This window comes from Neoarius graeffei, chromosome 9 (genome assembly GCF_027579695.1).
Source record: "Neoarius graeffei isolate fNeoGra1 chromosome 9, fNeoGra1.pri, whole genome shotgun sequence".
NCBI lineage: Eukaryota > Metazoa > Chordata > Actinopteri > Siluriformes > Ariidae > Neoarius > Neoarius graeffei.
The window spans coordinates 39,592,569-39,664,657 of NC_083577.1; the positions used below are offsets into that span (position 1 = coordinate 39,592,569).

Here is a 72,089-nt window from a genome sequence, read left to right on the forward strand (position 1 = left end):
GACGAGCAGCAATGTTCTTTTTGGAGAGCAGTGGCTTTCTCCTTGCAACTCTGCCATGCACACCATTGTTGTTCAGTGTTCTCTTGATGGTGGACTCATGAATATTAACATTCGCCAATGTGAGAGAGGCCTTCAGTTGCTTAGAAGTTACCCTGGGGTCCTTTGTGACCTCGCCGACTATTACACGCCTTGCTCTTGGACTGATCTTTGTTGGCTGACCACTCCTGGGGAGGGTAACAATGGTCTTGAATTTCCTCCATTTGTACACAATCTGTCTGACTGTGGATTGGTGGAGTCCAAACTCTTTAGAGATGGTTTTGTAATCTTTTCCAGCCTGATGAGCATCAACAACACTTTTTCTGAGGTCCTCAGGAATCTCCTTTGTTTGTGCCATGATACACTTCCACAAATGTGTTGTGAAGATCAGACTTTGATAGATCCCTGTTCTTGAAATAAAACAGGGTGCCCACTCACATCTGATTGTCATCCCATTGATTGAAAACACCTGACTCTGATTTCACCTTCAAATTAACTGCTAATCCAAGAGGTTCACATACTTTTGCCACTCACAGATATGTAATATTGGATAATTTTCCTCAATAAATAAATGAGCAAGGATAATATTTTTGTCTCATTTGTTTAACTGACTTCTTTGAATCTACTTTTAGGACTTGTGTGAAAATCTGATGATGTTTTAGGTCATATTTATGCAGAAATATAGAAAACTCTAAAGGGTTCACAAACTTTCAAGCACCACTGTGTGTGTGTGTGTGTGTGTGTGTCTATATATAATCATTTTATTTCTTTAACTTTTTTAAATAAAATATAATGTCAGGCAAAAAAAATCAATTTCGGAAAAGTTTTTCTAAATTGACGAAATATGATCAAGTAGCATTTTTAAAACATACAGTTCTGTACAGGCACAGGAAAATAAATACTGTAAAGATGTCTTCAAAAATAATTAAATTAAATGCTTCTCCATAAAATATTAATATCATATATTATAAACAGTAGTATACAGTAATAAATAGGGATGAGCGAGTACAGCATTGTCTGTATCTGTACCCGTTAACCATGAATTATCTGTATCCGTATCCGTACTCGGAGTGGGCGGGGCCTAACCCGGAAGTGGGCGGGATTTAACCCGGAAGTGGGTCTGGTTGTCTTGAAACGGGCGGGGCTTTAACCAGTATGTTATTTTAAGCATGCAATTAATATGGGTTGATCAGAAATTGTTATAATTATTGCTGATTAGAAAACTATTTACAGGACAGCATCAGCATTGAACTTCAGATCAATGGTTTTGATAACGATAGCAAACGAACTATTTACAGAACAAGTTTTGCAACAATGAATACAACACATGCGGTTGCAATTATGAAATGAAATGTAATGAACAAGAGTTTTCATACTCAACATAACTTTCTTTTTTTAACTTTTTATGATCAGTGTGATTTTATTTTGGTTCTTTTTTATTTTTTTTATTTCCACACCAGGTGTGTGTGTGTGTGTGTGTGTGTGTGTGTGTGTGCAGCTTAATTTGTAATATTATTTATACCACTACTACCTAGAAAGTGTCAGACACTCAGTGCGTGAAGTAAAATAGATCTGGCCAGAGCCAACTGATGGTTTAAAAAAAAAAAAAAACTCCGACGACCGGCAGAGAGAGAGAGAGAGAGAGAGAGTGAGAGAGTGAGTGTAGCTTAATTTGTAATACTTATACCACTACTACCTTTATTTTTACATGAATTACAGCAAGAAAGTGTCAGACACTCAATGCGTGAAGTCAAAAAAACTGTTTTTAACCGACGGTTGAAAAAAGAAAAAAAAAATCTCCGACAGGCAGAGACGCAACGCGAGTCGCTTTCTACCAAGCACCACGTCTGAATGAACCCACGTTTACCAGAACTCTACTGGTTATAAGTAAGTACAAACTGAAATAAAAACAAACTTGAAGCTGAAGAAACCCGAAACGTTAACGGAAAGAGACAGAGCGCTGTTCTCTGTGTGAGTGAGCAGAGCGGTGTGTGTAGGGGAGGGGCGCTGTGACGCTGTGTGAGGATTTTCATTCAGTACGAGCACAGATATTGACTCGTATTACAACCCCGATTCCAAAAAAGTTGGGACAAAGTACAAATTGTAAATAAAAACGGAATGCAATGATGTGGAAGTTTCAAAATTCCATATTTTATTCAGAATAGAACATAGATGACATATCAAATGTTTAAACTGAGAAAATGTATCATTTAAAGAGAAAAATTAGGTGATTTTAAATTTCATGACAACACATCTCAAAAAAGTTGGGACAAGGCCATGTTTACCACTGTGAGACATCCCCTTTTCTCTTTACAACAGTCTGTAAACGTCTGGGGACTGAGGAGACAAGTTGCTCAAGTTTAGGGATAGGAATGTTAACCCATTCTTGTCTAATGTAGGATTCTAGTTGCTCAACTGTCTTAGGTCTTTTTTGTCGTATCTTCCGTTTTATGATGCACCAAATGTTTTCTATGGGTGAAAGATCTGGACTGCAGGCTGGCCAGTTCAGTACCCGGACCCTTCTTCTACGCAGCCATGATGCTGTAATTGATGCAGTATGTGGTTTGGCATTGTCATGTTGGAAAATGCAAGGTCTTCCCTGAAAGAGACGTCGTCTGGATGGGAGCATATGTTGCTCTAGAACCTGGATATACCTTTCAGCACTGATGGTGTCTTTCCAGATGTGTAAGCTGCCCATGCCACATGCACTAATGCAACCCCATACCATCAGAGATGCAGGCTTCTGAACTGAGCGCTGATAACAACTTGGGTCGTCCTTCTCCTCTTTAGTCTGAATGACACGGTGTCCCTGAGTTCCATAAAGAACTTCAAATTTTGATTCGTCTGACCACAGAACAGTTTTCCACTTTGCCACAGTCCATTTTAAATGAGCCTTGGCCCAGAGAAGACGTCTGCGCTTCTGGATCATGTTTAGATACGGCTTCTTCTTTGAACTATAGAGTTTTAGCTGGCGACGGCGGATGGCACGGTGAATTGTGTTCACAGATAATGTTCTCTGGAAATATTCCTGAGCCCATTTTGTGATTTCCAATACAGAAGCATGGCTGTATGTGATGCAGTGCCGTCTAAGGGCCCGAAGATCACGGGCACCCAGTATGGTTTTCCGGCCTTGAGCCTTATGCACAGAGATTCTTCCAGCTTCTCTGAATCTTTTGATGATATTAAGCACTGTAGATGATGATATGTTCAAACTCTTTGCAATTTTACACTGTCGAACTCCTTTCTGATATTGCTCCACTATTTGTCGGCGCAGATTTAGGGGGACTGGTGATCCTCTTCCCATCTTTACTTCTGAGAGTCGCTGCCACTCCAAGATGCCCTTTTTATACCCAGTCATGTTAATGACCTATTGCCAATTGACCTAATGAGTTGCAATTTGGTCCTCCAGCTGTTCCTTTTTTGTACCTTTAACTTTTCCAGCCTCTTATTGCCCCTGTCCCAACTTTTTTGAGATGTGTTGCTGTCATGAAATTTCAAATGAGCCAATATTTGGCATGAAATTTCAAAATGTCTCACTTTCGACATTTGATATGTTGTCTATGTTCTATTGTGAATACAATATCAGTTTTTGAGATTTGTAAATTACTGCATTCCGTTTTTATTTACAATTTGTATTTTGTCCCAACTTTTTTGGAATCGGGGTTGTACTTGTATAATACTCGTACTCGGCAAAAGTGCTTTATCCGTACCGGATACTCGTTTCAGCCGAGTATCCGGCTCAACTCTAGGAATAATTGAAACAAAGTAAATAATGGGTGTGAAAACCCTTTGCTTATATTTATTTTAAAAAAACCCCGTCTCAGGTATAATGTGTGCAGTTTGTTTTGAACTGTAGGTTTTACTGAGCATCTTTCAGAACCAGTCACAGTTCTTCTGGACACTTGGTCTGTCACACTTCTTTCTTATTTTTACAGAAAAACCCAACAGACTTAATTCTGGACTTTATTTTTCTTTTTCTGTCTGAAAAGTGGTATCTTACCTCATACGCTGCTTTCTTTACTGACATACAAACATTTTTTCTGTAAAATAGTATTTTTTTTTTTGTTGGATAATTAATATTTGGAACTCTAAAATGTTTTTGTACTGACTCGATAATGTCATAATCCATCTATCCATTATCTGTAGTCACTTATCTTGTTCGAAAGGGTCACAGGCAAGCTGGAGCCCATCCCAGCTGACGATGGGTGAAAGGCGGGGTACACCCTGGACAAGCCGCCAGGTCATCACAGGGCTGACACATAGAGACAAACAACCATTCACACTCACATTCACACCTACGGTCAATTTAAAGCCACCAGTTAACCTAACCTGCATGTCTTTGGACTGTGGGGGAAACTGGAGAACCCAGAGGAAACCCACACAGACACCAGGAGAACATGCAAACTCCACACAGAAAGGCCCTCGCCGGCTGCTGGGCTCGGAGCCGGACCTTCTTGCTGTGAGGCGACAGCGCTAACCACTACACCACTGTACCACCCATGTCATAATGGCCATCCATCCATCCATTATCTGTAGCCGCTTATCCTGTCCTCCAGGGTCGCAGGCAAGCTGGAGCCTATCCCAACTGACTATGGGTGAGAGGCGGGGTACACCCTGGACAAGTCGCCAGGTCATCACAGGGCTGACACATAGACACAGACAACCATTCACACTCACATTCACACCTACGGTCAATTTAGAGTCACCAGTTAACCTAACCTGCATGTCTTTGGACTGTGGGGGAAACCGGAGCACCCGGAGAAAACCAACGCAGACACGGGGAGAACATGCAAATGCCACACAGAAAGGCCCTCGCCGGCCACTGGTCTCGAACCCAGGACCTTCTTGCTGTGAGGCGACAGTGCTGACCCCTACACCACTGTACCACCCATGTCATAATGTCTCATCTCATCTTATTATCTCAAGCCGCTTTATCCTTCTACAGGGTCGCAGGCAAGCTGGAGCCTATCCCAGCTGACTACGGGCGAAAGGCGGGGTACACTCTGGACAAGTCTCCAGGTCATCACAGGGCTGACACAGACACCCATTCACACTCACATTCACACCTACGGTCAATTTAGAGTCACCAGTTAACCTAACCTGCATGTCTTTGGACTGTGGGGGAAACCGGAGCACCCGGAGGAAACCCACGCGGACACGGGGAGAACATGCAAACTCCACACAGAAAGGCCCTCGCCGGCCACGGGGCTCGAACCCAGGACCTTCTTGCTGTGAGGCGACAGCGCTAACCACTACACCACTGTACCACCCATGTCATAATGTCATAAAATAAAAATCAATAACAACGTTTGAACTAAAAAGGGTGCATAAGACGCTCGCACAGTGCTATATCTTATTAAATATGTCTTTAAAAAATTATGAATTATTTGATTTTGATTTATGTAGTACTCAATATGACCAATAGATGGCGATGAATCGCTCATCCTGCGTTGCTAAGATACGGAGACTCGCATGACAACAACAATCCTCCAGGCCTGATTAGAAAATGAGCGTGCACTTTCTGTAATAAAGCTGCTGTTTATTTTGGAGTAGAAACAGAAAATGCTACAACCTGATGTTTTGAGTGAAGGAAAAGATGAGACTGGACCGTCTGTTGAGGCCGAAAATCCAGAGGACAGAATCCAGGCTCGCCGAAACCGCACTGCTGCGCGAGTCCAGGCCAAGAAACGGTGAGTTCACATCTGCAGTGTGGGATTCAGTTCAGGGCTTTCGGCACTTTTGTAAACAGGAACCACATTAGCTTTAACCCTTTGATGCAAAACATATGCGCACCGGGACTCCCTAAAGTGAATGACGCATGAAATGGAATGACAAATGACAGGTAGTAAATTTGAACAATAAATGGTCCCTTGTCATTCAGATTCTTACAAATGGAATAACGATTGAAATCTTTAGTTTTAGACCTCCCTAGGATAAGATAAGTGGATGCTTGGTGGGATATCAGCTTTTACAAATGGAATGACAGGGTTTCTATATGTATTGACTTACTTTGAGCTAATGTTGTCAGTGATATCACCTTTTACAAATGGAATGATAAGGTTTCTAGGTGGAATGACATACTTTGAGGCAATGTTATCAGTGATATCAAATTAACAAATAGAATGACATTGTTTCTAGGTGGAATGACATACCTTTACCTTATATTATCAGTGATATCACCTTTTACAAACGGAATGACAGTGAATTTAGGTGGAATGACATACTTTTAGGTTATGTTATCAGTGATATCACCTTTTACAAATGGAATGACAGTGTTTCCAGGTGGAATGACATACTTTAAGGTAATGTTATCAGTGATAACACCTTTAACAAATAGAATGACAGTGTTTCTAGGTGGAATGACATACCTTTACCTTATATTATCAGTGATATCACCTTTTACAAACGGAATGACAGTGAATTTAGGTGGAATGACATACTTTTAGGTTATGTTATCAGTGATATCACCTTTTACAAATGGAATGACAGTGTTTCCAGGTGGAATGACATACTTTAAGGTAATGTTATCAGTGATAACACCTTTAACAAATAGAATGACAGTGTTTCTAGGTGGAATGACATACCTTTACCTTATATTATCAGTGATATCACCTTTTACAAACGGAATGACAGTGAATTTAGGTGGAATGACATACTTTTAGGTTATCAGTGATATCACCTTTTACAAATTGAATGACAGTGTTTTTAGGTGGAATGACATTTTGAAGCTAATGTTATCAGTGATATCACCTTTTACAAATTGAATGACAGTGTTTTTAGGTGGAATGACACACTTTGAGCATATGTTATCAGGGATATCTCCATTTACAAATGGAATGACAGTGAATTTAGGTGGAATGACATACTTTTAGGTTATGTTATCAGTGATATCACATTTTACAAATGGAATGACAGTGTTTCCAGGTGGAATGACATACTTTAAGGTAATGTTATCAGTGATAACACCTTTAACAAATAGAATGACAGTGTTTCTAGGTGGAATGACATACCTTTACCTTATATTATCAGTGATATCACCTTTTACAAACGGAATGACAGTGAATTTAGGTGGAATGACATACTTTTAGGTTATGTTATCAGTGATATCACCTTTTACAAATGGAATGACAGTGTTTCCAGGTGGAATGACATACTTTAAGGTAATGTTATCAGTGATAACACCTTTAACAAATAGAATGACAGTGTTTCTAGGTGGAATGACATACCTTTACCTTATATTATCAGTGATATCACCTTTTACAAACGGAATGACAGTGTTTCCAGGTGGAATGACATACTTTAAGGTAATGTTATCAGTGATAACACCTTTAACAAATAGAATGACAGTGTTTCTATGTGGAATGACATACCTTTACCTTATATTATCAGTGATATCACCTTTTACAAATGGAATGACAGTGTTTTCAGGTGGAATGACATACTTTTAGGTTATGTTATCAGTGATATCACCTTTTACAAATTGAATGACAGTGTTTTTAGGTGGAATGACATTTTGAAGCTAATGTTATCAGTGATATCACCTTTTACAAATTGAATGACAGTGTTTTTAGGTGGAATGACACACTTTGAGCATATGTTATCAGGGATATCTCCATTTACAAATGGAATGACAGTGAATTTAGGTGGAATAACATACTTTGAGCTAATGTTGTCAGTGATATCACCTTTAACAAACGGAATGACAGTGTTTTTAGGTGGAATGACATACTTTAAGCTGATGTTATCAGTGATATCACATTTAACAAATGGAATGGTAGTGTTTTAGGTGGAATGACATACTTTGAGCTAACGTTATCAGTGATATTGCCTTCAACAAATGGAATGACAGTGTTTCTAGGTGGAATAACACCTTTAGGTTATGTTATCGGTGACATCACTTTTAGAAATGGAATGACAGTGTGTTTAGGTGGAATGACAAACTTTAAGCTAATGTTATCAGTGATATCACCTTTAACAAATGGAATGACAGTGTTTCTAGATGGAATGACATACTTTGGCAATGTTATCAGTGATATCACCTTCTACAAATGGAATGACATTGTTTCTAGGTGGAATGACATACTTTTAGGTTATATTATCAGTGATATAACCTTTTACAAATGGAATGACAGTGTTTTTAGTAGAAATGACTGACTTTGAGGTTATGTTATCAGTGACATCACCTTTTACAAATGGAATGACAGGGTTTCTAGGTGGTATTGATTTAAAGTTACAGGTTTTAGAATTCAGTTAAAGGTATAGGCCCTTTGATGTGGCCAGTTGTTTGACGTCAGTCTGTCTATAAACTGTTTCAAATTATAATCTTCTAAAAGCATGCATTAGCTGGTAATTCATTGATTTTCTTTATTGCAGTCTTACATAATTTCCTAGAATTTCATTTTCAGAGCATATCTTGAACACTGTAAAGTCAAGGTCAACCAAACTTGTTACCATAATCAATCATTTCCTGCAAGGTTTTCCATTTTCTTGCATAGAAACCAGTCTGAATGGCAGTTCTTTTTCAAAGAATTTTGGTTTCAGAGCAGATCTTAAAAACTTAAAGGACTACCTCTACCAAAACTTGCCATAGTGATAAATCATTTTCTTATGGGATTAGGCATGTTTGGAACCCAGAGAGATAAAACTAAAATTTGACAAATTTAATTATGATTCAAATTGTAGTTAATTTCTCACTGTTCCTTTGCCACAATAATTTCTTTTCTGTTGTCTGCTTATTTCAAGTAGTTGTTGGTGCACAGGTTTTGGTTATTTCAATAAACTATCATTCAAACACAGACATCAATTGTCACTACTGAAAATGCATTTGTCAACAAAATGTATGAATTAAAACAGGATTACAACACTTTTCATTCAAAGACAACAAACACATCTGATCTTTCATTATATATTTGGTTTTACCAGTGTTAACTGATAAAAGTGGCATTACGATTGAGCGGCAGAGCTCGCATGACATATATTTGTTATGTATTCTTTTTAAACAAAGTGGAAAATAGAAAAAATTAATCTTATTTTTACACGTCAATTAATGAGATAACAAAACATTTGTACCTAGACGAAAAAATAGTCTGTGAAATTTGTTCCCTAACTAAAAGGCTGTTAAATATGATATACAGTAATGGAGCAGGACTAATTTTGACCATTCATATGTTCAAATCCTATTATGTGCTTGTTTTCTAGACATCACCTTTGTATGTAAAAACTATAACTTAGATTGGTCATCAAAAGATTTTACCATCCTTGACATAACATTTACCAATAATTTGGCAGAAATGGTTGAGAGAAACTGTAAGGATAAACTTAAATTAAAATGAACATGAATCAGTTGCTTGCAAGAGAAATTACCTCAATAGGTAGGGCAAATGTCATGAAAACGTCTTGTACCAAAGCTCAATTTTCTTTCTATTGTACTACCACTTCCTACTTATGCTACAACTAAAGAAATCGAAAAACTTTGATTACGTTCAATTTGGAATGGAAAACCAGACATAATGAAAAGAAAATTAATCACCAGAAATTACCCTGAGGATGGAATTAGTGTTGGATGAGTTTTCCACTCCCATGATAAATCAAACTTAAACTCCATGATAAATCAAACTCCACCTAAAAACACTGTCATTCCATTTGTAAAAGGTAAAATCACTGATAACATTAGCTCAAAGTATGTCATTCCGACTCGAAACTCTGTCATTCCATTTGTAAAAGGTGATATCACTGATAACATAAGCTAAAGTTATGTCATTCCACCTAAAAACACTGTCATTCCATTTGTTGAAGGCGATATCACTGACAACATTAGCTCAAAGTATGCCATTCCACCTAAATTCACTATCATTCCACTTGTAAAAGGTGATATCACTGATAACATAACCTAAAGGTTTGTCATTCCACCTAAAAACATTGTCATTCCATTTGTTAAAGGTGATATCGCTGATAACATTGCCTAAAGGTATGTCATTCCACTTAGAAACACTGTCATTCCATTGTAAAAGGTGATATCACTGATAACCTAAAAGTATGTCATTCCACCTATATTCCCTGTCATTCCATTTGTAAAAGGTGATATCACTGATAACACTGCCTCAAAGTAACAGTTTCATTCCACCTAGAAACACTGTCATTCCATTTGTTAAAGGTGATATCACTGATAACATTGCCTCAAAGTATGTCATTCCACCTAGAAACACTGTCATTCCATTTGTAAAATGTGATATCACTGAAAACATAACCTAAAAGTACGTCATTCCACCTAAAACTAAAAATACTGTCATTCCATTTGTAAAAGGTGATATCACTGATAACATAATTGAAAGGTTTGTCATTCCACCTAAAAACATTGTCATTCCATTTGTAATAGGAGATGTCACTGATAACATTGCCTCAAAGCATGTCATTCCACCTAAATTCACTATCATTCCATTTGTAAAAGGTGATATCACTGATAACATAATTGAAAGGTTTGTCATTCCACCTAAAAACATTGTCATTCCATTTGTAATAGGAGATGTCACTGATAACATTGCCTCAAAGTATGTCATTCCACCTAGAAACACTGTTATTCCATTTGTTTAAGGTGATATCACTGATAACATTGCCTCAAAGTATGTTATTCCACCTGAAAACACTGTCATTCCATTTGTAAAAGGTGATATCACTGATAATATAAGGTAAAGGTGTGTCATTCCACCTAGAAACACTGTCATTCTATTTGTTAAAGGTGTTATCACTGATAACATTACCTTAAAGTATGTCATTCCACCTGGAAACACTGTCATTCCATTTGTAAAAGGTGATATCACTGATAACATAACCTAAAAGTATGTCATTCCACCTAAATTCACTATCATTCCATTTGTATAAGGTGATATCACTGATAATATAACCTAAAAGTATGTCATTCCACCTAAAACACTGTCATTCCATTTGTAAAAGGTGATATCACTGATAACACTGCCTCAAAGTAACATTGTCATTCCACCTAGAAACACTGTCATTCCATTTGTAAAATGTGATATCACTGATAACATAACCTAAAAGTACGTCATTCAACCTAAAACTAAAAACACTGTCATTCCATTTGTTATAGGTGATATCACTGATAACATTGCCTCAAAGTATGTCATTCCACCTAGAAACACTGTCATTCCATTTGTAAAATGTGATATCACTGATAACGTAACCTAAAAGTACGTCATTCAACCTAAAACTAAAAACACTGTCATTCCATTTGTTATAGGTGATATCACTGATAACATTGCCTCAAAGTATGTCATTCCACCTAGAAACACTGTCATTCCATTTGTAAAATGTGATATCACTGATAACATAACCTAAAAGTACGTCATTCAACCTAAAACTAAAAACACTGTCATTCCATTTGTTATAGGTGATATCACTGATAACATTGCCTCAAAGTATGTCATTCCACCTAGAAACACTGTCATTCCATTTGTTAAAGGTGATATCACTGATAACATTGCCTCAAAGTATGTTATTCCACCTAAATTCACTATCATTCCATTTGTAAAAGGTGATATCACTGATAACATAACCTAAAGGTTTGTCATTCCACCTAAAAACATTGTCATTCCATTTGTAATAGGAGATGTCACTGATAACATTGCCTCAAAGTATGTCATTCCACCTAGAAACACTGTTATTCCATTTGTTTAAGGTGATATCACTGATAACATTGCCTCAAAGTATGTTATTTCACCTAAATTCACTGCCATTCCGTTTGTAAAAGGTGATATCACTGATAATATAAGGTAAAGGTATGTCATTCCACCTAGAAACACTGTCATTCTATTTGTTAAAGGTGTTATCACTGATAACATTAGCTTAAAGTATGTCATTCCACCTGGAAACACTGTCATTCCATTTGTAAAAGGTGATATCACTGATAACATAACCTAAAAGTAGGTCATTCCACCTAAATTCACTGCCATTCCATTTGTAAAAGGTGATATCACTGATAATATAAGGTAAAGGTATGTCATTCCACCTAGAAACACTGTCATTCTATTTGTTAAAGGTGTTATCACTGATAACATTAGCTTAAAGTATGTCATTCCACCTGGAAACACTGTCATTCCATTTGTAAAAGGTGATATCACTGATAACATAACCTAAAAGTAGGTCATTCCACCTAAATTCACTGCCATTCCATTTGTAAAAGGTGATATCACTGATAATATAAGGTAAAGGTATGTCATTCCACCTAGAAACACTGTCATTCTATTTGTTAAAGGTGTTATCACTGATAACATTAGCTTAAAGTATGTCATTCCACCTGGAAACACTGTCATTCCATTTGTAAAAGGTGATATCACTGATAACATAACCTAAAAGTATGTCATTCCACCTAAAAACACTGTCATTCCATTTGTATAAGGTGATATCACTGATAACATTGCCTCAAAGTATGTCATTCCACCTAAAAACACTGTCATTCCATTTGTAAAAGGGGATATCACTGATAACATTAGCTTAAAGTATGTCATTCCACCTGGAAACGCTGTCATTCCATTTGTAAAAGGTGATATCACTGATAACATAACCTAAAAGTATGTCATTCCACTTAGAAACAATGTCATTCCATTTCATGAGCTGAAAGCATGTCATTCCACCTACATTTCAATCGTTATTCCATTTATAAGAATCTGAATGACAAGGGACCATTTATTGTTCAAATCACTAGCTGTCATTCGTCATTCCATTTCATGCGTCATTCACTTTAGGGAGTCCCTGCGCACCCCTTCTCATGCACAACATGGGTCAACAATGACCCGCATTCATTTTCCAGGTTATTTCATGCTGACTGAGTTTTTCTTTGCTCTATCTTTTGAAATCAATTTATTTTATGATTGAATATTCCAAGTGTTCTTTAAATATCTTGTTTTTAATTACCACAAATCATTAATTTAATTTTTTCTTTCCTACTTTATGAACAAAAATACTTTTTATATTACTACACATGGGTCATCCAAGTGTGATTTAAAATTAAATGTCTTAATACTATAATAATAATTTGTTTCAAGTAATTACTTTAGCAGTGAATGGGGGCAGTTATTTATTTATTAACTATGTAGTTAGCTAAGCCAACTACAATAAAATTAGCTAACTAAAGTAGAATACACTACCGTTCAAAAGTTTGGGGTCACCCAGACAATTTTGTGTTTTCCATGAAAAGTCACACTTTTATTTACCACCATAAGTTGTAAAATGAATAGAAAATATAGTCAAGACATTTTTCTGGCCATTTTGAGCATTTAATCGACCCCACAAATGTGATGCTCCAGAAACTCAATCTGCTCAAAGGAAGGTCAGTTTTATAGCTTCTCTAAAGAGCTCAACTGTTTTCAGCTGTGCTAACATGATTGTACAAGGGTTTTCTAATCATCCATTAGCCTTCTGAGGCAATGAGCAAACACATTGTACCATTAGAACACTGGAGTGAGAGTTGCTGGAAATGGGCCTCTATACACCTATGGAGATATTGCACCAAAAACCAGACATTTGCAGCTAGAATAGTCATTTACCACATTAGCAATGTATAGAGTGGATTTCTGATTAGTTTAAAGTGATCTTCATTGAAAAGAACAGTGCTTTTCTTTCAAAAATAAGGACATTTCAAAGTGACCCCAAACTTTTGAACGGTAGTGTATGTCAACAGCTCGGTAGCTAATAGTAATTACTTGTAACTTTCTGACAAGTAATCGACTCACTCTCAAGGTAACCTAAACATAATCAATTTTTTTCTAAGGTAATGTTAGAACAATTGAAAAGCATTACTTCCATGTATTAGATGGGCAAAGGGCGCTGTGCTGAGCTGTGAAATGTCTGACACAAGCACAATTCACAGTTCCCACCAAACGCTGGAGTAAATGCATGCGGGTCGTTTCTGACCCATGTGTGTAAACTTGATGTAGAATTACAAAAGCTGTGCTTGTTCATAACTTAAGAAAGGAAAAATAAAAATGATGATTTGTGCTAAACAAAAACAAGATATAGATAGTTTTCACTGACGTCACGGCATTCCGGGGAATGCCCCCCAGCTGCCGTCTTGGAGGGCAAACAAAACGGACCATCGCCACTACCGGCTACGTTATCTCGGACGAATTTATGAAGTTATATAGTCAGTTTTCTAAAATAAAGATCAATGTCGGCAAAATCAAGCAAGCAGAAGTATATGGATACATTAGACGACATCTCACGACAACGGTATGCAGCCAAACTGGCCTTGATTGGGGGAATTGACCCCTACGAAGTGGACAAAGATGCATTTTCAAGTGACTATGCAGGGCTGCCAAAGCCTGAAACTGCCAAAGCCTGCTCCAAAGCCTGAAACTGACTTCATCAAACTTTAAAGGCTGTCTGATATATACAACTTTATATATTCACAGGAAGTATAAGGATGAGAAAAAAAACAGTTTAAATCGGAAAGCTGCACACATTTGCGCAGTCCTGCACACCGCTCGGGCTGCACAAATGTGCTCAGCTTCCCGATTTAAACTGTTTTTTTCTCATCCTTATACTTCCTGTTTCATGGACTGTAACGGATTTGCTTATTTAGTAATTTTAATACAGAATTTACTTTGAAATTATAATCAGACACTCCAACGCCCCCCCTAAAAAAAAAAAACCCGGATCTGCGCGATTCAGGCGGCATCCGCCAAAAGGCGTGCTGTTTGCATCCCAAACACAAATTAAATCATACAGAATAGACCTAAAATATTTTTCAAAAATGACCCTTGCGTGAGGGCGGCACGGTGGTGTAGTGGTTAGCGCTGTCGCCTCACAGCAAGAAGGTCCTGGGTTCGAGCCCCGGGGCCGGCGAGGGCCTTTCTGTGTGGAGTTTGCATGTTCTCCCCGTGTCCGCGTGGGTTTCCTCCGGGTGCTCCGGTTTCCCCCACAGTCCAAAGACATGCAGGTTAGGTTAACTGGTGACTCTAAATTGACCGTAGGTGTGAATGTGAGTGTGAATGGTTGTCTGTGTCTATGTGTCAGCCCTGTGATGACCTGGCGACTTGTCCAGGGTGTACCCCGCCTTTCGCCCGTAGTCAGCTGGGATAGGCTCCAGCTTGCCTGCGACCCTGTAGAAGGATAAAGCGGCTAGAGATAATGAGATGAGATGAGATGAGACCCTTGCGTGAGTGAAGTGACAAGTGTCAAATAGAAACGTGACAAACGAGCGATATTAAGTGTACATTACAATGTAAACGTACACTCAGCGGCATTCTCCAGAGATTGTTTACATGATGTTTTGGTTTCCAAAAACAAACTTAAACACAATTGATTGTTTATTTAAACAACTTACCACTTATAAAATGATCGGAGCAGACTTTGCTGTGTTTGGAAGGCTGATAATCCTTGCGGTTGATTCTCGCAAGCCATAGATTTCTCCTTTGTATGCTGAGTTTGTTTGATCGCCTTCGTGCTCCCGTACAGTGGGAATTCCATAAACGCTCCGCTTGACTTCATCATCTGACCTATTACGACAGCCGTGAACAACAGGTGTGCACCATTGCTAGCTTTAAATAGTAGTAATGTAACTATAAATGTAAATAATATATAAATGAATGTAACTCGCGCGCTACAATGTGTGCTCAGTGACCCGTACGGTAAGCTAGCCCTCCAAGATGGCCGCCACCAGGGAATCCCCGACTCTGTGACGTCATGTGAAAACTATCTATTTACTGTATATTTGGAAAAGTAAATGGCAAAATGAATTTATTTCAAAAGTATATCATAGAAACACTCAGCCATACATGAAATAACCTGGAAAATGAATGCAGGTCGTTTTTGACCCATGCTGTGCATTAGAAGGGTAGTGATACAAAAAGGGTTTTTATTCAAAAAGTAAGAAAGGAAAAAATAAAATAAGGATGTATGATGATCAAAAACAAGTTAATTGAGGAATACCTTGAATACTGAATGATGGAATTAATTTATTGCAAAGATATAGAAGATAAAAACTCAGCCGGGTCACTTTCGATCCATGTTTTGCATCAAAGGGTTAAAGGGGGGAAAAATCACAGAGCCGGTCAGTACAGAGTTATTTTATAAATTAACCCGATACAGTAGTTGGCTCATTATTCATCCATCAGTGCCTGGCCTCACTAATGCGCTCCAAAATCTAGTGGAAACCCTTCCCTCCAGCCATCCATTCATCATCTGTAGCCGCTTATCTTGTCCTACAGGGTTGCAGGCAAGCTGGAGCCTATCCCAGCTGACTATGGGCGAAAGGCGGGGTACACCCTGGACAAGTCGCCAGGTTATCACAGGGCTGACACATAGAGACAAACAACCATTCACACTCACATTCACACCTACGGTCAATTTAGAGCCACCAATTAGCCTAACCTGCATGTCTCTGGGGAAAACTGGAGCACCCGGAGGAAACCCACACAGACACGGGGAGAACATGCAAACTCCGCACAGAAAGGCCCTCGCTGGCTGCTGGCTGCAAACCCAGGACCTTCTTGCTGTGAGGCGACAGCGCTGACCACTACACCACCGTGCCGCCCCCTTCCCAGATATGTAGAGGTTATTATAACAGCAGTGGAATGGGCCACACCATAATAATGCCCAGGGTTTTGGAATACAATGTTCAGCAAGTATGTATGGGTGTCATTGTCAGGTGTCCATGTACTTAGCCATATAATGTATATTACAATGCTGAATGGATCTCAATAATATTAACTTGCTGCTTACTTTGCTCCTAAAGTTTAGCTGATACTCCTATTTTGATTATTGTCCTTTGTATATTTTTCTTTCATGAAAAACTGAAGACAAGAGCTTGGAGATGACTTCCAGAAGAAGGAGGAAGCTAAAGAGGACGCTGAGCCAAGTCAGACACAAATGGAACAAAGTGAAAGAGTAAGTTGAGTTTGAGATACAGTACCTACAGTATGCTTAATTACATAGCTGTATTTCTGTAAGTCAATAAGACATTCGTAGCTACATTATTATTATTATTATTATTATTATTATTATTTAATTATATTGATCATCTGTTGTTGTTGCAGCACATGACTAAATTAAAAGCAGATGGCACAGAACTGGTGACTAACATTTTGGTGGCGGCTGATGCCAGGGAGTCGAAAAGGAGAGAAGAACTAAGAGAGGCAAACAGACTAAGGTGCAAAAACACCCCAAAATGTCACCTTGACGTCACAATAATATTTTATTGAGTACAATAAGTAAAGAATAAAACATGATTGGGCATGCTGTTATTGAAAAACAATCAACACTGGGGTGGTGTGACATGGCCTGACATAATGTTTCATTATTAATTTCCTATAACAGCCTACCCCAAGTGTTTTTTATTCCTCTTATACCACAGCACTTTAGCAACATTTATAAGTTTTTATGCCATCATGCTTTTAAACCATTTTCGTTATGTTTAATGTTGCGGAATATCCATACAACAAGTTGGTTCCTGTTATCACTTACACTATAGCAGCTATGCAGTCATTCCCTCACCAGCCTCTCTTTCCTCCCCTTCAAGTTAATAAGACCAAAAAAAAAATTGTAACGTTATCAAGAAACGGACTGTTACGAAGTGCTGACACCCACGACTCCTTCCATAAATGTTGAATAAATGTTTCCCTTCAGACCGCTTCACCAAATCAACAATTACATGTTTTTCTTTGTTAAATATCAACACATTTTTATCCCTTTGTTATTAGCTTTAGAATCTGAATTTAGCATTTCTGCCACACAAGTTCCAAGACAAAGGAATGAGTTGTTAACAGAAAGGTAACATATTAGAACAAGTGTATTCATAAAACCTTATCATCTGAATTACTGCCAACACTACTGTCCGACCTGGTGGTGTAGAAAATTATTCAACACCATCTGATCAATCAGATCACCAGTGTTGTGGTGTGGTGGTGTTTCAGTATTTTGATAATGAAAGCGTTTGTATACAATTCAATTCCAGGTTCTTTCCAATGTAGCTGCCAACATCTAAAGCCTTGGCATCACTATTGTGTCCAAATCATGTTTTTATGAAGTTAGCAAGCCTTCTACATGATACACAGGTAAAACTACACGTAGTGTTGAATTAACGCCACAAACAAGCATCTAACGGCACTTCTTTAGGTAAAATGTTTACTAATTTAGGTTGTATTAGGTTTTATCAGTAATATTTCCAACTACTAATTTCAAGGAGGTTTTGAGCTTCAGTGGATGTGGAGTCTGTCACTTTGATTTATTTCAGTTCACATCTGCACATTGCTGCTTGGCTTGCTTAGAGTTTAGCATCGACTGATATTTGAGTTTTACTGGAAAATCATCTGGCTTCGGTTAAATGGGTGGCACGGTGGTCTAGTGGTTAGCATTGTCGCCTCACAGCAAGAAGGTTCTGGGTTCGAGCCCAACGGCTGACAGGGGCCTTTCTGTGTGGAGTTTGCATGTTCTCTCCGTGTCTGTGTGGGTTTCCTCCACAGTCCAAAGGCGTGGTTTGGTTAACATGGGGCAGCCTTGGGCTGAGGTTGGGCTGAAGTGCAACCTTGAGCAAGGCACCTAACCGGGCTCTGTAGCATAGCTGCACACTGCTCTGGGTATGTGTGTGTGCTCATTGGTCACTTGTGTGCTCACTGCTTCAGGTGGGTTAAATGCAGAGGTTAAATTTCACTGTGTGCTTAAGCCTGTGCTTGAGTGTACGTGTGACAAATAAAGTCTTCTTGACTAAAAAATGGGTGCTTTGTATGCTTTCTGGAACTACAGTATGTGTAGGCTAGGTTGTGCAACCATATCGCACTGGCCAGACGTTATCACAGAAACCTCGGCAACTACCAAGATACAAATGCCCGGTGTTATACAATATAGAGTGGCGTATGACTGTACTGCTGCCTGTGTACTGTAGCCAATTTTCAGAAACACTTACAAAACCAAAACCAAGATAAATATAAGGAAAACCAGAAATGATAATATGACAATTTGTCACCTAAAACTTCAAAAATAATTTAACAACATCTAAACTTCCATGGTGGTGCAGAAGAGAGCGTTGTTGCCTCACACTTCCAGGATCCCAGGTTTGATCCCGAGCTTGAGTTATGTTGTTGCATGTCTTTTGACATTTTTGGACAAGGCTTCAGGCACAAATTGGAACAGCCTTTCCGTCATCTGTTTCTTATGTCTCCATTGTTCCCAAACATGTGCTGGCTGATCTTGGACAGATTGGAGAAACTGGAAAACGCGGCCAAGTCCAGCACAGAGAAGTTCAATGAGATTATGAACAAGTGGACTGAGGCCAAGACAAAGGCGATCCATCAGGAACTGAGAGACGATCTGAGAAAACAGCAACAGCTCTGTTGGCAGATCATTGAGGACAAGAACAAGCTCATTAGTGAATTGCAGCAGGTGAGTGCGCATTCACGTGCACTCGCATGCGCGCGCACACAACCTGCACACACTCAGTAACTCTCTACCTTTGTGTGCAGGAGCTAAAAGGAAGAGATGATCGTTTTGTGAAAGATCGCAAAAGGGAGGCAGAAGAAGTGGATCTTCTAATTGACAGAATGCAGGAGCAGATATCAAGTCTGAAGAAAGGCTATAGAAAAGAGCTGGACATAATTGAGGTGAGGTGCAGTCCAGATGCTCTGTTTTATATTGCTTAACTGCATTTATTATAGACAGTCTCATGTGCTGCTACTTACAGTACCAGTCAAAAGTTTCGACACCCTTACTCATTCTTAGGTTTTTCTGTATTTTGATGATTTTCTACATTGTAGAACAATACTGAAGTCATCAAAACTATGAAATAACATATAGGACATTTATGGAATTATGTGGGAAACAAAAATGCATAAAACAAACAAAGTAGGTTTCATATTTTAGATTCTTCAAAGTAGCCAGCATTTACGTTGATGATGTTTTGTACACTATTGGCATTACCTTAACCAGCTTCATGAGGTTAACAGGTGCCTCATTAAAAGCTCTCTCATTTCTCATCTCATTATCTCTAGCCGCTTTATCCTGTTCTACAGGGTCGCAGGCAAGCTGGAGCCTATCCCAGCTGACTACGGGCGAAAGGCGGGGTACACCCTGGACAAGTCGCCAGGTCATCACAGGGCTGACACATAGACACAGACAACCATTCACACTCACATTCACACCTACGGTCAATTTAGAGTCACCAGTTAACCTAACCTGCATGTCTTTGGACTGTGGGGGAAACCGGAGCACCCGGAGGAAACCCACGCGGACACGGGGAGAACATGCAAACTCCACACAGAAAGGCCCTCGCCAGCCACGGGGCTCAAACCTGGACCTTCTTGCTGTGAGGCGACAGTGCTAACCACTACACCACCGTGCCGCCCCTCATTAAAAGTTAATGAGTGCAATTTCTTGCCTTCTTATCAAACAGATCAAACAGTAAATAAGAACAATACAGTAAATAGCCCTATTCCACAACTGTAGTAATCCATATTATGTCAAGAACCGCTCAACTAAGTAAAGAGAAACGACATCCGTCATTACTTTAAGACATGAAGTGACTTTTAATTAAGAAACATAATGAAAAACCATTGAATTAGAAGGTGTGTCCAAACTTTTGACTGGCACTGTATGATGGTTTATAATCCTATGGAAATTTGCATCATTGAGTTTCTAGTTGCTCGTTATAGATATACTTATCAGACTACAGTGGACGCACAAAATATCCTTTAGTTTTTGCACACTTTATTGCGTTATAGATTTAGTTTAAGATGGATTATATTTCCTTTTTTGGCCATCAGTGTACGCACAATAACTCCGAACAACAAAGCAAAAGCAAGTTTTTAGAAATGTTTTGCAAATTTATTACAAATCAAAAACTGAAATCTCTCAGTTATATATTACCGTATGTAATCATTCTCTTTATTCAGTACTATGTCAACGCACCTTTGGAAGCAATTATAGCTTCGTGTCTTTGAGTCTCTACAAGCTTTGTAAACCTGGATTTTAGCTAGGTCTCCCATTCATAAGCTGTTTACTTATGCATTAATAGTTTTCTAGTAGATTCTTTAACAATGTTGATGCAAGAAAGTTATAAAAGCTAACTTATTAGCAAATACACTGTGCTTACTTTGTTTCCTGTTTGGGTTACAGAGCTCATTCAGTGATGAGTGGAGGGATTCGCTTACAGCCAGCAAGAACAAATGGGAGCAGCAGAGGAGGGAACGAAGTGATAAAGAAGTAGAAACGAACTTTTACATGTTTAATTTGTTTAACATTCAACAAATTTATACATAATCGTCCTGTGTGTGTTATACAAGATAGTGTACTGTGTGTGTTGGACATCACTGCCTGATGTTGGTCTGAGAGCTGTAAATTATTGCACTGTGTTTGTTTTGAGCAGCTGGAGTACTTGCTAAAGAGGATGAAGATGGTGGAGGAGCATGAGGCCCTGCTGAATCGTCTGAGAGTGGAGAGTGCAGAGGAGTACAAGAAGATTAAAATCAAATTAGAGACTGATGTACAGGTACGCTGAATTACATCGATAACACATAGCCCTGAATTCTCACTGAACAGGAGTTATTTTCAATCAACAGATTAAACAGTATTTCACAGAAGCAATTTAAAGCAACAGTGGTGCTTGAAAGTTTGCGAACCCTTTAGAATTTTCTATATTTCTGCATAAATATGACCTAAAACATCATCAGGTTTTCACACAAGTCCTAAAAGCAGATAAAGAGAACCCAGTTAAACAAATGAGACAAAAATATTATACTTGGTCATTTAGTTATTGAGGAAAATGATCCAATATTACATATCTGTGAGTGGCAAAAGTATGTGAACCTTTGCTTTCAGTATCTGGTATGACCCCCTTGTGCAGCAATAACTGCAACTAAACGTGTCCGGTAACTGTTGATCAGTCCTGCACACCGGCTTGGAGGAATTTTAGCCCATTCCTCCATACAGAGCAGCTTCAACTCTGGGATGTTGGTGGGTTTCCTCACATGAACTGCTCGCTTCAGGTCCTTCCACAACATTTCTATTGGATTAAGGTCAGGACTTTGATTTGGCCATTCCAAAACATTAACTTTATTCTTCTTTAACCATTCTTTGGTAGAACGACTTGTGTGTTTAGGGTCATTGCCTTGCTGCATGACCCACCTTCTCTTGAGATTCAGTTCATGGACAGATGTCCTGACATTGTCCTTTAGAATTTGCTGGTATAATTCAGAATTCACTGTTCCATCAATGATGGCAAGCTGTCCTGGCCCAGATGCTGCAAAACAGGCCCAAACCATGATACTACCACCACCATGTTTCACAGATGGGATTAGGTTCTTATGCCGGAATGCAGTGTTTTCCTTTCTCCAAACATAACGCTTCTCATTTCAACCAAAAAGTTCTATTTTGGTCTCATCTGTCCACAAAACATTTTTCCAGTAGCCTTCTGGCTTGTCCACGTGATCTTTAGCAAACTGCAGACGAGCAGCAATGTTGTTTTTGGAGAGCAGTGGCTTTCTCCTTGCAACCCTGCCATGCACACCATTGTTGTTCAGTGTTCTCCTGATGGTGGACTCATGAATATTAACATTAGCCAATGTGAGAGAGGCCTTCAGTTGCTTAGAAGTTACCCTGGGGTCCTTTGTGACCTCACCAACTATTACACACCTTGCTCTTGGAGTGATCTTTGTTGGTCGACAATGGTCTTAACAATGGTCTTGAATTTCCTCCATTTGTACACAATCTGTCTGACTGTGGATTGGTGGAGTCCAAACTCTTTAAAGATGGTTTTGTAACCTTTTCCAGCCTGATGAGAATCAACAACGCTTTTTCTGAGGTCCTCAGAAATCTCCTTTTTTCGTGCTATGATACACTTCCACAAACATGTGTTGTGAAGATCAGACTTTGATAGATCCCTGTTCTTTAAATAAAACAGGGTGCCCACTCACACCTGATTTGTCATCCCACTGATTGAAAACACCTGACTCTAATTTCACCTTCAAATTAACTGCTAATCCTAGAGGTTCACATACTTTTGCCACTCACAGATATGTAATATTGGATAATTTTCCTCAATAAATAAATGACCAAGTATAATGTTTTTGTCTCATTTGTTTAACTGGGTTCTCTTTACCTACTTTTAGGACTTGTGTGAAAATCTGATGATGTTTTAGGTCATATTTATGCAGAAATATAGAAAATTCTAAAGGGTTCACAAACTTTCAAGCACCACTGTATACTGCCTTTCAGATTTTTCAATTGTAAGTCATCAAAATAATTTTCCCTAACACCCAGTTATTTTTGTTTAGTGGACTGAAAGCTACTGAGTTCGAATCACAGACTTCCAATTTTATTATTTTAAAAAAAAAAAGAACAATTAATGAATTTTAGAGCCACGTGGCCCTAAATGCTCTGCTATTATTTCTTGCTTCACCATGATGTAATACAAGATACTACATCATGCATCACGTGGTGGGCTTTCCCTGTTCACGCAAGGCATTGTGGGATACAGATTTGAAACAGAAGAGAAAAATGGAGGACGCGAATGAAACATGAAAGACCGACTACAGTAACGGAAAGTGAGAAGAAAAGACGTTATATTGCGAATGAAAGGAAACGCAGGACCAAACTAATAAATATTGGCGGTTGGCGAGCACCTCGGTGTGATCAGCTGTTCGTTTAGCAATAGAATGATGGAACTGTCAGTGCATGGTCAAGGTAAACCTGTAGATGGCAGTAATGCAACACTGGATGCCAGCTGCTGTAAAACCCAAAAGAAGAAGAAGACGATGCCGAAAGGTAAACCTGCGCATGTGCACATGGACTTCGTCTGTCTGCTTGACTGCGCGAAGCGAGCGATTTTACACACATTATTTGCTCGGGAATCCCCTCAAATTACATAACTTCCCAGCCACAGAATGGCCTGGGTTTTTGTTTGTTTGTTTTTTTAAGATATTACAGAAATAAACGTATATCACAATGACCAAATTTCAGAGGGAACTAAATTTCACTGGTTTTATGAAATCGAAAGGCCGTATAAGAATATTAAGAATAGTTGTGCTTCAGAAGAGAATGACTTATTTTAAAGATCCTACACTGACCAGCGTTAAATAGTATAAGCTGCTTTAGAAAAAAAAAACCTCTGAAAAGTGTTGGTAATATGATGCAAACTGTATTGAATCTGCATATATTTAAAACAATAGACAGTCAGCTCTACATTCATTTATTACATGTTTTATCATTTTCTTTTTAATTAAATTGGTAGTTTTGGTTCCAGAGATCAACCTGGCCATGTTTAAAGCTGTTATGAAATCCTTGATATATACAGATCTCTGACAACATCAGAATACTGCAATTCTGGATTAATGTGCCAGGTTTTAAACCAATAAAACTCCAGCCATTGTTCTGTCCATAGAATACTATAATCTTTGCCTGTTACTGTATTTATTGAACACTGTATTCCATATTATTATACATACAGGACACTTTTTCAATGGAATAAAAACGTGTTCTATTCCCTTTTAGTGGGTTTCATTCATTTGGATTGATAGCATGCATTATCGTTAGCATATCGCTTATCCTACGTGTATTACATCACTCTACCCAATGAAGTTGAGTGTTGAATATGGTTTACGATATTGCATGGTTGTCAAGACAACATGACATCGCACGTCGGCGCTGATATGAATATTCAATGAGAAACTTTTATGCTGCGCATACGCAGAAGCATTTCTTTGTTCGCCGGGAAAAACAAAGATGCGTCGAAAAGCCGAAAGGCTACCAAACCTTCATTTGATATTCTTCATGCGTATTTACAAGAGAAAAACATACCAACGGACATCGAAAAACTGGAAGAGAGAGTGTGTATGAATAATAATAATATTGGCTGGCCTTTTTTTCGTGGTATATGAGATATATCCATTCAGGTAGCATGATGTTGAACAAGTTGTTCAACATCATGCTAGCTGAATGGAATATATCTGATAAACCACGAAAAAAAGCCAGCCAATATGATTTAAATATTATTTTTTTGTTGCAAAAACAGGAAAAATGTGAGTTTCTATCATTACTAGAAAAACACTATAACATCAAGCAGGATCATCAGACATTATTATCTTTCTGTATGTGTTTTCATAAATAGCGCCTAGAGCAAGACCTGCAGGAAAGGAAGGCTATCTACCAGCTGAATCAGGAGAAGCTCGAGTACAATGTACAAATGCTGAAGAAATATGAGGAAGAGTATGCTGTCAATAAAGCTCATCAGTTAAGGAAGATCACTAGGTACTATTAAAATCTCTTACCCCGAGCCTCTTCCTAAAGTCTCACTCCCACAAATAATCACACAGCATCATTAACCAACTGTAAAAGCCTCCCAGAAAGCATTTTCTCAGTCTGTTACATGTGTGTGTTATTATTCTATCCACGTTCACTGGACATGAGCAATCGTGCACTCTGATTGGCTACTCTACTACTAGGCTATCAGCTCATATACTGTGAGTAGAGAAAAACAAAATGGCAGATCGTGTTGCTGAACCAACCGAGGACGAAATGAAAACTCTGCTCGAAAACAAAACCCCAAAAAATACAAAGAAAACCAACAAAATATGGAATGAAAGTGTTTGATGGTAAGAACGTACATTGCGACTATCATTTCGCCGGTTTGTTTACATTCTAAGCAGAAATTATTTTTTCGGATGTTTTGTATAAAGTTTTTATTTATTGAATTTGCAAAAAATAAAAATGCCGTTTCTCAAAATGGCGGCACGGTGGTGTCGTGGTTAGCACTGTCACCTCACAGCAAGAAGGTTCTGGGTTCAAGCCCAGTGGCCGACGGGGGCCTTTCTGTGTAGAGTTTTCCTGCCCCACGCCAAGTGTTCCTGATCCATTTTGATCTTGACTAGGATAAAGCAGTTGCTGAAGATGAATTAATAAATGTTTGTCCTTTTAAAAACCAGTCTACTATGCTTAAAAAAAAGAAAAAAGCAACATACTGTATTTCTAGGGAACTAGCCCAGGACATATTTTCTTCATCATTATTACCTCGCCGGGTGGCACAGTGGTGTAGTGGTTAGCGCTGTCGCCTCACAGCAAGAAGGTCCGGGTTCGAGCCCCGTGGCCGGCGAGGGTCTTTCTGTGTGGAGTTTGCATGTTCTCCCCGTGTCCGCGTGGGTTTCCGCCGGGTGCTCCGGTTTCCGCCACAGTCCAAAGACATGCAGGTTAGGTTAACTGGTGACTCTAAATTGACCGTAGGTGTGAATGTGAGTGTGAATGGTTGTCTGTGTCTATGTGTCAGCCCTGCGATAACCTGGCGACTTGTCCAGGGTGTACCCCGCCTTTTGCCCGTAGTAAGCTGGGATTGGCTCCAGCTTGCCTGCGACCTTGTAGAACAGGATAAGCGGCTACAGATAATGGATGGATGGATGTTTCTCAAAATCCAGTGAATGAGGATATAATAAAATTGCTCATATACAACTCAGTTTTGTGGAATAACTGTTAAATATATAACATTAATGTTGGTTCATTTACATAGAATATCTTCTTCAAGCACATTCAACTGTCTTATAACTGCATAAGCAGCAATTTGAAAAGATGCAATGACTGGCTTCAGGTGCGTCAGTAAATCTGAGTGTTTACTCTGCGAGATTAATAGCTGTTGTGCTGTACGTGAGACTCAGCTAGCAGTGATTAAACTGGTTGATTAAATTACATCTAGTGGCAGTGAAAGGAGATAGATTGAAGGAGATAAAGTAAAATTAACCAATTAGATGGGTCAAAAATGTCCTGCCTTTTGGGATTTTAAGATCATGCCCAGTGGTCATTCTTCAGCATTCAATCTCATGACTAACCGCCTTTATTGCTTAGGTTTGCCTTCGTAATAAATTTTATTGTTGATTCTAAGAAGTTTTGGTGTTCTTGCTTAACCTCGAGCCGATGTGTCAGACGAGAATAATTCCCCACGAGAAACCAAATTGGGTTATAGCTTTTAAATGGCTACAGAATGTACTTAAAGGCCTAGAGAAATGCATTTTTTTGCGCTAAAACAGAATAGCAGTTAAATTCGGCTAGGTTTATTGAGTCCCTGGACAGAGGTAACTATTCTCTAAACCGCACAGCAGTGGATATATTCGCAGACAAAAGCTGAGTAAATTTAGCCCTTTTAGAACCGCTTGGAAGTAACAGACGGGAGCCGTGTGACATCACGGGTGTGTGTTGTCCACGAACAACGACATGAGCGACCAAAGCGAGCAGGAATTTAGTGAGAGAGAAACTTTAAGTTTTAGTAGTTTTTCATCAGTTCAAGTTGATGATGAAGTATTGGCAGAGGAAGAAGAAGTGGCCAGCGATAGGGAAGAAGAGAGAGGTATCGAACCATACCGATTCGAGCCAGAATTGTCCGATGAGAGCGGGGTCAGTGACAATGATGAACCTTAAGTTTCGATTTGATCCACGGCTTCAGCCGGCCTTTAAACGCTCATAACTCGGCCATCGGAGGTCTCAGCGAAGCCAAATTTTGCAAACACCTCCCTCTACACGATCCCCTATGAACCAGTATGGGCATGGCCTCGGGACCGGGCCTCGGGACGTTATTCGTCCCGGCACAAGCTCTACTCCTTGCCTTGAGTTTTCATATGATTCACTGATCAAGGCGGACTTTAAAAATTCATAACTCGGCCAGGGAAGCTCACAGCGAGGCAAGATTTCGCGTGCACCTCCCTGTCCCCTAGCCCTTGCCAACAAGCATGGGTACAGCCCAGTAGGACCATGCCTCAGGACGTTACTCGCCCCGGTGCGAGCTCACCTCCATGCCTTAAGGGGTTTAGATGACTGGAAGTTGAAGATGCATTCCTCAAGTTAGTAGTATTACAGTATGTTGGAAACAAAATGCTTTGCAGGTCACTGTAGCAAAGTCTTGACTAATTAGTGATTACCTTTATCTTTCGGAAAAAGGAACAGGGCCACTCCCTCCACGGCATTTGTGTTGCTGCACCCGGCAGCGATACATCTCTTTCCAGGTGCTTTTCCTTTTTTTCTCTCCCTCTTCTTCTCCATAACAGTCATAGATCGTAGTTTCACGATTTGTCTCTCTTTCTACATCGTGTTCTGTCGCAAGTTTCCGTCAAAATGAATGTAATCTAGCAGAGAGTCGGACAGAAGCCACACTGTGTGGACGTAAGTGGAAAAACTGCAGGTAAAACCACTCACACTCCTGACATCACGCGAAAGCCAGCTAATAATGGCAACGTTGGTACCGGGATTCCCTTGGCGGGAAATTTAAACTTGACAAATTCTGAATGTTCCTGACATTTACGGCATGGGTTTCAATTATAAGTTTTCATTGTCGGGACTTGTACTATTATTATCCCGGGGTATTTTCTCAAGAGTGTACAGATTTTACCCCAGAATGCTGTCTACCTCAGATGGACACTGCCTTCCAATTGGAACTCCCTGTATATTTACACTGGGGTCACTTTGTTCCAGACTGCAGGATACACGCAACAATCTGAAGAAAAAATGCTCCATTCAGGAAAAGCAGTCCTGTGAGGAGATCCAGTCATTGACTAATAAGTACAAGCGCCTCATGCAGCAGTACAAAGATATTCAGAAGAGGATAAGGTGAATGGTAACACCCATACACACATAGCATACACAATAACCACTAACTCCAGTTTTATTTTTAGTTCTCAGACAGCATATTATAAATAATATTGATCATTGTGCACATGTACATGCGAAGGCATTTTGCGGTGGTTGATGCCAAGCGTTACGAGGAAGTTTGGCTGATGAATGAAGATGAGGCCAAAGCACTGGTGCACAGGGCTGTGGATTTGGACCGGGTTATTCACGATCAGATATTGGGCCTGACCTGGAGTCCCTCTCCACTACCCTTCATGGACCATTCCAGCCCCAGTCAGCCCCAGCGTACAGCACGGCAAGTGGTCGCACAAGTTCTGGGAGAGGAGGACGAGACACGGGATCAGACAGAGCGAGAGAGAAGAACACTGGAGGACTCTGGCAGTCTGGAGAGCAGCATGGCCGGGGTGGATCGTAAAACAGTAAAGAGGCTGCTGGAGCTTCTGTGTGATGAGATGGTTGGTACTGTCTGTGTATGTGTGTTGATCAATGGTGTTCTCAGTAGCTGCACAGGCAAAACCTGTATGAGCCAATTAATGAGCCAGTAATGACCTAATGAATGTGACATTCACAAATTTACCCTGGAGATCTTTTAGTGGCTACATACTGGTGATCATACCAGCCAGTGTTGTAGTTGAGTCACTAAACCTCGAGTCCAAGTCAAATCCAAGTCATTAAAGAAAATTTCAAGTCGAGTCCGAGTCGAATCCACTATTGATCCGAGTCGAGTCTAAGAACAAGACTCCAACCACACCATTTGACGGTGGCTGTTGCTGCCTTTATGTGAAACCGTTTACGGCACACGAGTCCGCTTGGCGCACGCACCCAAGAGTCTATGATGCACGCGCCAAGGCGCGCAGGTGTGACACTCTTGCAAAAAAAATTTTACAAAAATGAATATAGATATAAATATCTTGTGCCAATTTATTATAGCATGTTATAAAAACTAAAGAAAAAATCATCATCTCCAATTGACGAGTCCAAATGCAGTTAATGTACGAGTCTGATTCATCAGTGCTCAAGTCCAAGTCAAGTCATGAGTCCTTAAAATCAGGGCACGAGTCGGACTCAAGTCTGAGTCCTGGACTCGAGTACTACAAGCTTGATACCAGCTGCACCATTAAACACTCCACTGCATTAAAAGTGTGCATTTCTATACGTATATGGCAGATACATTCAATCTCAAATATGAATGAAATTAAAATATCAATAACTGTGATACTGCGTCATGATTTTGGTCCAAAGGGAATGAAAGAAGGACATTTTACCAAGAGGATGAGTTGTCTTTTATTTTAAACTCCCTGTCTGTGTCGAGTTTCACACGTTCTCCTGGTGTTCGCGTCGGTTTACTCCGTGCTCTGCAGGTTCCACGTGTGTGTGTGTGTGTGTGTGTGTATGGTGCCTTGAGACTGTCTGACATCAACCTCGATCAAGGGGGTATTCCTGCCCCACGCCAAGTGTTCCTGATCCATTTTGATCTTGACTAGGATAAAGCAGTTGCTGAAGATGAATTAATAAATGTTTGTCCTTTTAAAAACCAGTCTACTATGCTTAAAAAAAAAAAAAAAAAAGCAACATACTGTATTTCTAGGGAACTGGCCCAGGACATATTTTCTTCATCATTATTACCTCGCCGGGTGGCACAGTGGTGTAGTGGTTAGCGCTGTTGCCTCACAGCAAGAAGGTCCGGGTTCGAGCCCCGTGGCCGGCGAGGGCCTTTCTGTGTGGAGTTTGCATGTTCTCCCCGTGTCCGCGTGGGTTTCCTCCGGGTGCTCCGGTTTCCCCCACAGTCCAAAGACATGCAGGTTAGGTTAACTGGTGACTCTAAATTGACCGTAGGTGTGAATGTGAGTGTGAATGGTTGTCTGTGTCTATGTGTCAGCCCTGTGATGACCTGGCGACTTGTCCAGGGTGTACCCCGCCTTTCACCCGTAGTCAGCTGCGATAGGCTCCAGCTTGCCTGTGACCCTGTAGAACAGGATAAAGCGGCTACAGATAATGAGATGAGATGAGATTATTACCTCGCCCGCGACGGAGTAAGCAGGGTGAGAAATTGGAATCAGTGTGGTGTGTTTGTTTGCTTGTGTCTGTCTTTTAACAATCTAGTGACTAGACATTTACACTGACTTCAAATTTTTAGGGTAGGTAGGCAATGGTCTGTAGATTACTGATTAAATTTTGGGGGTAATTGGGTCAAGGTGAAGATCAAGGTCACTGGAAAGGTCAACCTTTTGGTGAAAATAATATATTTTCCATTATAACTCAAAAACGGTTGCCAATTAGACAGATGTTTACTATTCAGAGCATATAGGAACTCCCATATGGCCTTTCATTTGGCACCATGATCTTTGACCTTGAGTGACCTTGAAAGGTCAAACTCAAGGTCACGGATTTTCAGAGGGCTGTAACTTGAAAACGGTTGATGGTAGACAGATATTTACCATTATCAACTTATAGGAAGTGTCATATGGGCTTTCATTTGGTACCTTGACCTTGAATGACTTTGAAATGTCAAACTCAAGGTCATGGATTTTCATAGGACTATAACCTGACAGCTGATGATTGAGAAATATTACCATTATCAACATATCGGTATAAAATAAGTGCTGCTGGGCGAGGTTTGTTTTGCCTGGCAACACTTGTTTCTTAAATATATTTGTATTTTTACCATTAAAGCATATCATTAGATAAGAACAAAAAGTGTATAATAGCTGAGGTTGAGGAAATCACAGGCCAGCACTGGCATTTCTACCTCTGTGAATACAGATACAGATACCATCATTGTATTACACCCTAAATGTGTATGCTGTTACTGTTTAGGCCCTGGTCACACTACAGCTTGCAATGGGTTTGTGAATACTTGGTGATGAAAAATTGGGAGCATCACCACCAATCGTGTAATGCACGGTGAATGTTCTCCGAGCTCTGCGAGTTGTTTTTTGGTGTGTCTCCGCCTCGTGAGTGGCCAAAAACATTGCAAAAAATTTCAATGCATGCATATGTTTTTGTCAGCAAACTAAATGGCGAATACTCACAGATGGGTTCGCGAATACTTACCAAAGCTCGGGGAAGCATCGCCACCAAAACGGCTCATTTTCATCGATAACTCATTGCAAAGTATCACGAGCTGTAGTGTGACTGTAGCCTGACTGGAATTAAACCATGACCTGTATGTGAGGTGAATAAGTTTATTCTAGCCAGAATGTCTTACTGTGTGTCTAATGTGAACGCTAAAATAATATATGTTTAAAAATTCTAATGTTTGTTTTAGGGCTTTCTAATAGACAGCAAGTTACTCAAGCTGTTCTCTTCCATGGAGAAGAATGAACAGACTTCTTTGAAGCTGGATTCCATCTTTTGTGTAAGTAAATTTGTGTTGTAACTTTTGAGAATGTCAGCTGTTTTAACTGCTGCTGTTGTGATCAGAAACTGTATACTTGATAGTCCCCTTAAAACTGACCTATTAATGTATATTTATACCTTCTGTGATTGACTGCAGGCCATGGGCATTGAGAATGAAGAGGATATAAACAAAATGACCAAGTTCTTTCTGAAATATAAAAAGCCCCAAACAGAGAAGGTAGAGTTAAGTTAACTTTGTGGTTCCTTTGGTTCTAACGGAGTTCTGTTTACTCATGTCACGTAATACAATTACAACAAATTATATCTAAGGCTCAGTCAGTTTATGGCTAACTTTGGCTGTCTGGCTTTTTCCTAGGAGAACATGTCTTTGAGTAACCAGGCAGAGAACGAGTCCAATTTTATTGACCCAAATGATCTACTGAGCGCTCTCCGAGCCTTCACTACCCAGTACTGCAGAGACAGGTGTGTGAGTGAGACAGACAGTGACTTTAATGGAATACAACATTTTTTTTTTTTTTACCTAATCTCATTCACTGTATTGGCACATGCAAGAATTTCACCACATTTTTCTGTATTTAAGAATAGAAAACCTTTTTCAGTCTAAGCCTATACACAGCCATTGCATTTCATCAGTAAAATGTTTAAAATAGTATCACCACTCCAGGGTCTCCGGCTTCATCCTAAGCCCAGGTTACTCTCTGTGTGGAGTTTCGCTTGTTCGCCCCCGTCCATCTGGGGTTCCTCGGGGTTAAAGCTATATTGCCTTTCAGATTTTTCAAGTGTAGATCAGTTATTTTTGTTTAGTGGACCAAAAGCTACTGAATTCAAATCACAGACTTCCAATTTTATTAGTTTTTTTTAAAAATAGAACAATTAATGAATTGATGGCCACGTGGCACTAAATTCTCCTCTGTTTTTTCCTGCTTCACCATGACCCAATACAAGATACTACATCATACAGTGGTGCTTGAAAATTTGTGAACCCTTTAGAATTTTCTATATTTCTGCATAAATATGATCTAAAACATCATCAGATTTTCACACAAGTCCTAAAAGTAGATAAAGAGAACCCAGTTAAACAAATGAGACAAAAATATTATATTTAGTCATTTATTTATTGAGGAAAATGATGCAATATTACTGTAACACTTCCCGATGTGGGTGGAGCACAGAAGCATGGCAGGCGAGAGTTGATGGTTCATACAAATACTTTTATTCGGTGTTTTCAGCTTGCTTTCTGTCATCACTCACTCAACTCATGCATTGTGGTTGGGGAGAGAGCTCCCTTTCTCTGCTCTCTCTCTCCTTTTATGCTCCGTCCCTGTAACACACAGACACACACACACACACACACTAATTGACAGCAGGTGGAATGACTTAGCTACTTACCTTCCCCGACCCCGCCCTCCATTCACAGACTGCTGCTTGGCCACGCCCCCACTGCCACATACCCCCACCACCCAACTCAGGCCAGGGAGCCGTTCGGCCTGAACCTGACTCCCCCTCCTTGACGGGACAGGAAGTCCTCCACCACCATCTGCGCCCCCGGCCTGTGGATCACCTCGAACTTAAATGGCTGGAGAGCGAGATACCAACAGGTGATCCACGCATTGGCATCCTTCATGCAGTGGAGCTACTAGAGGGGCGCTTGGGCCGAACAGAGAGTGAAAGGGCGCCCCAGCAGGTAGTATCGGAGGGCGAGGACCGCCCACTTGATGGCGAGACACTCCTTCTCGATTGTGCTGTACCTGCTTTCACGCATCGAGAGTTTCCGGCTGATGTACAGCACGGGGAGCTCCTCGCCCTCCACCTCCTAGGACAAAATGGCCCCCAGCCCTCTGTCCGATGCATCAGTCTGCAAAATAAAGGGGAGAGAGAAGTCAGGGGAGTGTAAAAGTGGCCCCTCACACAGTGCAGATTTTACCTCACAGAAGGCCTGTTGGCACTGCTCCGTCCACTGGACCGGATCTGGAGCCCCCTTTGTAGTGAAATCGGTTAGCGGGCTGGTGACGTCCGAATAATTAGGTAGAAACCTACGATAATAGCCAGCCAGCCCCAAGAACCGTCTCACCTCCTTTTTGGTCTTGGGCCTTGGGCAGGCTGCAATTGCTGCGGTCTTGTTAATTTGGAGAGGCACCTGCCCATGGCCCAAGTAGAACCCCAGATACTATACTTCCACCCGCCCAATCGCACACTTTTTTGGGTTAGCTGTGAGGCCCGCTCGCCTCAGCGACTTTAGAACAGCCCTCAGGTGTTCCAAGTGCCGCAGCCAATCATTACTGTAGATTACGATGTCGTTTAGATAGGCGGCCGCGTAGGCAGCGTGAGGGCGGAGGACCCTGTCCATAAGCCGCTGGAACGTAGCGGGCGCCCCAAACAACCCAAAAGGGAGCGTGACAAATTGGTGTAATCCAAACTGTGTGGAAAAGGCCGTTTTCTCTCGGGATAGAGGAGTCAAGGGGATCTGCCAATATCCCTTTGTTAGATCCAGTGTCGAATAAAAGCAAGCAGCGCCTAACTGATCAAGCAACTCATCAATGCAAGGCATTGGGTATGCATCAAATTTAGACACCGTGTTGACCTTTCTATAGTCCACACAGAACCGGACCGACCCGTCAGTCTTGGGAACCAGAACCACTGGGCTGCTCCAGTCACTGTGGGACTCCTTGACTATGCCCATTTCGAGCATGGCCTTGAGTTCGTCCCGAACCACCTTTTTCTTGTGTTTGGGCAATCGGTAAGGGCGGCTATGCACTACCACCCCCGGGGTTGTTTCGATATGGTGTTCTATGAGGTGGGTACGACCAGCAAGGGGCGAGAACACATCGGAAAATTCCTTCTGCACCTTGGCTACCTCCATGAGTTGGGCCGGTGAGAGGTGGTCTCCACAAGGGACCGGAGTGGTCTGAGATGTTATCTTTTTTACCTCCGGCCCCAGCTCCGCCTTCTCCGGGACTACCGACGCCAAGCCACGGGGACCACCTCATTCCAGCATTTTAAAAGGTTGAGGTGGTAGATTTGCAGTGCCCCACCCCTATCCGTTCACTTCACCTCATAGTCGACGTCCCCGACTCGCTGTGTGACCTCAAAGGACCCTTGCCACTTGGCAACTAATTTAGAACTCAACGTGGGCAATAATACGAGCACTTTGTCTCCCAGCGTGAACTCTCTAAGGTGCGTGCCCCTGTCGTACAGCCAGCTTTGACGTTCTTGTGCCTGCCGTAAATTCTCCTGGGTTAGGTGCGTGAGGGTGTGGAGTTTTGCGCGCAGGTCAATAACGTACTGGATTTCATTTTTACTCGGTGAAGGTCCCTCCTCCCAATTTTCCCGTAGCACATCCAGAATGCCACACGGCTTACACCCATATAATAATTAGAAGGGAGAAAACCCCGTGGAGGCTTGCGGGACCTCTCGTACTGCGAACAACAGGGGCTCGAGCCACTTATCCCAAATACGTGCATCTTCACTTACGAATTTATGGATTATGTTTTTGAGTATCTGGTTAAATCGCTCTACTAACCCATCCGTTTGTGGGTGATAGACACTGGTGCGGATAGACTTAATCCCCAGTAACCATACAGCTTGTGCAGTGTGCGTGACATTAACGAAGTGCCTTGGTCTGTCAGGATTTCTTTCGGAATCCTGACCCGGGAGATAAAGTGGAAGAGCGCTTCCACAATACTGCATGCTGAGATATTGCGGAGAGGCACTGTTTCCGGATATCGCATTGCATAGTCCACTAGAACTAAAATAAAGTGATATCCCCGTGCTGACCGATCTAATGGCCCAACGAGATCCATCCCAATTCGCTCAAACGGGGTCTCGATTAGAGGAAGAGGGCGTAAAGGCACTTTTGGAGTGGCCGCGGGATTTACTAATTGGCATTCACAGCATGCCGCACACCACCGACAGACATCCCCGCGAATCCCTGGCCAATAGAACCGGGCCATTATCCGGGCTAGTGTTTTATCTTGCCCCAAGTGTCTAGCCATGGGATTAAAGTGAGCCGCATGGAACATGAGTTCCCTACGTCTCTTTGGGATTAACAACTGGGTTATTTGTTCCTTGGTTTGTGTCCTGCGTCACTCAATACAATCTATCTTTAATTATGGCAAAATAGGGGAAAGTCGGTGCTGCGCTTGGCTGAAGAGTTTGACTATCGATTATTCTGACTTGGTCAAACACATGCCGCAAAGTCTCGTCTCGTGACTGCTCTAACAGGAAATCCCCAAGAGAAGGAGGAGGAGCAGGCTGCTCCTCACTTTGACGCAGTGTTGACGTAGACGGCTCTGCAACAGCTTCTCCAGTCAACGCCACACTGGGATCTTCCCATGACCTACTAGTGCAGGACCCACTGCGTGTTAAATATTCCATTAGGTTTTTAAATCCCGGCCAATCAGTACCCAAAATCAACGAGTGGGTGAGACAGGGACTAACCACTGCCTTTATGCATTTGGCCCCAGAATATAATTTGGACAGACACTAGAGGGTAATGGTGAACATCCCCGTGCACACACAACACTTTCACCGCTTGTGCTCCCCCCAGTGCCTCACCTTGCACCAGGCATTGGTGAACTGAGGTCTGATTACAACCAGAATCCACCAAAGCGTGATTTGTAGCCCCTTGAATACTCACCGGTATGCGATACGTTCTGGCCCGATCGGGGGTGGTTTCTGGCATGTCAGGGATCCGGATGACAGCACCCGCCTCCCTTGCAGAGCTCTGACCTTGGAGATGCTCCGATTCCCCGCCGCACTAGAACACCGGCCCAGGCTTTCCCTCTGCCCTGGTGTTATGGGTGTCACTCACCTGAGGGGGAGACAACACAGACACAGGAGAGGGAGAGGGGAGGACACCACGGGTGCGACGGGCCGGCTGGGGAGGAGCCAGCCGCCACCTCCGTGGCAGGGGAATGGGGTGGGGAGGGGGGCAAGAGACAGGGGAAGAAAAGAGAGAGAGAAGAGAAGCGAGGGGAGATGCCTCGTCTGCCTGCCGTCGGAGCCGCCTCCAGATGGTCCTCCGCCAGCTTGATGGCTTGCTTCAGCGACGCCAGGTGATGACACTGGACCCATTCCGCCATTCCTTCCGGAAGTCGAAAGACAAACTGCTCCAGTGCCACCAGATCAACGATCTCGTCGGCGTCATGGTTTTCCGCCCTCAGCCACCGCCGGCAGGCGTCCCGGAGTTGCTGGCCGAATGCAAACAGCCAGCCGACCTCCTCCAATGCCAGCGTCCGGAAGCGCTGGCAATGTTGCTCCGGGGAGCGGCCGAGCCTCTGCAGGATGGCTTTTGTTAGGTCCACGTAGACCAGCCGGCTGTCAGCAGGGAGCTGCGAGCTGCGCCTCGCCAGTCAGGAGCGGGAGAAGGTGCGCTGCTCCAGCGGCCACCCCCACGCCTCGGCTGCTTGCTCGAAAAGAGCGAGGAATGCTTCTGGATCGTCCTGCGGTCCCATCTTCATGAGGGTGGCGGCAGCGGTGGTCGACGCCCCTGCTGACGCGAGCAGGTGCCGGAACGCCTGGCGATCTTCCTGCTGGGCCAGCATCAAGGCTTCGAAGCGTTGCTCCTGCTCCTTTCGGAGGGCGATCAGCGCTTGATGCTGGTTCTGCTGGGCGGTAGCGAGGGCATGGATGAGCTCTTCGAATAACGGGGACTCCATGGGGTGGTTCTCTTCTGTGCTCCCGGGTTACAGCACCACTATAACACTTCCTGATGTGGGTGGAGCACAGAAGCACGGCAGGCGAGAGTTGATGGTTTATACAAATACTTTTATTCAGGCTTTTCAGCTTGCTTTCTATCATCACTCACTCACTCACTCACTCACTCACTCACTCACTCACTCACGCATTGTGGTTGGGGAGAGAGCTCCCTTTCTCTGCTCTCTCTCTCCTTTTATGCTCTATCCCTGTAACACACACACACACACACTAATTGACAGCAGGTGGAATGACTTTTACCCCTTTTCCACCAAATCAGTTCCAGGGCTGGTTCGGGGCCAGTGCTGGTGCTGGTTCACAACTCGTTCAACTTGCGAGCCAGCTGAGAACCAGTTTGCTTTTCCATAGCTCGCGGTGCTAAGGGAAGGCACGTCAGTTACGTCGCTGTATACGTCAGTTACGTCACTGTATACGTCAGTTACATCGCTACGTTTGCATAAACCTTGGCGCGAATATCGAAGCAAAAACAACACGGAAGAAGCAGCAGCAGCAACAACAACAATAATAATAATGGCTGACTTCGCGTTTGTACAGCTGCTGCTTCTCGTCGCTTAAAAATGGTGATCTTTCGTGGTCTTGTTATTGTTGTTGGTCTTAACAACTCCGCCCCTCGCTGACATAAGCGGTTCTTTCCTCTGGCCCAGCAAAGAGTTGGTGCTAGCCTGGAACCGTTTTTTCTGGCCCCAGAGCCAGTTCTTGGTCAGTGGAAACAGAAAATCCGATTCCAAACTAAGCACTGGCCCCGAACCAGCCCTGGAACTGCTTTGGTGGAAAAGGGGCATTAGCCACTTACCTTCCCTGACCCCGCCCTCCATTCACAGACTGCTGCTTGGCCACACCCCCACTGCCACAATTACATATCTGTGAGTGGCAAAAGTATGTGAACCTTTGCTTTCAGTATCTGGTGGGACCCCCTTGTGCAGCAATAACTGCAACTAAACGTTTCCGGTAACTGTTGATCAGTCCTGCACACCGGCTTGGAGGAATTTTAGCCCATTCCTCCGTACAGAACAGCTTCAACTATGGGATGTTGGTGGGTTTCCTCACATGAACTGCTCGCTTCAGGTCCTTCCACAACATTTCTATTGGATTAAGGTCAGGACTTTGACTTGGCCATTCCAAAACATTAACTTTATTCTTCTTTAACCATTCTTTGGTAGAACAACTTGTGTGCTTAGGGTCGTTGTCTTGCTGCATGACCCACCTTCTCTTGAGATTCAGTTCATTGACAGATGTCCTGACATTTTCCTTTAGAATTCGCTGGTATAATTCAGAATTCATTGTTCTATCAATGATGGCAAGCTGTCCTGGCCCAGATGCAGCAAAACAGGCCCAAACCATGATACTACCACCACCATGTTTCACAGATGGAATAAGGTTCTTATGCTGGAATGCAGTGTTTTCCTTTCTTCAAACATAACACTTCTCATTTAAACCAAAAAGTTCTATTTTGGTCTCATCTGTCCACAAAACATTTTTCCAATAGACTTCTGGCTTGTCCACGTGATCTTTAGCAAACTGCAGACGAGCAGCAGTATTCTTTTTGGAGAGCAGTGGCTTTCTCCTTGCAACCCTGCCATGCACACCATTGCTGTTCAGTGTTCTCCTGATGGTGGACTCATGAAAATTAACATTAGCAACTTGAGAGAGGCCTTCAGTTGATTAGAAGTTACCCTGGGGTCCTTTGTTACCTTGCCGACTATTACACATCTTGCTCTTGGAGTGATCTTTGTTTATTGAACACTCCTGGGGAGGGTAACAATGGTCTTGAATTTCCTCCATTTGTACACAATCTGTCTGACTATGGATTGGTGAAGTCCAAACTCTTTAGAGATGGTTTTGTAACCTTTTCCAGCCTGATGAGCATCAACAACGCTTTTTCTGAGGTCCTCAGGAATCTTTCTTCGCGCCATGATACACTTCCACAAACGTGTTGTGAAGATCAGACTTTGATAGATCCCTGTTCTTTAAATAAAACAGGGTGCCCACTCACACCTGATTGTCATCCCATTGATTGAAAACACCTGACTCTAATTTCACCTTCAAATTAACTGCTAATCCAAGAGGCTCACATACTTTTGCCACTCACAGATATGTAATATTGGATCATTTTCCTCAATAAATAAATGAGCAAGTATAATATTTTTGTCTCATTTGTTTCACTAACTTATCTACTTTTTGGACTTGTGTGAAAATCTGATGATGTTTTAGGTCATCTTTATGCAGAAATATAGAAAATTCTAAAGGGTTCACAATCTTTCAAACACCACTGTACATCACGTGGTGGGCTTTCCCCGTTCGCGCAAGGCATTGTGGGATACAAATTTGAAACAGGAGAGAAAAACAGGATGTGAGTGAAATGTGAAAGACTGACTACAGTAACGGAAAGCGAGAAGGAAAGACGTTATGTTGTGAAGGAAAGGAAACGCAGGACCAAACTAATAAATATCAGTGGTCAGTGAGCACCTCGTTGTGATCAGCTGTTCATTTAGCATCAGAATGATAGAAATGTCAGTACACGGTCAAGGTAAACCTGTCGATGGCAGTAATGCAACACTGGATGCTGCATGATGGAAAACCCAACAGAAGAAGGAAAAGAAGGTAAACCTGTATATGCGCACACGGACTTCCTCTGTCTACTTGACTGCACGTAGCGAAAGATTTCATGCACATTATTTGCTAAGGAATCCCTTCAAATTAAAGAACTTCCCAGCCACAGAATGGCCTGATTTTTTTAGATATTACAGAAATAAACATATATCACAATGACCAAATTTCAGAGTGAACTAAATTTCACCGAATTTTATGAAATTGAATGGCCATGTAGTTTTAAGCTTCCTCTCCCCTCCCAAAACCATGGTAGGAGGTGGATTGATTGTTAAATAGATGTGTGTATGGTGTGTATTCCAGACACACTAAGGCACATAACTACCAATTCAAATCGAGAAATGTTGCACTCTAAAGGTCTTAGTGTGAGACAGACATCAGGTAATGTCTCACCAAAACTGTTTGTATGAAGATTTATCCTACATTCTTATTTATTTTCCTTCAAGTTATATCCATGCATGACCAGGTGGAAACTGAGGCGCGTCTGTGTGGTTTTTTTTTGTACACTATACACATTTTATATATAAATGTCTCTAATGGAAGAATTCCTGAATGCATTCAACAAAGATATGTGGTTCGAATAAATGTTTATTACCCTTCCCTTATTTATTATTATTAATGAGAACACATTTTAACTGGGGCGGCACGGTGGTGTAGTGGTTAGCGCTGTCGCCTCACAGCAAGAAGGTCCGGGTTCGAGCCCCGTGGCCAACGAGGGCCTTTCTGTGCGAAGTTTGCATGTTCTCCCCGTGTCCACGTGGGTCCCCTCTGGGTGCTCCGGTTTCCCCTACAGTCCAAAGACATGCAGGTTAGGTTAACTGGTGACTCTAAATTGACCGTAGGTGTGAGTGTGAATGGTTGTCTGTGTCGATGTGTCAGCCCTGTGATGACCTGGTGTCTTGTCCAGGGTGTACCCCGCCTTTCGCCCGTAGTCAGCTGGGATAGGCTCCAGCTTGCCTGCGACCCTGTAGAACAGGATAAAGCGGCTAGAGATGAGATGACATTTTAACTGCTCTTTGGGCAGCATGGTAGTGTCATGGTTAGCACCGTTAACTCACAGCAAGAAGGTTCTGGGTTCGAATCCAGTGGCCGATGGGGGCCTTTCTGTGTGGAGTTTGCATGTTCTACCCATGTCTGCATGGGTTTCCCCCACAGTCCAAAGACATGCCGTTAGGTTAACATGGGGCAGCCTTGGGCTGAAGTACCCTTGAGCAAGGCACCTAACTGCTCCCTGGACACTGTTGCATAGCTGCTCACTGCTTCAGATGGGTTAAACGCAGACAGGAATTTCACTGTGCTTAATTGTATGTATGATAAAGTTCTTCTTTATCAGTACAGGGAAACATGTTCGAAATCTTGTCTGTGGTAATCACATATTAGCTGCACATGTACTACAGAGACAGGTTGAGAAATGCTCGACTTTAAAGATTCCTTTCACTACTTTAACAGAGAAATACCTCGACATAAGGGCAGTGCTCTCATGCTGGAGAGAATGAACGACTCTGAAGTGGAAGCATACTGGGAGAACATTGCTAACGTCATCCCTGAGCCCAAACTCAAAGTTTGGAGAGCACTAGAGGCAGGGCTCAAGAAGTACCAGTGAGTATGAGCACATGCCAAAATTAAGGCTTTCTTCACATCATCTCAAATAAATCACACATAATAACCTGTTATGCATATGTTTCAGTGAAATCCCAGTAAATTAAGAAATCACTCCTCCAGACCCTTTTATAACTATTTTTATTATTACTTTTGCATCACACCACCACAGTTTTTTTTTTCTTCTTTGAAACTGCATATGTTGTGTTTAATTTTTCTTCTCAGTACTGAACTGACTAAAAGATCCAAGCTTCTGACTGAAACACAGCAACTCAAACAACAAAACTCAGAACTCCGCATGCTGCTGTACAAATATCAAAATGCAAAGGTGTGTGAGAGCTACATTTCATGGTTTGTTCTCCTCCAATACCAAATCATCTCACGTTGTCTCTTCTGATAGGTCAATGCTGAACTGATGATCCCACCTACCCAGATGATGCAGTGATCAGATTACTTCTGCTCTGATGATGGACAGGCAATCAATGAACTTTTTATATTATAAATACAATATATACACAGTAATTTTAAATACTTAAATTTTAAATATTGTTTTCTCATCAAAACCAGACTATAAAATGTTATTGGGTGTGCAACATTTATTAATTTACGTATGGATGCATTTACTTTTACTTATTCATCGTACAATCAGTAGAACTTACCATCAACTAACCAGTGACAAAATACTGAGTAAGAATGAAAGAAAATCGGTCGGTCCATACTCTGAGGTCACGTGAATCTGTCCTTCCTGTCATTTCTAAATACTGTAATAGTTCCTCGTGTGGCAGGTCTTTGCGTCATGGCTCCCAAAACAATTATTTCCCCAGCATCTTTGTGACATTCACCTCTCTATCCTTCATTTCTCCAAAAAGAGGGGGGCGCGGCTGGACAGACATTTGTCTTCTCCCCGTGTCATTACTACATCCTGTGTGTCTGACCTCTTTTTTCAGCGTTTTATCATACGCTATGGTGATCCAGCCACTTATCTGTTTTCATGTCATATGTCTTCAGATCCCTACAATAAAGAAGGCTTCTGTTTTATCTTTAGTTAAAACTATTAATCCATAATCACAACCGTATAAGCTGTTTATGACTAATCATTTTGACGGAATAATCACCATGATGTTTATTATATTTTCTGGACAAGAACCATCATTTTGGGACAAATAATAAAATACTCGATAGAGGTTTTACATTTCTCATGTTAATTCCATTTACGGGGCGGCACGGTGGTGTAGTGGTTAGCACTGTCGCCTCACAGCAAGAAGGTCCGGGTTCGAGCCCTGTGGCCGGCGAGGGCCTTTCTGTGCGGAGTTTGCATGTTCTCCCCGTGTCCGCGTGGGTTTCCTCCGGGTGCTCCGGTTTCCCCCACAGTCCAAAGACATGCAGGTTAGGTTAACTGGTGGCTCTAAATTGACCGTAGGTGTGAATGTGAGTGTGAATGGTTGTTGTCTGTGTCTATGTGTCAGCCCTGTGATGACCTGGCGACTTGTCCAGGGTGTACCCCGCCTTTCGCCCGTAGTCAGCTGGGATAGGCTCCAGCTTACCTGCGACCCTGTAGAACAGGATAAAGCAGCTACAGATAATGAGATGAGAATTCCATTTACCTTCAGTAACCACTTCATTTAAACCACATTTACTCTCCATTCTGATGTTTGATGTGAACCTTAAGCTCTTGACTTGTATCTGCATGGTACCCTGTATTGCACTCCTGCCACATGATTTGATAATTGCAAGAATGAGCAGATGTACCAATTAAAGTGGCCACTCCATTAAAGATATTACATCAAAGCCAGTGAATTAACAAATATTACATTCTGACTTGCTAAAAGGTTAAAACACTGTCAAAACTTCCTGAAGCATTTAAAACACCGAGCATGTGCTGTAAATATAGCTTTTGGACACAATTTGGCTTTAGATTAGAATTTTTATGCTACGCCAGTGGTACATTTAACTGTTGACCCATTTCACGTTTTTACAACAAATTTGATTGAGGATTCATGTTTCCATCTACTTTATAGCTGCAAACAGAAATGCAGCTTTAACAGGAGAAAAAAAAAACAAACCTTGACTCCAGACTAAACTTTAAATATTTATTATCAACACAAGAGGACATAATAGTTGTCACATGTAATTGGAGAAGGAGCTCCACCCCTTTCATCTACATACGACTTGTTCTGGTCAGTCCACAGGACTTAAGTGTCCCTGATCAGTTTGGTGAGCTTCTGGATCTTTGACTTCGTGGACATGTCCACATATTTATCACCGATACTGACGATCATGCCACTGAGAATGGAAGGATCACACTGGGAAGACAGAGTTTCTTATTAGACACTTAAGACACATCCAGCTAAAACACTGCTAAACAGAGACATCAGTATAAATCATACTGATAAAACACAGAAAAGCACTCAAAGCCCTTCAACTAAACCTGACCCAGCCCAAAGACTCAAACATACAGTGCTGAGCGTAAATAAGTGCACCCCCTTTGAAAAGTAACATTTTAAACAATATCTCCGTGAACACAAACAGTTTCCAAAATGTTGACAAGACAAAGTTTAATAGAACATCTGTTTAACTTATAACGGGAAAGTAAGGTTAATCATATCAACTTAGATTACACATTTTTTCAGTTTTACTCAAATTAGGGTGGTGCAAAAATGAGTACACCCCACAACAAAAACTACTACATCTAGTACTTTGTATGGCCTCCATGATTTTTAATGACAGCACCAAGTCTTCTAGGCATGGAATGAACAAGTTGGCAACATTTTGCAACATCAATCTTTTTCCATTCTTCAACAATGACCTCTTTTAGTGACTGGATGCTGGATGGAGAGTGATGCTCAACTTGTCTCTTCAGAATTCCCCAAAGAAAATAATTTCTTTACACCACAAAGGTGAAGGCTACAAGAAGATCAGCAAAGCTTTACTTATCAGTCAGAATACTCTAGCAAAAGTGGTACAAAAATTTAAGAAAGATGGAACTGCAACCATCTCACAGAGACGTCCAGGTCGTCTACGGAAGTTAATACCTCAACAGGAGCGTCTTCTGATGAGAAGAGTTGAAGAAAATCGGCATGCAAGTTCACTGCAGTTATCTAAAGAAGTAGAAAGCCAAACTGGGGTGACTATTTCCTGTGACACAATACGGCGTACACTGCAGAGGAACGGCATGCATGGGTGCCGTCCACGAAAGAAGCCTCTCCTAAAGCCCAGGCACAAAAAAGCCTGCCTAGAGTTTGCCAGGGCCCATGCTGACAAAGATGAAGACTACTAGGACTCTATAGAGATCTTGCAGTCACGTGACCGGAAAGTTAACAACTGCCATCTTGTCGGTAAAAAACACAGCTGAATACTGCTGCACTCGTGTACAGAATGGATCAATTTCAACCAACGGACTACACGGCTCATTTTTCTAATGAACAGATAACTAGATATGTCTAAAATAAACGACCTACAGATTAGTGACCCTTATGGCTTACCGGACGTAGTTTTCACAACCGTGTCAGTGAATTTTGAACTGCCAGAGGTGGAATACCCAGACGTGTATAATTACCTCATCAACTTTCCCTCGCTGTTCAGTGGTGAAGCACTGCGTGCTTATAAATCTCTGCACAGTTATCTTTACAGAAATTCAGGATTTATCAGCCCCCCTAAGATGTGGCATCTTGTAAACAAGAAAATAACAATCCTCATTGGACGGGTAAGTCACTTAAGTATTGAGTACTAGAACTGATGCTAGATATATCAGTAGTATCTACTGTAGTATAGCACTGACCAGCCGATTATGGTTGAATATTTTATACTATCAGTTAGATCAAGTATCAGTAGTCTATCACTATTACTGTATATATGGTATACCTGCTTTATGAAATAAAAACGTATTTGTCCAGTTTAATTTCTTTTGCTTTTACCATAATTAGCAATACTGATAAATCATAATTCTTAGAATTACAGATGTGCTCATCTATGTCATAGATATTGGTAATGATACACTTCACAGCCAAAACGTGGAAAGGGAAAATGAGAGGGTGACTGACAAATGTCTAAAGGTCACTGTTTTTTTATCACTGATTTCGGCCTGGCTGATAGCAGCAATCCATTTTGCACGCCTGTCAGGGTCCCGTGGCAGCCTATGAAACTAACTTTCCGATTTCTGACCTCTCCTGTTGTGGCATTTATATGCAATACAACTCTCCGGCATTGTGGCACGGTAATATTTGAAGATTTCGGCGAAAAATAATGAAAGTCAGTGTCGGTAAGACGGCGGAAATATGGCGTTTTACCGACAAGATGGCGTCTGTCTACAATCTGGAGCGGATGTGACGTCACATGCAAGTGCTCCATACTCTGGAGTGATGAGACCAAGATAAATGTTTTTGGAACTGATGGCTTCAAAACTGTATGGCGTCTCAAAGGTGAGGAATACAAAGAAAAATGCATGGTGCCTACAGTGAAACATGGTGGTGGCAGTGTCCTTATGTGGGGCTGCATGAGTGCTGCTGGTGTCGGGGAGCTGCATTTCACTGATGGCATCATGAATTCACAGATGTATTGCTCTATACCGAAAGAGAAGATGCTACCATCACTCCGTGCCCTTGGTCGTCATGCACTTTTCCAACATGACTAAACACACATCTAAGGCCACTGTTGGATTTCCGAAGAACAGGGTGAAAGTGATTCAGTGGCCAAGTATGTCTCCTGATCTGAACCCAATCGAACACCTATGGGGAATTCTGAAGAGACAAGTTGAGCATCGCTGTCCATCCAGCATCCAGTCACTAAAAGAGGTCATTGTTGAAGAATGGAAAAAGATTGATGTTGCAAAATGTCGCCAACTTGTTCATTCCATGCCTAGAAGACTTGGTGCTGTCATTAAAAATCATGGACGCCATATAAAGTACTAGATGGAGTAGTTTTTGTTGTGGGGTGTACTCATTTTTGCACCACCCTAATTTGAGTAAAACTGAAAAAATGTGTAATCTAAATTATATTATTAACCTTACTTTCCCGTTATAAGTTAAACAGATGTTATATTAAACTTTGTCTTGTCAACATTTTGGAAATTGTTTGTGTTCATTGAGATATTGTTTAAAATGTTACTTTTCAAAGGGGGTGCACTTATTTACGCTGAGCACTGTATCGAAACAGACATTCTGTATATTACTAACACACTGGCATACAAAAAAACTGGACAATATTTTCTATAAATTTGTGGGATTACTTAAAGTGTTAAATATTGGAGCAGAAACCTGTTTTGATTTTGGACGACACGCACTGTGCTAATGCCTCATTTTAACAAGGGCTCCTAAACATCATATTGAAGCCCTACAGCTAGCCATGTAAAGATTCACCCAGGTCACCTTACTGGGTTCATGATTACATTTTTTCCACTATTCATTTTATTATTATTATTTTTTTTTTTTGGGGGGGGGGGTCAGTTTCTTATACACACACACACACAAAAAAAAGCATTTATTTTCATATTCTTCATCAACGTAAATATTCCTTTTAAGTTAATTTTAAAAAGTCTTAATTTTTTAACAAACAATTTGCCCACATTTGTAAAGATTGGAGTAAAATGATTAAATATTCCTTTTATTAAAAGTTAATGAATAAGTATTTTCCTAATTTGGACATTTGTACCATCAACCATTTGCTTCCCTTTTCTTTAGCTTTTGGCAGACTTGGGGAGGCCCTCTGATTTATTAAATCTATTTCTGCAATCACACAACCGCTGTTTCCTATTTTAGAGCTGTATTTTTGTGCGTTTTTGGGGCATTCGAGTTACGGTGAAGTCATGTTCAGTCCCACTATTGTACCCTCTGCGGTTTAAAAACACAATTACAGCTAGGAAAAACACTTTACACAGCCTGATAAATAATCGCAAATTGTTTTTCCATTTCATTGATTCAAATAGTCATAAATTTGTATTGCAATTTATCACCACGATACATCATTCCTTGCCTACCGCAAGACAGCAGTTTATTTCCTGCACATCTACAAAAATGTCACCTCATGGGGTAATACAAAGAGCTCTTCATCAGTCTGTTTTTGCAGAAAATCTCTCTCATTCACAATCATGAACTAAATACAACAGACAAAGTATCATTGCTGAAGGGCAGTTCTTCAGCAGAGAGGCCAACATTATGAAATTATTAAGACTGCCTTAACTCGTCAGCTCAGTGATTTTGCCAAAGTATGGAATCCAAGGCAAAACAACCCCAATTCCAAAAAAGTTGGGACAAAGTACAAATTGTAAATAAAAATGGAATGCAATAATTTACAAATCTCAAAAACTGATATTGTATTCACAATAGAACATAGACAACATATCAAATGTCGAAAGTGAGACATTTTGAAATTTCATGCCAAATATTAGCTCATTTGAAATTTCATGACAGCAACACATCTCAAAAAAAGTTGGGACAGGGGCAATAAGAGGCTGGAAAAGTTAAAGGTACAAAAAAAAGGAACAGCTGGAGGACCAAATTGGAACTCATTAGGTCAATTGGCAATAGGTCATTAACATGACTGGGTATAAAAAGAGCATCTTGGAGTGGCAGCGGCTCTCGGAAGTAAAGATGGGAAGAGGATCACCAATACCCCTAATTCTGCACCGACAAATAGTGGAGCAATATCAGAAAGGAGTTCGACAGTGTAAAATTGCAAAGAGTTTGAACATATCATCATCTACAGTGCATAATATCATCAAAAGATTCAGAGAATCTGGAAGAATCTCTGTGCGTAAGGGTCAAGGCCGGAAAACCATACTGGGTGCCCGTGATGTTCGGGCCCGTAGACAGCACTGCATCACATACAGGCATGCTTCTGTATTGGAAATCACAAAATGGGCTCAGGAATATTTCCAGAGAACATTATCTGTGAACACAATTCACCGTGCCATCCGCCGTTGCCAGCTAAAACTATATAGTTCAAAGAAGAAGCCGTATCTAAACATGATCCAGAAGCGCAGACGTCTTCTCTGGGCCAAGGCTCATTTAAAATGGACTGTGGCAAAGTGGAAAACTGTTCTGTGGTCAGACGAATCAAAATTTGGAGTTCTTTATGGAAATCAGGGACGCCGTGTCATTCGGACTAAAGAGGAGAAGGACGACCCAAGTTGTTATCAGCGCTCAGTTCAGAAGCCTGCATCTCTGATGGTATGGGGTTGCATTAGTGCGTGTGGCATGGGCAGCTTACACATCTGGAAAGACACCATCAATGCTGAAAGGTATATCCAGGTTCTAGAGCAACATATGCTCCCATCCAGACGACGTCTCTTTCAGGGAAGACCTTGCATTTTCCAACATGACAATGCCAAACCACATACTGCATCAATTACAGCATCATGGCTGCGTAGAAGAAGGGTCCGGGTACTGAACTGGCCAGCCTGCAGTCCAGATCTTTCACCCATAGAAAACATTTGGCGCATCATAAAACGGAAGATACGACAAAAAAGACCTAAGACAGTTGAGCAACTAGAATCCTACATTAGACAAGAATGGGTTAACATTCCTATCCCTAAACTTGAGCAACTTGTCTCCTCAGTCCCCAGACGTTTACAGACTGTTGTAAAGAGAAAAGGGGATGTCTCACAGTGGTAAACATGGCCTTGTCCCAACTTTTTTGAGATGCGTTGTTGTCATGAAATTTAAAATCACCTAATTTTTCTCTTTAAATGATACATTTTCTCAGTTTAAACATTTGATATGTCATCTATGTTCTATTCTGAATAAAATATGGAATTTTGAAACTTCCACATCATTGCATTCCATTTTTATTTACAATTTGTACTTTGTCCCAACTTTTTTGGAATCGGGGTTGTATACTGAAAACCATATTAAAAAAAAAAAATCACCCCAATTATAGCACGGTTGCTTCAGAGAAATCTTGGTTTGAATTTTAAGAAATGAAAGTTCAGTTTTTGCCTGATGTAATTCCATTACTGACTTTTCTTTCCTCATAAAAGATTTTGCTTTCAGTTAAACATAACCAATTTTTCTCTGCTTTTTTTTTTAGGGTAAAAAGATACCCCATAGAGTGCGAAATTTTTATTTAATCCCATTATCTTGAACACTGTGGTAACTTTAGTTGCATTATGCCGTGAATGTGATTCTGTTACCAAAGAACTACCCTGAAAATTAACTGTAAGAGCAGCTCATCTGATAAATGAAGCTGTAATCATAATACTGTTTCTTGCTCATGATAAGATTCCATTCAACACACAAGTCAAGCTTCACTAGCAACCAAATTCAAAATGTTCGTCAACATGATGTAATTTCAGCGTATGCAGACAGACAGATGTGCAAGAGCTGTTAGTTTTGCACCAAAGTGCAGTTTAAACATTTGACCTGTTTAACGCTAAACACTAAACACATTTTTGTGTTTGATAAGTGGGCAATGGTGCATACAGGACCAGATCTGCACCTAATAATGATTTGCCACATACAAACCCACAGTTCTTGAGATGACCCGACCCCGCCGCAATCATCATTTTGATATTTGAGTTATTCCATAAAGACAAGCACATTCTAAGAGGAATAACGTCAAATCTACTGGTGATGTACAATACTACATGAACTAAGAGTTTTTGCTCACTTGGTGTGCACTACTTTACACTGCTAACAGATGGAAAAATATTTCGCTATGTTTCGGCTCTAGTAGAAGTGGATTATTTGGGGGAGGGATTGGTTCTTTCCTTCTACAATATCTAAACTGTCCTGTGAAATGTTTTTAGAACTATCATGTGTTTTAACTTGCTTTTGCTTCGAAGAAAAAAAGTTAACACTGCTGCTACACGCACCTTGGTCTCAAGCTTGATGGTCTCTCCCTTTGCCAAAAACCCGTTGAGCGCTACTTTCAACTCAGCAAGGTTAGCTTCATCCAAGGGCTGAATTCATAAAACAGGACAAAAAAAAAAAAAAAAAAGAAGACTGTATCACACAGACCGTGCACACTGTAGCAACCAAGCCAAACACCTCCTGGAACAGTAGAAAAACAGGAAGTCTGACCTGAGCAGTAGTGACTGAGCAGGTGACCTCTCCTCTGTGAGCACTCATCATTTTACCAAAAGCAGTAATGACATCAGAGGTCAGGGTCAGACGGCCGTTATCAGCCAGCACATCTATAGGGGAGAAATTGCAAGAATTATTCTACATGAAGCGAGGACACTCCTCGTTGTACAGTAGATAAAGAGAACCCAATTAAACAAAAGACGTACTTTACTTGGTCAATTATTTATTGAGGAAAATGATCCAATATTACATATCTGTGAGTGGCAAAAGTATTTGAATCTCAAGGATTAGCAGGTAACCTGAAGGTGAAATTCGAGTCAGGCCGTTTGTCACCCCACTGATTAACATCAGGTGTGAGTGGGCACCCAGTTTTACACGTTTGTAGACGTGCATCATGGCAACAGCAAAGGACGTTCCTGAGAGTTGCTGATGCACTTCAGGCTGGAAAAGGTTACAAAACCATCTTTAGGTGGTTTGTCAAGAGTTTGGACTCCACCAATCCAGTCAGACAGATAGAGGAAATTCAAGATCACCGTTCAGCAATCTAATGTCACTAGTTTGTTCAGCAGTTGCTGAATCCCTAGCATCTTCCCAAACTTAACTAGATAACCTGCGGTGGTGTGGCAGGTCACTGATCAAAAGAAGAGCTCCTCACTGTTCGTGTTAGACTTGTGTCATGCCCATGAATTGCCAGCTTCGTCTTCAAGGGTGGGAGAAACAGCAAACTAAGGCGCATTTCAAAGAATAGCAAAAAGCAGCAAAATGCAGTTGCGTTTGTAAAATGATACCATACAGTTTCAAAAGTCAACTCTCCCAGTAACTTAGCGACCCTACTTCTAAGCACACTGGCTAATGTTCTTGAGCCCCCCCCATCAGGAGAAAACTGAGGCTAGTGGAAAATTTTTAATGGCTGTATGAGACCAAAAGAGGACATTTTGTATTAAATGAGAAGCATTATGTTTGGAGAAAGTTAAACACTGCATTCCAGCATAACATGGTGAAGCATGCCACTAGCAGTACATAACTAAAACATGGTGGTGGCAGTATCATGGCTTGGGCCTGTTTTGCTACATCTGGTCCAGGACGCTTTGCCATCACTGATGGGGACAATGAATTCTGAACAAACTATCTGCATGTAAACAACAACTCTGCATAGACACAAAGTCCATGTTCTTGGATTTGCAGAGACACAAATACTCACTGATAAAGTTGATTGTGATTGGAGAGAGCTTGGCTTTGTTCAAAGCATCATTGACAGTTTTCTGTTTAATGCTGCGCTTGACGTGGGGATTCAAAACAATGCTGGACAACTTGGGATCCTTAATCAGACTCTGGAAAGAAAAATAAAGCAGCATGAGAAAACAGTATGTAGAAAGACATGCATTTAGATTTGCAGATGGAACCTGAGCTACAGAGGTCCGTTTGTAGAAATGCCCCAAAGCAAGACCAAAAAAAAAAATCTGATCGAGATCCACTCACAGCCACACGGCCCAGCTCTTGCTCCACCTTTTCCAGATTCTTCTGCTTGCTGGCTGCAGAATACAGAGCGGTGGCATAACGGCCCTCCACTCCATACACCTGGATGGGGGGCTGGGGACACAGAATTAGAGTTTAGCTTCTTGATTTGGTCATTGATGAAATAACTATTAGTTAACTATTTAGATTAACATCTAAACCAACAATTACAGGTTTGTGGTTACAATATGTAAGCTTTCCTTTTGTGTGGGTTTCCTCTGGGTACTCCGGTTTCCTCCCGCAGCCCAGACATGCAGATCAGGTAAACTGGCTACTCTAATGTCCCTTTTCCACTACCCTTTTTCAGCTCACTTCAGCTTGACACGGCTCGCGTTTCGACTACCTCAGAGCGGCGCGACTTAACTCGCTTCAGCCCTACTCAGCACCCAAAACTCGCACGGTTTTGGAGTAGGGCTGAAGCGAGCCAAACCGAGCCGAGTGGGGCTAGGGGCGTGAGGAGACACTCCCCTGTGCACTGATTGGTGAGGAGGAGTGTCCTCACATGCCCACACACGCCCCACGAGCACGCTGGGATCTGTAAACGCCGTAAACCCGGAAGAAGAATAATTACGAAAATTATGAAGCCTTATGCGCCTCGCCTCATCTATACGCTCTTGCCAGTATCTGTTGGCGTTGTCGGTGACAACAAGCCACAGCACCAAGACCAGCAACACTAACGACTCCATGTCCTCCATGTTTATTGTTTACTACCCAGGTCGTAAGACTACCGCTTAAAAGGTCACTGATGTCACTGTTTGCGCCGCCTAACGACATCACGTGACATCCACCCACTTTCGCTAACTCCACCCAGTGTGTCCACCCACTTCCAGCCAGCATGGTTCAGCGCGGTTGTAGTCAAAATGCAACTCCAACAGCCCCACTCAGCTCGACTCAGCCCAACTCAGCACGGCACGGCTCAGCCCAACTCAGCCGCGTTGGTAGTGGAAAAGCGGCATAAATTGCCCATAGGTGTAAATGTGAGTACAGATGGTTGGGTCCTGTGTTAGCCCCACATAGACTGGCGAACTGTCTAGTGTGTATCCTGCCTCTCTCCAAACATCAGCCAAGACTGGCTCCAGCTCACCCACGACCCACAGTAGATCAGATTTAAATAAAGGAATAATGAACATTTATGTGATTAACACCTTTTGTGGTTACATTACATTAAGAGAACCTTCATGTAAGGCACTACCAAAATTAGAAGAAGAGGAGGACTTTGTCACGTATCAATTACAACAGAGTGAAATTCTTTTTTTTGTGTGTATCTCAGCTTGTTGGAGCTGCACGGTGGTATAGTAGTCAGCATCGTCATCTCACAGCAAGAAGGTTCTGGGTTCGAGCCCAGTGGCTGGCAGGGGCCTTTCTGTGTGGAGTTTGCATGTTCTTCCTGTGTCTGCGTGGGTTTCTTCTGGGTGCTCCAGTTTCCTCCACAGTTCAAAGACATGCAGTTATGTTAACTGGCTACTCTAAACTGTCCATTAGTGTGAATAGTAGGGCGGCACGGTGGTGTAGTGGTTAGCGCTGTCGCCTCACAGCAAGAAGGTCCTGGGTTCGAGCCCCGTGGCCGGCGAGGGCCTTTCTGTGCGGAGTTTGCATGTTCTCCCCGTGTCCGCGTGGGTTTCCTCCGGGTGCTCCGGTTTCCCCCACAGTCCAAAGACATGCAGGTTAGGTTAACTGGTGACTCTAAATTGACCGTAGGTGTGAATGGTTGTCTGTGTCTATGTGTCAGCCCTGTGATGACCTGGCGACTTGTCCAGGGTGTACCCCGCCTTTCGCCCGTAGTCAGCTGGGATAGGCTCCAGCTTGCCTGCGACCCTGTAGAACAGGATAAAGCAGCTAGAGATAATGAGATGAGATGAGTGTGAATAGTTCTTTCCCAAGCTTGGAAATGAGAGGGTTAAAGCATATACGTATGTATATATTGTTTACGAATCTGGCTCCAGATTCCTTTGGGATTTTTCCAGACGCATTTTGGTTTTGGTTTTTTTCTGCTGTAGACAGATGGACTTGTGCAAAATTACCCTTCTGGATGAGTGTGTAAAGGGACATTCTTTCATTAAAAAAAAAAAAAAAGCCACAAAATTGGTCCAGAATATGCACTTTAAGGGCTTTGCTCAAGGTCCCAACAGTGGCAGTGCTGGGGCTTGAACCACTGACCTGATAGATAGATAGATAGATAGATAGATAGATAGATAGATAGATAGATAGATAGATAGATAGATAGCCCAGAGCCCTAACTGTTGAGACATTGCAGTCTAACATGACCCACTGAAAGGGCTTCTGTTCGTTTGATTATACTGATCTCCATGTATAGACAGGTGTTTCTCAAGTATGAACTTTACAGTATGAACAAAAACACTATATTACCTTCACCAGTTTTGCTGCCGGTCGGACCACCGACGTGCTCAACTGACGAACCTGGAGACAAATAAGTGAAATAGATTAGATTATCAGGTGTACTAGTAGCTTAATTATTAGCTTTTCTAACAATAAATGCAGTGGCTTTATAATTAAAAAGGCAGTTTACAGGTTAATAAACCAACTCGCTTCATAACCTTCAATGTTCAAGCGCATCACGATTCTCCAAGCTGTTAGCACAACACCTTCCGGCTCACTGTCTCAACATACAGCCGGCTACAGCTAATCCTGTGTGTAAATATACAGAAAACTAACTCTCCGAATCAATCATTATTCAAATAATTTGAGTTTCTTCCTGGAAAAAAAATCCTGGTATATCCGTATATGAGAAGATCATTTCCGAAGAGAGACAAGAACTAGCTAGCAAAACGGCTAACATTAAACTGCCATACACTCACTCGCCGACCTGTATGTGCGGTCTTCATTTACATTGACATTAAACAATAAATGACTATTCGATGCCTTTTTTTTACTGAAACAAACCGTCACATGTATTTCATGATATTGCCTTACTAATTCAAAAAACATATACAAAAGTTTTCAGAATGTCATACTTGCAGCCCCAGTCTAAGCGCCGCCATTTTCTCCTGCGACTGTGTAGGTCAAAGAAGCTGCGCATGCGCGAAAGTCTCTGGACAAAAGCCATGATGCTGCAGCAGTGTATTATGGGTAGAGTAGTTAAAGGGTACCTGCAGAGAAAAATCAGCAGGCTAGAAATATTACACATTTTGCACAAATGCATTTTGACTGCCCTGTTTTGTCACACTGTGTTGCATAAAGCAGTGCTTTAAAATTCTTTTGTATTCCTGCTCACTCAAGGGCGCAGCCATTTTGGCATTTTGTGGGTGGTGTCGGATGTTGTATATCGTTGATGGGTTTCTTGTATCTTGATTGGCTCGCTGCTCCTGACACTGTGATGTAGCCGGATGTACAAAACATTGTTGGAAAATAGTGGAGTGTTAAGCTTATGGTTGCAAAAAATAATAAGCAGGGGCGGCATGGTGGGCGGCACGGTGGTGTAGTGGTTAGCGCTGTCGCCTCACAGCAAGAAGGTCCGAGTTCAAGCCCCGTGGCCGGCGAGGGCCTTTCTGTGCGGAGTTTGCATGTTCTCCCCGTGTCCGCGTGGGTTTCCTCCGGGTGCTCCGGTTTCCCCCACAGTCCAAAGACATGCAGGTTAGGTTAACTGGTGACTCTAAATTGACCGTAGGTGTGAATGTGAGTGTGAATGGTTGTCCGTGTCTATGTGTCAGCCCTGTGATGACCTGGCGACTTGTCCAGGGTGTACCCCGCCTTTTGCCTGTAGTCAGCTGGGATAGGCTCCAGCTTGCCTGCGACCCTGTAGAACAGGATAAAGCGGCTAGAGATAATGAGATGAGATGAGATGAGATGAGAGGGGCGGCATGGTGGTTAGCCCTGTCGCCTCACAGCAAGAAGGTCCAGGTTCGAGCCCAGTGGCCGGCGAGGGCCTTTCTGTGTGGAGTTTGCATGTTCTCCCTGTGTCCACATGGGTTTCCTCCGGGTGCTCCAGTTTCCTCCACAGTCCAAAGACATGCAGGTTAGGTTAACTGGTGACTCTAAATTGACCGTAGGTGTGAATGTGAGTGTGAATGGTTGTCTGTGTCTATGTGTCAGCCCTGTGATGACCTGGTGACTTGTCCAGCAGAGGGCGGCATGGTGGTGTAGTGGTTAGCGCTGTCACCTCACAGCAAGAAGGTCCGGGTTCGAGCCCTGTGGCCGGCGAGGGCCTTTCTGTGCGGAGTTTGCATGTTCTCCCCGTGTCCGCGTGGGTTTCCTCCGGGTGCTCCGGTTTCCCCCACAGTCCAAAGACATGCAGGTGAGGTTAACTGGCGACTCTAAATTGATCGTAGGTGTGAATGTGAGTGTGAATGGTTGTCTGTGTCTATGTGTCAGCCCTGTGATGACCTGGCGACTTGTCCAGGGTGTACCCCGCCTTTCGCATGTAGTCAGCTGGGATAGGCTCCGGCTTGCCTGTGACCCTGTAGAACAGGATAAAGCAGCTAGAGATAATGAGATGAGATAATAAGCAGAGGTTATAAGAGGCTAGAGATAATGAGATGAGATAATAAGCAGGAAGTTTTGGATGTGGGGGGGCAACGTGTCGCACGGCAAAGGCACGCAAAGGGTCCAGGGGCTGCCTCCCCGTGAAATTTAGGAATTTTTAACCCTCTAAAACATTATTTCTCACATTTTGAGAGGCAAATTTTGGTGGAGTAAAGCTAAGTTTAATGTCTGTATTAGAGTACATTTCATCCATGTATTTTTTTCTGTATGAAACAGAAGCAATGATACTATAACATACTTATGTCTACTTAGTATCGTTGCGAGGATAACACCCTCTTACCATGGGTTTGGTCAGGGCAGCAAGCGATTTCATGTAGATCTAGGGCAGCATCAAGGTTTTGGGCGCCCAAAACTACTTGTATGCCTCGTGAACGCTACCTAGCCATCCGGACAGGATGCGAGTTATCAGTCAGATACAAATGTAGCGACACTGTCATAGCCTTGCTGTCACAGGGTCCCCGGTTTATCGCGAGTTCCCAAGGAAACCAGACATGTCTAGACAGTTGCCACAGCAACGGGTTAATTAGTCCATAGAATATTCATAAATCAGCTTGTCTACTAAAAGTGATGGGTTTTGCAGTTCTGCATAATCCAAATAAAGAAAATCCCGGAAAGTGGAGGCAATCGGTGATGTCAGAGCCAGGCTAATTTGCATTGGTTTTGGTGCGAATGGGTGCTACCAACCTACAGTACAAAGGGATGCCACCAGGGCACTGGGATGAAGGGACGCAGCGGGATTTAATAAGGGAAAACAAAGGCGTGCAGCGGGCTATTTATTCACACTACTCTCTCCTTTCCCTCCTTGTAAATAATCAAAGGACTCCCATCATAACTTGGGGGGGTACAGCCCCCCCCAACATAATTTTAGGGGGCGCGGCCGCCCCCCCACCCCCCCTCTGCCGCCACCACTGATAAGGGAAAGCATTTTTTCCGTGTTCCATGTCAACAATCGAGCAACATAAACGACTTGCTAAACAGTGGCTACACAACTTGGGAAAAGGTCACACTTTAGAAACACTCTCCTTTGGTAGAAATTCTGTTGGTTGTGAGAACCATTTTGAGCCCAATTGCTTTGAAAGGAATCTACAGGCTGAAGTCTTGGGCTACGCAGGTCGCGTTAGACTCAAAACCGATGCAGTGCCAATAATATTCCAACACCGTCCACAGTAAAGGAATTTAGGCCATGCAAGCTGATTAGCTAGAACGGTATAGACGTTCAAAGCTAACATATATACATATTTAGGCACTGCCTAAAAGTGGCTCTCCCGATGAGTGTAAAATGTGTTAGTAAATAATCCCATGTTATTTTTAAAAAATCAAATTAAAAATGAGTGCTGGATAAAAACCCATCTATTTTATGAAAATAAAGATACAGATTTCGTTGTCTGGTGCGCCGTGCTCCACTCTAAATTCACACTCGGCTTCTAGCTGTCACTAGCCTATATTTAGACCATATAAACTGTTGTGGCATATTGCATGTCTAGGTCTGTATTCATACACGCAATAAATAAATAAATAAATAAATAAATAAATAGGCTTTCAGCGGCAGCTGTCCATTGCTAGCAATGATGGCTGCTTCATTAGGATGCGCAGAAACGCAGATGGGCCATGAGGCCCGCACCAGAGCAACAGAGACACCCACAGCAGGGGCATGGATGGCCTGGCCGAGCCACCACAGAGTGTCTGGCCTTGTGAGCTCTCGCATACTATTCTCCTCTCCTAATGAAGCGCCTTGCACCAGGCACCCAGCAGACTCACACCATAATAAATGTTGTGGTATTGTTTCTGGCGCATGGCATGCGGCGTCAAAGAAAGGAATAAATATGTATTATGACTGCGATGTGCATCTCATTATTGGTATCACTGTCACAAGACAATGCAGCAATTTACTGATGTGAAATACACAACACTACACAATTCGCTGGTTCATATGCTTTAATATTATTCTGTTCAGGTTGATTTTGTGCCCTTGCAAATATTATGCTCATACACTCATCAGGAGCTCTGCTTTTAGGCAGTGCCTGAATATTTATATTATCATATCATGACTGTAACTCTGCACTGTCATGGACCCTGATCCTCACATGCATGTTTGGTCTTTCATCTGCAGCTTCCACAGGACTTGCCTTTTTAAAACTTGCCAGTTTTAAAATAGCCATTTTAAACTGATTGGATGTGGCAAGTATTTTGTGTGTGTGTACAAGAGTTAGATATTGCTCGTAACACATTATTCTATTTGCATCAGAATGCCATTTGTCCTGGATGAAGCCCTTGTGAGAACCGATACATGCTGTCGCCGGTCCAGCCAAGCTTCCAGGTCGGAATTTATCTTCTTTTCTTTTTCATGGGCGCTGGTCAGTCAAATTCAACCAATGTACTGAGAATGAATGACTGTCTCTCTCTTAGATCTTCAAGTTGTGTCATGCCAGCAGGCTGGCCCATTTTGATTCTTCTGCTACTGCCCTTAAATACTGTGAGACCATTGCTATGGCAGCCATCCCTTTCCCTGACAGCTTCAAAAGGACCTTTTTTGAATGGCTTCTTTTGGTAAATTAGATGATTTAAATAATTGTGAAATGGTTTCCAGGTTTTAAATGCAAAGTATTATCTTTGTCACCAGTTTACTTTCCTTGTCTGCCTTGTAGCTCTCCTTCAAACTGCATGAAGGGGGCAGAGAAGAACCTGAGTAGCTGATGGGTCTTTGACAGCTCCATAACATTAAATTAGCAGATGCTAATTTAAAGAGTCAGGATTCAGAATGTTACCTGATGTAGTGTTGTAGTCAAGACCACCTAAGTCAAGTCAAGTCAAACTCCCTTGCACGCCAGGATCTGGTGTTCCCAGGCAGTCTCCTGTCCCAGTACTAACTAGCTCTTTGAGGCACGTGGGTGCGGCACTGATCTCTGTTTCTATAGCCCTCAGCCTCTCACCTATATAGAGAGCATGCACGTAATGTCATGAGGTCACGTGATATTTGTTTATCTGCCATCTTGGACGGCATGACCACGCATAGAACTTAGACGAACCCGTTCTAATTATCAAGTGTGTGAGAGTAGATCTTTCGAGAATGGTTATGTCTTGTTCAGCATTTGGTTGTACCAATAGACAGGGCCAAAAGGAGGGCCTGTCATTTTACAGATTCCCCACAGACGAGGAGAGACACGCAAAATGGGTGTCCGCTGTGCGAAGAGAAAACTGGTACCCCAGTTCTACCAGCCGAATTTGTAGTGAACATTCATATCAGGTAGGTGTAATCTTCTAATTCAATACTCCTAGTACATCTGTTAAGTTGATTTTCGGATTGAATGATAACTGCATACTTAGAAACTAGACAGTACAGTGTTTGTGGCCGTCAGTCCGCTTGATCTCTAACGTTTAAAATGGCTATGCCTAGCCCTACTACCCTGGCCTAGTCTATGACAATGTTTTATCTTTTTGGCTCATATATGCCTTTGAAAGGCCAATCCATAGTATTTCACAAGTTGAAGCTGGACATATCTGTGACCCCTATACATTTATATCTGATATTGAATAATAATTCTGCACAGATAAAGATAGCGGTGATTTGTGATATTTTTTTCAGACAAAAACATGCATATTTACAACCCTGTCATTATCTGGAACTGAGTTTAGTTTTCGAACATTCTTACGATAAAACGTCCTGCATAGTCTCTTTATGATAAACGTCTTAATGCCACTTACCCGTGAGGTTATCAAGTAGACATTCTTCTTCGGAACCTTCCAGAGGTATAGACCCTTTTCAGTCACGTGACCTTCGTAAACGCGACCACCATTTTGGACATGTAGCGAACTTCAGCTCGAATTGGTTTGAATGCGAGGAAGGCGACAAACGGAGAACATACAAGAAAAAGGAGCGAGATGCAGAAAACACCTTCGCTATCCAGCGACGTAGGGCATTTACAGGGCGAGCAGAGGGAGAAATAACAGTAACGACACATTAGCAACGCCGTACAGAAATAACGGTTTATGGCACAGACCCTTTCGGTTCTCGCTCATCTAGCTGCTACAATGACTGCTTAGACTGCAACAATAATACCTAACACACATTTAAGTATCCGTCGTAAAGACGTGAAACTCATCGAGTGACGAGTGTGTTCATTGATAAGCTAACACAATCTAAAAGTAGACATACCATCACACTGCCCTGGCGCTGTGTACAGTTTCCCTTCTATGGTTTGCGCACTCACTATTTGCCATTACTTTCTCCAACCGTTGTTACAGATTACAGGGAACGGCCTGGATTTAAGAGACAAATACATGTTCCTCTTGTTTTGAACACTTATTTGTAGGCAGTGCTTAATTTGTAAAGTGGGAGGTCCCGGAGCGCAGAGGATGAGCGGCTCCGGTGCGGAAAAAAAGAGGGGGGGAGGGGGGCGCGGCGCTGCGCTTCTGGGCATGTTTTGTAATAACACTGCAAATTAAGTTCATCTGCAGATATTTTGTGGATGTCGTTTCATGAGAGAAATCACCAACAAGACAGATATCAAAATCAGACATTAACACTAAATAAACTTGCATTTTTTTTATTTAATTATTTGGTTTTTTTTGTTACATAGTCAAAAGAGGTGTCGGATCACTGGATCCAGTGTAAATAGCTGCCGGAGCCAACGCCCGAGGTTCCGGAGCGCGCTCCGGCTTGCTCCCCCTCAAATTAAGTGCTGTTTGTAGGACACTGCCTCTGATCTGTCCTACAGTCTACCAACAGCAAAGGAACACAACGCTAGCTAATGTCGTTAGCTAATAGCTACTACAGAAGAACAAAGAGGTTACAATGGGTTATTTTAGCCTATTTGGTTACACACTCGCCGCCACAGAATGTTAACAGCAATGTAATGCCTTTTCTGGCTAATTTTATTCGTCTTACCTCCAACAAAGTGGTCACTACACAAGCGTTGGTGTGCCGCTATCCATCTTCTCCGTCGGTCAGCATCTACCGGGATCCGATAAAATGATAAACCTTACCTTGTTTGTTGATGGTTACTACATCCAGGTGCACAACAATATAGTGGCATGATGGAAGTCTTGCTGAAAATAAACACTTTCTTTGCTGCCGTTCCTCAATGTTGGCTGTGGTAAACTACTGGTAGTACACGTCCAAAATGGCGGCCGCGTTTGTCTTGACGTCACGTGAAAAGGGTCGTCCGTGTTTACTCCGCCATATTGGACGGCTTCAGGATTGTTTACCTTGCGCGAGCGTAATGGATCCAGGGAGTAATCCCCAAGAAAATTCGGAAAATACCCCATCTACATCGCACGATAACTTGTCTAAATTTGTTCAGCATCTTGAAGGTGACGTGAGGCAGCGTCACGTGGAAAAGTGTTCCAGGTTGGGGATTGCAGATCCGTACAACTTGCTGCAATCCTTGTTCAGGGAAATTCGGAGCTGCGGTGCCGGCGATTTGCCCGATCTGGCCTACCACGACATTTACAATTTTCTTGTTAATCATGAATCGTGTTACACTGGCAAAGCCCTCAAAGCTTACAAGAGCCTGGAAGCTTATAAATATTTTGTTGCGGGATGGGTATCCCAACTATACCTCTGGAAGGTTCCGAAGAAGAATGTCTACTTGATAACCTCACGGGTAAGTGGCATTAAGACGTTTATCATAAAGAGACTACGCAGGACGTTTTATCGTAAGAATGTTCGAAAACTAAACTCAGTTCCAGATAATGACAGGGTTGTAAATATGCATGTTTTTGTCTGAAAAAAATATCACAAATCACCGCTATCTTTATCTGTGCAGAATTATTATTCAATATCAGATATAAATGTATAGGGGTCACAGATATGTCCAGCTTCAACTTGTGAAATACTATGGATTGGCCTTTCAAAGGCATATATGAGCCAAAAAGATAAAACATTGTCATAGACTAGGCCAGGGTAGTAGGGCTAGGCATAGCCATTTTAAACGTTAGAGATCAAGCGGACTGACGGCCACAAACACTGTACTGTCTAGTTTCTAAGTATGCAGTTATCATTCAATCCGAAAATCAACTTAACAGATGTACTAGGAGTATTGAATTAGAAGATTACACCTACCTGATATGAAGTGTTCACTACAAATTCGGCTGGTAGAACTGGGGTTCCAGTTTTCTCTTCGCACAGTGGACACCCATTTTGCGCGTCTCTCCTCGTCTGTGGGGAATCTATAAAATGACAGGCCCTCCTTTTGGCCCTGTCTATTGGTACAACCAAATGCTGAACAAGATATAACCATTCTCGAAAGATCTACTCTCACACACTTGATAATTAGAACGGGTTCGTCTAAGTTCTTTGCGCGGCCATGCCGTCCAAGATGGCAGATAAACAAATATCACGTGACCTCGTGACGTCACGTGCACGCTCTCTATAGTTGGGATACCCATCCCGCAACAAAATATTTATAAGCTTCCAGGCTCTTGTAAGCTTTGAGGGCTTTGCCAGTGTAACACGATTCACGATTAACAAGAAAATTATAAATGTCGTGGTAGGCCAGAGCGGGCAAATCGCCGGCACCGCAGCTCCAAATTTCCCTGAACAAGGATTGCGGCAAGTTGTATGGATCTGCAATCCACAACCTGGAACACTTTTCCACGTAATGCTGCCTCACGTCACCTTCAAGATGCTGAACAAACTTAGACAAGTTATCGCGCGATGTAGACGGGATATTTTCCAAATTTTCTTGGGGATTACTCCCTGGATCCATTACGCTCGCACAAGGTAAACAATCCTGAAGCCGTCCAATATGGCGGAGTAAACACGGACGGGTCACGTGACTGCACATCCTCTATAGCTAGGGTTACAGTGGGGGGCTGGTCCTCTGGTAACCGCAAGAGTTTGACTTCCCTACTCACATCTGTATTGCAGCATGCCTTGCCAGATGGAAGTAGGTACCATTTTTATGATGGTCTTTGGTATGACCCGACCATGAGTAGAAATCGCAATCTCCTGGTCGAGAGGCGGACACACTAACCACTAGGCCAGCTCGTGGTCCAAAACCACCTAAACCGAGACGAAAGTATATCAAGACCAAGACAAGACCAAGACTTTGAGGGGCTGAGATCAAGTCAAGACCAAGGCAGAGCAAGTTTGAGTCAAGCTCCGGACCAGACCTGTGTGTGTGAAGGGAAGCGGGGGAGGGGTGACAGCCATTAACAGGAAGAAAAATTTCAAATTTGCAACAAGTTATGTTATTAGTCACAGTTGAAGCAGGAAATTTTACATCCAATCACAGTAATGATGTCAACAAATAAATCAGACAATCCACAGGCAATTTAGTGAAATCCCCACAGTTGTGGTCTTGACCGGTCTTGAAATAAAATCCTAAGTCCTCTATGTCTGAGACCGAGACAAGCCCGAGTAAAAATGGGGTCAATTCTGAGACAAAACCGAGACCTTCAAAAAGTAGTCTTGAGACCAGTCTCGAAACCAAGACCGGTCTCAAGTACTACAACACTAACCTAATGACTGCAAAGATCCCTGCTCTCCAGTCTCCTGTTGACCCAAGTATGTTAGCATCCACCATGTGGACAAAAATGATTCTGAACATTTCAGAATCACATAGGAACCTATGTACAGTGTGACTAGCTGTGTAGCTAGTCGCTCTTAACTTATAGCATAAACATTAGTTGTGGGGAGACATAGAACATAATCTAAGAGCAAAAAATAGCACTGAAATCTATGAATTTGTGTTTTGGCAGCTTTAGAAATAAAGACTTGTCAGTACAGCTCACTAGAGTTGTTATCATTTTATATGTACTTGTTATCAATTTAATAAACTGAATTATTGTCTGTTTAACTGGTGTGTTTTATTCACTATACACCGTAAGACACTTTAGCTATGTCTACGCAGGAATCCGGAATGAAGATGGGGGGAAAAGGTAAATGCCCTTCCCCACCCCCATAAACAAACTGTGCATCTGCGCTCATTCCTTGAAATATGTAGGACTGAAAAAATAATGACACATTTTTTTGGTGCTCTTTTCACTGTCTGAACATTTCAGCTGCAGTCTCTTAGAAATTGGGTTATACTGGGACTGGTTCCATTTTTGTCAAGGCAGTTATAACTTCCATGCAATAATGGTTTTCAGAACCTATTAAATATGCTTTGTATATGTGAACAGGTTGCCATCAGATGTGGTGTTAAGGGAAACGACTGTGGTGCGGAAAACGTCTGACTCATGACCTTTGTAACTAAGTATATTTTACTTCTGAGATGCAGTAAGATTCAAATAAAAATCAGTTAAATACATGCATTGTAACATCTCTACTTAGTAGAATTTAGATGTATTCACACCACGGGCGATTGCTCTAAGACAATGAGGGAGGCTCAGCCTCCTCTAAAAATGACGAACATCGTGTAGGATGAATTGTGCTAGGCTTACAGTGGTGCTTGAAAGTTTGTGATCCCTTTAGAATTTTCTATATTTCTGCATAAATATGACCTAAAACATCATCAGATTTTCACACAAGTCCTAAAAGTAGATAAAGAGAACCCAGTTAAACAAATGAGACAAAAATATTATACTTGTTCATTTATTTATTGAGGAAAATGATCCAATATTACATATCTGTGAGTGGCAAAAGTATGTGAACCTCTAGGATTAGCAGTTAATTTGAAAGTGAAATTACAGTCAGGTGTTTTCAATCAATGGGATGACAATCAGGTGTGAGTGGGCACCCTGTTTTATTTAAAGAACAGGGATCTATCAAAGTCTGATCTTCACAACACATGTTTGTGGAAGTGTATCATGATACGAACAAAGGAGATTTCTGAGGACCTCAGAAAAAGCGTTGTTGATGCTCATCAGGCTGGAAAAGGTTACAAAACCATCTCTAAAGAGTTTGGACTCCACCAATCCACAGTCAGACAGATTGTGTACAAATGGAGGAAATTCAAGACCATTGTTACCCTCCCCAGGAGTGGTTGACCAACAAAGATCACTGCAAGAGCAAGCCGTGTAATAGTCGGCGAGGCCACAGAGGACCTCAGGGTAACTTCTAAGCACTGATGGCCTCTCTCATATTGACTAATGTTAATGTTCATGAGTCCACCATCAGGAGAACACTGCACAACAATGGTGTGCATAGCAAGGCTGCAAGGAGAAAGCCACTGCTCTCCAAAAAGAACATTGCTGCTCGTCTGCAGTTTGCCAAAGATCACGTGGACAAACCAGAAAGCTATTGGAAAAATGTTTTGTGGATGGATGAGACCAAAATAGAACTTTTTGGTTTAAATGAGAAGCGTTATGTTTGGAGAAAGGAAAACCCTGCATTCAGCATAAGAACCTTATCCCATCTGTGAAACATGGTGGTGGTAGTATCATGGTTTGGGCCTGTTTTGCTGCATCTGGGCCAGGACGACTTGACATCATTGATGGAACAATGAATTCTGAATTATACCAGTGAATTCTAAAGGAAAATGTCAGGACATCTGTCCATGAACTGAATCTCAAGAGAAGGTGGGTCATGCAGCGAGACAACGACCCTAAGCACACAAGTTGTTCTACCAAAGAATGGTTAAAGAAGAATAAAGTTAATGTTCTGGAATGGCCAAGTCAAAGTCCTGACCTTAATCCAATGGAAATGTTGTGGAAGGACCTGAAGCAAGCAGTTCATGTGAGGAAACCCACCAACATCCCAGAGTTGAAGCTGTTCTGTACAGAGGAATGGGCTAAAATTCCTCCAAGCCGGTGTGCAGGACTGATCAACAGTTACTGGAAATGTTTAGTTACAGTTATTACTGCACAAGGGGGTCACACCAGATACTGAAAGCAAAGGTTCACATATTTTTGCCACTCACAGATATGTAATATTGGATCATTTTCCTCAATAAATAAATGACCAAGAATAATATTTTTGTCTCATTTGTTTAACTGGGGTCTCTTTATCTACTTTTAGAACTTGTGTGAAAATCTGATGATGTTTTAGGTCATATTTATGCAGAAATATAGAAAATTTTAAAGGGTTCACAAACTTTCAAGCACCACTGTATGTTATAGCCGACCTTATAACATTGCTATTTCAGATCCAAAATCATAGAAATATATGTGCTCAACCCAACTACAGTGCGAAATCATTCCGTTATAACTTTCCCCAGTTCGCCTAATGTGTGCATGAGTTTTTCCCCCTCGTGACAGCGCGATGCAGCCCAGCCTCAGTGGATTGGGAGCTATGTGCTTGTCAATCTCAAAATGCAAGACGATTATTGGACAAATACTGCGAAAATGCCCACCCACGGAGTCTCATGGACTCCCAGCCTCAATGGACTTCAACGTCATTTGGGAGCTCTGCGCTTTTCAATCTCAAAATGCAAGACGGTTATTGGACAAATACTGTGAAAACGCCCGCCCATGGACTCCCAGCCTCACATGGGAGGGACATGGCAGTTTCCGCGAGGAGACTGGTGATTGGTGAAAGCGGCCGGATATTTTCTTTGATTGACAACTCGTTTCAACTATAGACAGGCAGTGGTACAGTGTTGCCAGATTGGGAAGTTTCCCGCCCAATTGGGTGGTTTTAAGTGCATTTTGGCGGGTTTTGAACATATTTTGGGCTGGATTACGTCATCAGTATCTGGCAACATCAGTTCAGTCCCATGCGGATTCGCAAGTGCTGTGGTGTATTGTAAGAGATCGACTTACATTTCGATTTCATTACATACGGTTTCTACCAGCTTTTTTAGTTTGTATATATTTTCATTGTAAATAAAGTGTAAATATAGTGTTGTCAAGTTTGCTATCTTAGTTCCAGAAATGTCGTTTATTTGAGTGACTGAACTTGAGGGGGCTAGTCAGCTAGCAAGAAAGCTGCGCACGGATGCCAAGCATTGTTGATTTAATTTTGGCGAAGCCATTTGCCAGTCTTCCTTTCGAGGAAAAAATTAAAATTAAAGAGCAGGGTAGACCAACGCCTCAAATTGACTTGGTGAAAAAGGTAGGGAATAGTACTTGTTCCTTTCAGCTCTCCTGGTACGAGAAAGTGAATTGGCTAACAGCAAGTGACCCACATCAACAACAGTAAATAGGCTACTTTAGTAATATGTCATGGATGGACCAAAAATATAGAATCTATTTAAAATGTTTATGCTGAGTATATTATATTGGAATATATGTTTTTCTGGATATGAATTAAACACCGCTACAATTTGGAAAACATTTTTAAACAAAAACACAGCCGAGGTCAATTTTTAAACAACATGCCACAATTTTAAAATATAAAATGTTAAAATATACCCCCCCCAACACCACCATCATGTATATTGGACAGTAGGCTAATGGGCCAAAAGAACCTGTTATTTCACAGTTTGTGACCCTGCCAACAATCAGCCAGATCAGAGGCAAGAGTATGGGCAAAATTGATGTGTTTTTTCTTTTAAAATCTGGAAATATCGTAACCGACCAGCCTCCCCTGTTTGAAAGACTACTAGCCGCCACTGATTCACACCAAACCCATGGTAACATTGTCTGTTCAAATTTTAGTCTAAAGAGACCTGTGAGCTGCCTGTGGAGATGGCACTAATGAAGATGGTTATGTGAGACTTTTCGCTGTAGCAATATGGTGGAGCTGTTGGGCTGTTTTGACAGGTCCGATTACCTTGTCTTGGTCCTGGAATGACCCAGGCTCTGTATGGACCTCAGAGAATTTGTGAATCTTCACAGCAGTCATCTGACTGAAGCACAAACTCAAGACATCATGTGGCAGGTGGTTCAGGCGGCTCGTCACAGCACTGCTCATGGAGTTTTACATCATGACATCAGTCCTGAGAATCTCCTCATCAATATTGATACGCTGCAAGTCAGACAGATAGATTTTGGCTGTGGTGAATTGCTGGTAGACATCCCCTACAGAATGTTTATTGGTAATTTCATCAGAGATATTGGATAGGCTCGGAGGCAATGCAGTGGAGAACAGTGTTTTTGATGGTTCTGTAACTTTGCTGATGATGTTCTTTCTCGCTTTGACACTCAGCTACTGATCATTTGACGCTGCCGGAGCTGTATTACGAAGCGTATAAAGGCATTCCTGCTACCATCCAGAGTCTGGACATACTCCTGTACAACTTGCTCTGTGGAGAATACCCCTTTAATTCATATGAGGACATTGTTTGTGGGCACCTGAGTTTATGTCTTGATATGTCTCAAGGTAAGTTGATGCAGAAACATCACATGTATAATAAAGCTGGAAAAGGCACAAGGCAAAATGACTTTAAACAGAACTATTGAATTTTTTTGTTTGTTTGTTTTGTTTTTATTATACTTCTAGCTCAACCTCTGTCTCATCACTGCACACACACACCTGATAATGTGGTGCCTGGACTTCAAACCTGAAATGCTTCCAATTTTCGAGGAGATCCTTGGACATGAGTGGTAGCGAGTTTCAGACAACATCCATGTTACAGTGAGGATACAGTAGACGTGATTACTATGAGCTAAGGCAAGTTTTAATATTCTAAATTGTGTGGATTTTAGTGGATCACGATTGAATTATGTACAACCCCGATTCCAAAAAAGTTGGGACAAAGTACAAATTGTAAATAAAAATGGAATGCAATAATTTACAAATCTCAAAACCTGATATTGTATTCACAATAGAACAGAGACAACATATCAAATGTTGAAAGTGAGACATTTTGAAATTTCATGCCAAATATTGGCTTATTTGAAATTTCATGACAGCAACACATCTCAAAAAAGTTGGGACGGGGCAATAAGAGGCTGGAAAAGTTAAAGGTACAAAAAAGGAACAGCTGGAGGACCAAATTGCAACTCATTAGGTCAATTGGCAATAGGTCATTAACATGACTGGGTATAAAAAGAGCATCTTGGAGTGGCAGTGGCTATCAGAAGTAAAGATGGGAAGAGGATCACCAATCCCCCTAATTCTGCACCGACAAATAGTGGAGCAATATCAGAAAGGAGTTCGACAGTGCAAAATTGCAAAGAGTTTGAACATATCATCATCTACAGCGCATAATATCATCAAAAGATTCAGAGAATCTGGAAGAATCTCTGTGCGTAAGGGTCAAGGCCGGAAAACCATACTGGGTGCCTGTGATCTTCGGGCCCTTAGACGGCACTGCATCACATACAGGCATGCTTCTGTATTGGAAATCACAAAATGGGCTCAGGAATATTTCCAGAGAACATTATCTGTGAACACAATTCACCGTGCCATCTGCCGTTGCCAGCTAAAACTCTATAGTTCAAAGAAGAAGCCGTATCTAAACATGATCCAGAAGCGCAGATGTCTTCTCTGGGCCAAGGCTCATTTAAAATGGACTGTGGCAAAGTGGAAAACTGTTCTGTGGTCAGACGAATCAAAATTTGAAGTTCTTTATGGAAATCAGGGACGCCGTGTCATTTGGACTAAAGTGGAGAAGGACGACCCAAGTTGTTATCAGTGCTCAGTTCAGAAGCCTGCATCTCTGATGGTATGGGGTTGCATTAGTGCGTGTGGCATGGGCAGCTTACACATCTGGAAAGACACCATCAATGCTGAAAGGTATATCCAGGTTCTAGAGCAACATATGCTCCCATCCAGACGACGTCTCTTTCAGGGAAGCCCTTGCATTTTCCAACATGACAATGCCAAACCACATACTGCATCAATTACAGCATCATGGCTGCGTAGAAGAAGGGTCCGGGTACTGAACTGGCCAGCCTGCAGTCCAGATCTTTCACCCATAGAAAACATTTGGTGCATCATAAAACGGAAGATACGACAAAAAAGACCTAAGACAGTTGAGCAACTAGAATCCTACATTAGACAAGAATGGGTTAACATTCCTATGCCTAAACTTGAGCAACTTGTCTCCTCAGTCCCCAGACGTTTACAGACTATTGTAAAGAGAAAAGGGGATGTCTCACAGGGGTAAACATGGCCTTGTCCCAACTTTTTTGAGATGTGTTGTTGTCATGAAATTTAAAATCACCTAATTTTTCTCTTTAAATGATACATTTTCTCAGTTTAAACATTTGATATGTCATCTATGTTCTATTCTGAATAAAATATGGAATTTTGAAACTTCCACATCATTGCTTTCCATTTTTATTTACAATTTGTACTTTGTCCCAACTTTTTTAGAATCGGGGTTGTAATAGAGATTGATGTTTTTATGTAATTATATCAAGAACAGCTAATTATATGAAGGTAATATCCATCCATTATCTGTAGCCACTTATCCTGTTCTACAGGGTCACTGTAGCCTATCCCAGCTGACTATGGGTGAGAGGCGGGGTACACCCTGGACAAGTCACCAGGTTATTGCAGGGCTGACCCAGAGACAAACAACCATTCACACTCACATTCACACCTACGGTCAATTTAGAGCCACCAATTAGCCTAACCTGCATGTCTTTGGACTGTGGGGGAAACCGGAGCACCCGGAGGAAACCCACGCGGACACGGGGAGAACATGCAAACTCCACACAGAAAGGCCCCCATCAGCCACTGGGCTCGAACCCAGGACCTTTTTGCTGTGAGGTAATAGTGCTAACCACTACACCACCATGCCACCCATGAAGGTAATAAAAAATGTAAACTAAAGAAATATTTAATGTCTTATCTTCATTATTATCTCTAGCAGCTTTATCCTGTTCTACAGGATTACAGGCAAGCTGGAGCCTATCCCAGCTGACTACAGGCGAAAGGCGGGGTACACCCTGGACAAGTCGCCAGGTCATCACAGGGCTGACACATAGACACAGACAACCATTCACACTCACACCTACGGTCAATTTAGAGTCACCAGTTAACCTAACCTGCATGTCTTTGGACTGTGGGGGAAACCGGAGCACCCGGAGGAAACCCACATGGACACAGGGAGAACACGCAAACTCCGCACAGAAAGGCCCTCGTCGGCCACGGGGCTCGAACCCGGACCCTCTTGCTGTGAGACGACAGCCCTAACCACTACACCACCGTGCCGCCCTGTCTTATCTTAGTTTTTAAATTAAACTAAGTTTGTTAGTGTCTTATCTTAGTTTACTTTAATATGTATTTAGTTTTTTATTGTGTAGATCTCTTCTGCAACCAAAGATCTAATACCACCCTAATCACACAGACACAAAGAAAAACACACATACAATGCATAAACATAAAATTAAATATAGACTATATCTATAAATTATAAAAAATAA

At 41.8% G+C, this 72,089-nt stretch overlaps 2 protein-coding genes across 2 annotated transcripts; one reads left to right on the forward strand and one right to left on the reverse strand.

The window, feature by feature from the left end:
* The first annotated feature begins 5,574 nt into the window (after positions 1-5,574).
* On the forward strand, positions 5,575-43,684 carry drc1 (dynein regulatory complex subunit 1 homolog (Chlamydomonas)). Its single transcript, XM_060929464.1, has 16 exons — positions 5,575-5,726; positions 16,848-16,935; positions 17,085-17,197; positions 19,242-19,425; positions 19,506-19,643; positions 21,154-21,240; positions 21,404-21,526; positions 25,142-25,281; positions 28,480-28,614; positions 28,736-29,090; positions 31,904-31,993; positions 32,132-32,212; positions 32,351-32,457; positions 41,767-41,916; positions 42,142-42,244; positions 42,317-43,684. The coding sequence occupies exons 1-16, from the start codon at positions 5,599-5,601 to the stop codon at positions 42,359-42,361; spliced, it is 2,067 nt and encodes a 688-aa protein (XP_060785447.1). The 5' UTR covers positions 5,575-5,598; the 3' UTR covers positions 42,362-43,684.
* A 308-nt stretch (positions 43,685-43,992) lies between these two features.
* atp5po (ATP synthase peripheral stalk subunit OSCP) lies at positions 43,993-55,498 on the reverse strand. Its single transcript, XM_060929470.1, has 7 exons — positions 55,421-55,498; positions 54,816-54,866; positions 52,413-52,523; positions 52,135-52,264; positions 50,931-51,043; positions 50,723-50,809; positions 43,993-44,219 (listed from the first exon to the last, which is right to left on the reverse strand). The coding sequence occupies exons 1-7, from the start codon at positions 55,445-55,447 to the stop codon at positions 44,109-44,111; spliced, it is 630 nt and encodes a 209-aa protein (XP_060785453.1). The 5' UTR covers positions 55,448-55,498; the 3' UTR covers positions 43,993-44,108.
* Positions 55,499-72,089: the final 16,591 nt, after the last annotated feature.

Bases quoted from the DNA above. Each gene is read 5' to 3' on its own strand.
- atp5po (XM_060929470.1), bottom strand. From the start codon at position 55,447: ATGGCGGCGCTTAGACTGGGGCTGCAA. The intron at 51,044-52,134 runs GTGAGTATTTGT...TCTCCCCTATAG, and splicing joins AATCACAATCAACTTTATCA to ATGTGCTGGCTGATAACGGC. The intron at 44,220-50,722 runs GTGCGTGTAGCA...CTGTCTTCCCAG, and splicing joins CCATCAAGCTTGAGACCAAG to TGTGATCCTTCCATTCTCAG.
- drc1 (XM_060929464.1), top strand. From the start codon at position 5,599: ATGCTACAACCTGATGTTTTGAGTGAAGGAAAAGATGAGACTGGACCG. The intron at 19,426-19,505 runs GTGAGTGCGCAT...CTTTGTGTGCAG, and splicing joins TCATTAGTGAATTGCAGCAG to GAGCTAAAAGGAAGAGATGA. The intron at 32,458-41,766 runs GTGTGTGAGTGA...CTACTTTAACAG, and splicing joins ACCCAGTACTGCAGAGACAG to AGAAATACCTCGACATAAGG.